The sequence below is a fragment of the Aedes albopictus genome, chromosome 2 (genome assembly GCF_035046485.1).
Source record: "Aedes albopictus strain Foshan chromosome 2, AalbF5, whole genome shotgun sequence".
Lineage (NCBI taxonomy): Eukaryota > Metazoa > Arthropoda > Insecta > Diptera > Culicidae > Aedes > Aedes albopictus.
In genome coordinates, this window is record NC_085137.1 from 455652798 (window position 1) to 455724886 (window position 72089).

The 72089-nt window shown below is 39.3% G+C and overlaps 3 protein-coding genes across 3 annotated transcripts; 2 read left to right on the forward strand and 1 right to left on the reverse strand.

Moving 5' to 3' along the window:
• The first annotated feature begins 6586 nt into the window (after window positions 1–6586).
• LOC109398060 (ras-related protein Rab-34-like) lies at window positions 6587–31719 on the forward strand. The gene is made up of 4 exons (XM_029853995.2): window positions 6587–7108; window positions 7174–7369; window positions 7430–7643; window positions 31577–31719. The coding sequence occupies exons 1-4, from the start codon at window positions 6738–6740 to the stop codon at window positions 31645–31647; spliced, it is 852 nt and encodes a 283-aa protein (XP_029709855.1). The 5' UTR covers window positions 6587–6737; the 3' UTR covers window positions 31648–31719.
• On the forward strand, window positions 31714–51921 carry LOC115255812 (dynein axonemal intermediate chain 4). Its single transcript, XM_029853994.2, has 3 exons — window positions 31714–31968; window positions 32079–32375; window positions 47689–51921. The coding sequence occupies exons 1-3, from the start codon at window positions 31714–31716 to the stop codon at window positions 49477–49479; spliced, it is 2343 nt and encodes a 780-aa protein (XP_029709854.1). The 3' UTR covers window positions 49480–51921.
• Window positions 51922–62750: 10829 nt separating this feature from the next.
• LOC109405357 (uncharacterized) lies at window positions 62751–68414 on the reverse strand. The gene is made up of 3 exons (XM_062848626.1): window positions 68400–68414; window positions 63395–63551; window positions 62751–63336 (listed from the first exon to the last, which is right to left on the reverse strand). The coding sequence occupies exons 1-3, from the start codon at window positions 68412–68414 to the stop codon at window positions 62861–62863; spliced, it is 648 nt and encodes a 215-aa protein (XP_062704610.1). The 3' UTR covers window positions 62751–62860.
• Window positions 68415–72089: the final 3675 nt, after the last annotated feature.

Sequence of the window (72089 nt, forward strand, 5' to 3'; positions counted from 1 at the left end):
CTCTTTTGATGCCGCCCAAAAGAGAAGTCGTGCGCGCAATGCGATGGCAGCTTGCAATGCCTTGCAGACGATACAAATGCCTTGTTCCATCGCCGAGGAGAAGATGTGAATGATTTGTTTCTGCCGAGTGGGCTGGAAATTCCGTTGGCAAGTATGGCAAATATATCAACCTAATGCGATGCTATTTTTAACAAGCTGTTGTAGTACGGATTAAGAAACTGGTGGCCAAGTAGCCCGAGTCTGATTCTCTTGCCTTTGAAAAGTGTCATAAATGTTCTCAGTAAAGATGAATGCTCTGCAATCCGATAATCTCAACTGTTAGTGTTAAATACTAAATTTCGTTGAATTTCTTTTTCCCCCAGAATATGGAACTTTTTTAAACCTTCCCAAAATTCCTTCTGATATTACTCCATTGCTATAGGATAATCTTCCATGTAATGCTTCAGAGTTTTCTTAAGATTTTTTAAGAAGATTCTCTTCATTTTTTTCTGGAAAAGCACAGATTTTTTCTGGAATCCGTATGAGAATTCTTTCATAAAATTCTTCACGAATTCTTTCATAAATGCTTTCAGTGATTTTTTAAGAAAATCGAAAATTCCTGCAGAAGTTTCCTTAAGGATTTCTTTAGAAAAATTACACAGACTCCTTTAGGAATTCTGAAAGAGATTCATTCTGAACTTTTTCCTAGAATTATTTTAAAAATTTCCCTGGAGGTTCCTTAAACAATCCCGATAAGATTCCTCCATAAATTAGTCCAATTATTCAAAGTCTAGAAAGATCTTCCATGGATTTCTTCCAAAATTAATTCAGAGATTTCTTCAGAAATTGCTCCATGAATTCGGTTTTAAAATCTACCAAGCCCTTTATTCAGAAACTATTTAGGCGTTTTTTTTTTTAGAAATTTATCCAGGAATTTTCTAAGAAATGTCCTTCGGATATTCCCTCTTGAATTTCTCCAGAAATTTCTACAAAAAAATCCTTTAGGGAGATTTTTATGGGATTCTTACTCCCCCACGAAATACTTTGGATGTTCAAATTTCTCCAGGTATTCCTTCAGAATTTTCTATAGGCATTCCTTAAGAAATTCTTTCGAACATGCTTTCACTAAATCCACCAGTGGTTTCTTTAGAAAATTTTCCAGAGATAGCTTTAGAAATAATTTCAGGAATTTTCTCGAGAATTCCACCACATATTTGTTCAAGAATTGCTCTAAAGATTCCATTGAAAACTCCCGCATGAATTCCTACAGTAGTTTAAAAGGAGATACCTTCAAGATTTCCTCCATGTATTTCCCCAGAAATATATCCGGCATTTCCTCAGAGAATAACTTTAATAATTTCACCACGGATTGTTAAAGAAATTTATTCAAAAATATTTCCCAGGGATTTTCACGAAAATTCCATTCAAAATATTTCAAAAGTTTTTTTCTAGGGACCTTCACACTTGCTTATCTATACGTTGTTCACACAGAAAGTTTTCAGAAATTCGTCCATTGACTATTGTTCCAGAAATTTTCTAATTTTCTGAAGGAACATCTTAGAAGAATTTCTGAAAGAATCTCCGAATCTTTATCGAAAAAAAAATCTCCTGAAATTGCATTTTTTAAGCAATTCCTTGAGAAACTTCTGGAGAAGTTTATAAAAGAATTTCTTGAAAATTTTCTAGACATTTTTTTTAGAAATTCTTGGAAAAAATCAGGTAATATTTAAGGATCCCCAGGTGGAATTTCGGAAGGAATTTCTGGAGTAACCCGTAAACCAGTGAAATCGAGATGAATCTTTTGAGAAAGTTCTAGATATACTCCAGTAGAAGTTCCAAGGAAAATTCATGATGAAAATCCAGAACGAATTTCTGAAGAAATTTTCAAAGAAGTGTATGGGCAGTGAGCTATGTTCAGAAATGTTTGGCAATAGGCTTCTAAAGTCCTATCTAGACTCTTGTTTTAAATCACACAATATGGTCCAAGAGTACATATTTATTCATTTTTTTGACGATTTTATTGATAATATTTTTTTTTTTTTTAATTTATTGTCCCGCTCCTAGCTTATGACACATACTTTTAATGATATTTCTTCACCATGTATGTCAGATACACTGAAATAAATTTTGTTGTGGAAACTACCGATTCCATAGTAAAATTACTAATCGTACCTATGATTCTCAACCGACAACAATTTCCAGTTAATTTCACTAAAACACTGTCAACTTAACTAGCAGTGCAGTTAACATTACTAAAAATAATCTTAATTTAACAAATGAGCATTATTGTACTTTTAACCATACTGTGTTGTAAAATGCGTGTCCAGGAAAAAATAACAATGTTTTGTTGTTGAGACGACTATGCGTTTAGTTAAATTTACTACAATGCATTGTAATTTCAAGCATATATATTTCAGTTACCTTAACAGATTTTGTTGTCGGTTGAGAATCATAGGTACGGTTAGTAATTTTACTATGGAATCGGTAGTTTCCACAACAAAATTTATTTCAGTGTAGGAACATTTTTAAATCCCCAGTGCAAAAATGTCGACTTCCATCACGTCAAGGTCGATCTCAAATGTCAAACTAGAACTTCTTACTATTTTACTTATTACTAATTTTCTCTTTATTCATTCGTTTTTCGAGTTCGAATAAAGTTGTAGTAGGCTGTGCTTAGGATGACATTGGCTGAACAAGCAATAAACATCACTTGTGTATCAGACTCCAAACTACAAACAGTGTTTTATACAATACTAGCTGTCCCGGCAAACTTTGTCTTGCCGTCTTGGGGTGGTTTGACAACCATTGATCTCAAAATACCACCGCACTCTAGATTGATTTCATTTTGATCGTGTTGATTTCCTTCCCAGCCCATGGAAAATTAGTACTTCATCATTTTTGTTACTTTTCTAGTTGATTGTGGTAACTTTTGTACATATAAACACAGCCACCACGAATACGAACCAAACCGTGCAAGAGTCATGCTGATCGGTTCATTCGTTCTTGAGTTTTGTTGCCTCAAAGGAACTTTAAACTCATTTATATATATATATATATATATATATATATATAAGATAAGATAAGACTACAAAAGTACAAGACAAAAAATATCATCTACTTTACCGACCTCGTTGCCGTCCTCTTTTTGTTTATGTTACGTCTGACAAATGATCTGAGAGAACTGTCCAACATTTTAGAGGTTCAGTAGGTTCAGTTTCATGGAGTGAATAATAAAGAATATATATAGGGATATATAGGGTGTTTGACCTCATTCTCAGCACTACAGGTAAACAAAATTGTGCATTACCTTAATTCACAGCGATAGGACCGATTTCGTTAACTTTTTCCATTTGGATCAGATACCTTATTGCGTGTACCGTAAACCGGGGTAAAATTGATCTTCGGATCGAAATTGATCAGACGTTTTTTCGCTAGATAAAGCATACTTTCAATAATTTCCTTAACAATGTTGTCATTATCGTATAGTATCAGATTCCAACAGCACGACACTTGCAAAGAAACTACTTAGAATATGCTTAATCTAACGGAAATACGACTGATCAATTTCGACCCGAAGATCAATTTGACCCCGGTTTACGGTACTTGTTGTTAACAGTGATTGTTGTAAAGATTTTCTCCCGGAAAGTTGATTTTGAACGAATTTACTGCACTTAGTCCAGCGCCAATTCCCGGCACAAGTGCCGAACGTCCAGCAAAACCAAATGGGAAATCACTTCGGCACCCATCTTTGTCTTGACAACGTGCTCTCGTCTGCGTGTAAAATTGTTTTGAGCACTTGTGCGGCTTCAAAGTGAACGTGTAGCTCATTGACTGTGGATCGCGTTGCCACAGACAAACAGACATCTAGAACAATGTTTGTGAAAATCCTTCGCCCACCTCACACTACCATCAGCTGGTGGAAATGTTTCAGGAAGCATTGTGTTGTGCAATATCGTCAACAGAAGGCGCTAGTGTGAAACTTCAAACGCAAAGAAAAATTATGCGCGCGCCTCTGGTTGGAAAAGCCACAACTATGAAGTCTTAAAATGAGCGACCACACTCGATGGAAATTTATTCAGTGTTGCATTATGTCTGTGGCGTTGGGGAAATGTTGCGGTAGATGATTACCTACGGAACTGCGTTTGGAAAATGTGGAATGTGAACAAAGATTAGTGACATTCCCCTTGGGTGGCCTTCCCCTAAAGCGTCGATGACAGCAAGCATATTGTCGAGGTGGGCAGTGTACTGCTACTAGTAATCCTACATATAGAGATATGTGAAGGCAGCCATTGTAAGCCAATCGTGCAGAGAGAACTGTCAAAGTGTGAGCCAAATGAACATGTTAATCGTTTGTGAGAAGGCGTCGTCGTTTGTGTGGTATTGTACTCGAAACTAAATAAATTATGAATATTTATTATTATTAATAAATTGACGGCATATGTAAATTTAACCTTCCAGGACGCGCGCCATCAAGCAACCGAAACTGCACCGCGCTCGCGCTGTATACGAAAAGCGAGGTTTTTTGGTAGTGTTGTACTTTTTACAACAGCGCGCGCGCTGAAGGGTTAATAAGAATATAATATTTCATTAATTCTGTCTTCGGAAAGCTCATGCTCATGAAGAAACTTTTGTCGCTGATCTTCTCAAAAAACTTACATCTGATTGCTTCACTTCTGCCGATATTATTAGCGCCAACTTGCAATGCATTTCAGAATACTTCGATTACGCTGCTATTTTTTCAAATTTTTGGAAAAAATATCAACAATAATTTGCAAACGCAAATAAAACAACATTAACCACAACAATGTCACACTCTTAGTGTAAAGTGTCATAAATAAAAAAAAAATACTACGTGGATTTCTATAGTGCGAATTCCCACAGTACGGTATCAATCAACCGTACTATAGGAATCTTTATTGTAAGTATTAGCAATAACTACCCGGAACTTCTATCTCAATATAAGTTTTGAAGTGATTATACAGCCACAAACAAACAGACGTAACACTTGCGAAATTTCCATCGACCACGCTTTTAACGATAATTTTAAATTCTTATAGTTGTGGCTTTCACAACCAGAGGCGCGCGCATCGTTTTTCTATGCGTTTGACGTTTGAAACTAGCGCTTTCTGTTGATAATATTGCACAACACAGTGATTCGTGCAACTTTTCCACCAGGTGATGGTAGTGTGAACTGGGCGATGGATTTCCATGAAAATCGTTCAAGGTGTTACGCCTGTTTGTCTGTGATACAGCCTTTCAGCGCACTATACATACATAAATTATATGTAAATATTTAAGATTGAATGAAAACTACGCGTTAAGTTGTAATATTTAGGTTCTAAATAGTTGTCAGACACCAGATGTTGTTCTAGGAACGTCGAGGTTATATTGTATCGTAAATCACCTATTGCAAATGCTAATACATACTAGGTGGATAGATCCTCAATTTGGAAAGGTGCAAATTAATCGTTAATGTTCTTTCTGTCTCACACCTGGCCTCAAGTTAAGTGTATCAGGTTTCGAACAAAGATCCTTCTAATGTCTACATTTCCGTTTTACGCCATTATTCTTCGGGCTTTCTATCCAGGCTGTTGCGTGCGTCACCCTCCACACTATGTTAGGTACCAATGTTATGATCCTTTCTCACGTGCTCATCTTTCTACCCACATGCTTAGCGAAGTCCGTTGTGCGTAGAGTGGGAAGCAACAACAGAAAAGGGAACCTCCGATAAGCGCGCCGCACTTCCCAGCAGTAAAAATTCAGCTGTTGTTACTTCGAGTATCCCTTCATCAAAGTCCCATATTGTGGAGGAATCTAGGAATGAACCGATGTTTTTTTGTTCGTTTCTTTTTCATGGTAAATAAAAATGCATTTCATCAAGCAGGCCTTGGCGGTAGCGCATAGCAGAACAGACAACATGCGAACATGCCTGCTTATGCTGTTGGCAGTCGAACAGGTAACCGTAAGCGTGAGCGTATTTCCTGTTCGCTGTCTGCGAATGCAGGTGATAAGCGGGTTACTAGATGTCTTTTCAATTCAAATGTGTTTCAATCCATAAATTGATGCTTTTGTAAATTGATTTAAAAAAAATTAAGATATGTTAACCCCAAACTCCCCTACGGTAGTAGCATGTTCCCGTTTCCCAATTCCTTTATCCCAAGTGAAGCGTGTCCTTTTGCTCCATAAATGAAACATAGAACTGCGTGCGTGTACCGTCGTACGTCGTCGTCGTCACTTGGGCCGTACACCCTCCTCTCCTCTTCTTGGCGTAACGTCCTCACTGGGACAAAGCCTGCTTCTCAGCTTAGTGTTCTATGAGCACTTCCACAGTTTTTAACTGAGAGCTTCCTCTGCCAATGACCATTTTGCATGTGTATATCGTGTGGCAGGCACGAAGATACTCTATGCCCAAGGAAGTCAAGGAAATTTCCTTTACGAAAAGATCCTGGACCGACCGGGAATCGAACCCGTCACCCTCAGCATGGTCATGCTGAATACCCGTGCGTTTACCGCCTCGGCTATATGGGCCGTACACCCCTAGGGAACGAAATTCTGAGCCTGTCCTTGGTACACAAACACCACCACCAGCGCAGCGCTTCGGTTGGGTGGTTGCCGTGGGTGATCCTTCCATTCGCGCCCGAAGGGATGCCTCGCCTGCTAGGATCAGTCGCGCTAGGTCCGTCGTGGCGACGCAAACTGCGAGTTTTTTGCTATCGTTATTTATCATCAAAAACAAAAACGTGATACCGTGGGAAACGATGCCGACTTTTCGGAAAGCAGGCAAAAAATCAACCAGTTACGAACTGCTGAACAACAATGTGGACTACGGAACTCGGCAGGTCGATCGGATGCCCGCGGCTTACTGCGATCGGGCCAGTCCGTATCGCGATCGGGTGGATTTCAGTGACCGAACTAAGCGGGTGTGTCGTAGCAATAATGCTGGAACAGTTACGCCCTTTTATCTGTGCGCGTGTAAAGTGATTTTCGTGGGCGATGTGGCAACGGGGAAAAGTTCGCTAGTCAATCGATTTTGTCACGAGATTTTCGATGCGGAGTATCGCGGCACGATCGGAGTGGACTTCGAGGTGGAGAAGTTTAAGGTTTTAGGGCATTCGTACAGTTTGCAAATGTGAGTTGGGGGGTTCGGAGTTGAATCGCATCATAGTAATCTGGTGTTTTCGTTGCGGTTAACAGATGGGACACAGCAGGCCACGAGCGTTTCAAGTGTATCAGCCAGGCCTACTATCGCAATGCAAACGTGGTGGTCGTGGTGTTCGATCTTACCAGAGCCGAGTCGTTGTTGAACGCTCGCAGGTGGTTGGACGAGGCGTTGAAGGTCAACCTTCCGGGAGTTTTGAAGTTCTTGGTTGGAACCAAAAAGGATTTGCTGGTAATTTGTTAAATTTCCAATCTTAAATACCGATCACAAACACATAGTAAAACTTTGTAGGTTAACGAGTCGTCCTGCCTTACCGATGTGGAAAAGGAAGCCATAGCCATGTCCAGTGATCTACATGCCGAGTTTTGGACCGTATCGGCCCAAACGGGGGAGAATGTCACAAAATTGTTCCAAAGAGTGACCGCGTTGGCCTTTGATTCGGCCGTCCAGCGACTCATGGAACCGAATAATCCTATGGTGCATCCCAGCGGAAACAGTCTTCTCAGTAAGTCATTCGTTTCATACTATATGCTTATTTAATTCATCCATCAGCTTCGGATTATTTGCACACATACACAGCCATTCATAGAAAGAATCCTGGAAACCTCTGTATTTTTTGTCATTATCAATGCTTGCAACACATCGGAGATGCTATACAAGAAATGAAGCGGCCAGGCCTACTGTTTGAAAAGTTTAGCATCACTTTTAAATTCATGCTGCTGTATCTCTAAATCCTGATTATCTGCATATAGATACCAGTCTTCAGCAAAGTTGTTCAGAAGGTCACTACCATTTTAAAGACAAACAGTTTAGTTCACAACTAGGTGACACTAGTGGTTACGTAACAATAAGCATTTTCAACCATATCGATCCTGATCCCAATAAGATATCACACTCAATCCTGAATTGCCTGTTCAGCACTTTTTTGACGAAAATAGAACAGCAGAACTATTTCGGTAGCTTCGGTAATCGATTTTACTGAGGCTCGGTACACCAACTGTCAAAACCTGGTGCAAAAGGTAAACAATGCAGTAAAGCTGTATACAGCTGTTCTATTTTCGTCAAAAATTTAACGAACACGGTATTCCAAATTAAGTGTGTAGAAAGTTCAAGTCTTCGGCAAAGTTTTTCAGAAGGGCTGTGGCATCGCTGTGGAGACGCTAGCGAGCATGAAAATATGAGCATTTTAATTAGCTCTATCTCACGATCTTGATAAAATGGAAGGATCGGTTCTTCGACAAAGTTGTAATAGAAGGCCATTTACATTCGGTCGGCAAACAGTTTAGTTCAAAGTTCTGCCACTAGGTGGAGCTAGTATGAGTGGTGTGCATGTAAAGTTTGAGCATGTTTAGCAAGTTCTACAGCAAGAATAAATTTAATACGAAGGGAATCAGACTTGAATCACTAGAAAATGAATTGAATTTGTACTGAATCACTTGATCATGAAGAGAATCCCACCTGAACCACTTGAATATGATGTGAACCAGACCTGAAATACTTGAATATGAAGTGAACTAGACTTGAATCACTTGGATATGAAGTAAATCAGACATGAATCAGTTGAATGTTAAATGAATCAAACTTGGATCACTCAAATATGATGTGAACCAGACCTGAATCACTTGAATGTGTAACCACGAAGACTTACGTGGCTGCTCCGCAGCCACAGTGGCTCCCAATTACTCCCGGTTTCTAGCTCAGTAACATGAGACCCCTCGAGCTGGGTCTCAGGGCCGGCATGCTACTCGGTAATCGGAGGGGCTTCGCGGACAAAGTATGAAAAACAGGAAATTTCACATTTCTAAACAATTTATTGGTTCCTAGGGTGTCGTGTGGGTGTGGGTGTACATTTTTGTGTGGCGTGTAAGCGAGACGTGGACATTGGAAGGTGTACTCACTACCGTTGCTGCAGATGCTTCTTCGCTTCGTCGCTTTGGCCCACACGGCTGCTCCTGCACTACCGTGTGGCCGGTATTTCGCCGCCGGGGCAGCTTGGGAACGGTGAATGGCAGTATTTGTCGGGTTTAGGCCGGTACTCTACCGGCAGGGACCAGCGGGCGTTGCTGGGTGGTGTCGGGCGATCAGGCGTCTTCCCTCGTAGACACGATCGGCCGGCCGTGGCATGGCCACCTTGGACGGCCGAGAGGGGAACTCCTCCTTGACACTTAAGGCCAATGGCCTGAGGAGATCGTCCTGAATAGACGATGGCGAATCCTTGGCTATTAGGCTCGGAAGCCATATTTTGACTTCCGAGCCGCCGTGTGTTGACCGTTCTATTCAACGGATACGAGGTCCTATAGAAAAGGAAATTGAAGTTTCCGTCAGGGTGGTCCTCAGGCGAATCCCAGACCTATTTACCTGAACGGAGGTAGTCCGGATATATAGCCCCAAGCCCTTCCCTTAAAGGGGGGGGGGGGGGGTATCACAAATTCTACGGAACTTCACTGCACTGAAAACTTGGTCTAACCACACGGACGCCTGTTTAATATCTGACCAACCTTCTTAAAAGGAAGATGGCCGCGCCCATGAGCACTCATCTCAAAGCCTATTTCTTCCCTATTAGCATTTATTCATCACCATTTTAGCGGAGAGTTTAGCGGATTCCATTCAGCAACGTCGTTTGTTTACAGCGGCTTTTTCTCTCGCTAGGGTGAGTCTACTGTTATTTATATATTAAAAACGTGAATTTTCCACAAAACAAACACTCATACAATTGAAAATCTAAACATTGGAACCAACCGGTTACAAATGTGTATTGAATCAGACCTGAATCTCTAAAATATGATGTGAATCAGACCTCAATCACTTGAATATGATGTGAACCTTGCCTGAATCACTCGATTATGAAGTGCATCCGACCTGAATCACTTGAATATGAAGTGAATCAGAACTGAATCACTTGAATATCCGTTTCGTGACCAACCAGCACAATTGTGCTGTTAAGCGGTAACTGTTTTGCATATTTTTTTCATCTATTTAGACTATGTTTTACATCACACTGTTTCAATAATTCAGCCATTACTTATACTTGAATGTGTGCAAACAAACTTTTGTTTACGTTGCCTGTGAAAATTACCACAACAAGGTAAACAAAAAGTGGGCAAAAACCATCAAACATGAAAAAGTTTTATCTGTCGCATATTTTTTATTTCCGATTTATCAAGGAAGTCAAAGTTAGAAATCGAAAGATAAAGAGTAGTTCTTTCAAATAAGGAAAAATAATTGTTGATTTTTTGGGAAATGTCAGAGTTTAGGAGAGCCAAAGTTGAGCAATTTGTATGGAAATTTCACTTTTTTAAGCTCCGTCCCGAAAGGGTTCTATAACATTTACCCGAAAACCATTTACCCGAAACACATTTACCCGAATGACAGTTACCCGAACGTCATTTACCCGAATGCGACAAGTACCCGAACGCGACATTTACCCGAATGCGACATTTACCCGAATGTGACATTCACCCGAATACGACATTTACCCGAATACGACATTTACCCGAATACGACATTTACCCGAATGCGACACTTACCCGAAAAATGCAAAAAAAAACCGTGGACTTGATCCCCATATGATTTGTCAATAATAAATATGTTATGGCCCGGTGTTATACAGTCGGCTTTCGTTAGACCTTATAATCATCAGGCCAAGTGGTTATCAAGCACTCTGGTACAGAACTAACTGGCGGTCAAAATGCAATTTTAATTTGAGGATTTTTTGATGTTTTGTTTTTTTTTTTAACGTCTCCACATCACAAGCCCGAACGCCAACCCGAAATCATTCAGGAGGTCGCTCAAAAAGTATTCACTGTGGACAATTTATTAGAAGTTGATAAAACTTAATCAGTTAGAAAAGGGTAATCCTTGGGCAATCTTTAGCAACGTTGTGATTCGTGAAAGGTTTACTTGGAGGGAAGATTTAGCATAAGTTAAAATTCCCTAATAAAAACGAATAAAAAAATAAGGGTTTACGGAAACTTAAGAAGCAAATGCAATGCATTTAATAAAACTGCGACGAAGGGAAAGGTTGCTGATTCAAACAGTTTGCCTGATATTCAGCGTGCATATCCGATGGCCGAAGACGATGTACTTGTCTATTCAAATACGGATCCTGAAGAGCTCAGTATGCTTACCTAACCTGAAAATATTGTGTTCTCTTAAAATATGCATAAACATTTGCTATTGGTGCTCATTCCGAATCATATTTTAATAAATAATTCTCCCTTCTTTTTATTATTGGCTGTTCTTTGGAACTATAAAATGCTGTTACAATATAGTTATTGAAGTTTTTATTTCAGAATTCTTTTTATTTCAAGCAATGACTGTTCTTTCGAAGTTATTCCTTTGAAAGCTATAAGTATTTTAATCTGAAATGTTTCCTTCTTTTATATGTTGAATGTTCTTTCAAATAGACGATCTTATAACCATACCCTCACGAAATTCGTTTTTATCATAATTCATTTGGTATTGAGTTCTTGCCCCAGACCTTGTCAAATGGCTAGCTTTCTAATAAGTGAGAATGCACGAAAAGACATCGAGCCATTCGGCTAAAAATCATTCATGCCGAAAGTCATGAGGATGAATGCTAAATTGTAACCAAGAAGTTTGAGATAAATTGAACTGTTCTTAGCACAACTGAACATTCGAGTGTAATTACTTTTTCATTACCAAGCTATTACATTTTAACAACACAGGCTGCTTTGAGCTACTTATATACATGTATATACTCGGTCACAATTTAGCAGCCATACTGCAAGTATTCTCTACTTCTTCTAATATTTGCCTTCTTTTTAAAATAGGCTGTTCTTTTGAATTTGTAGAGTCCAACTGTGTACTGTAGCTGAGTTGGTCGACCAAACTGGAAATAGAGGCTATTTTTCGAGTTGGAATGTTATATAATTTATTTGCAGACGAGCTTCTAACTCCATGAAAGATTTGTCCATCTTTGAATAATAAGCTGTTCTTTCAAGTTAAGATTTACACAATTGACTGGTGGCCAAATTAGCAACTTGATAAGATATTTTTCTTTTTTTAGAATAGACTGTTCTTTCGAGGCCTACTAATCGATCGATCTATCATTTTTTCGGCCTAATGACCACTCGGTGAGTATGCTTGGTTTACTATCCATTTCTCTACCTATAACGGTGTAATGACCCATTCGGGGTAATGGCTTTTGGGATAAAGGCCTATTCGGGGTTATGGATTTCGGGCCATGGCATTAGAGGTAATTTGGTAGAGTTTCTTTTACAGAAATAGTGTTAACCTTACTAAGTTGTTTGGTGGTCAAACTATTCCTATTCTTCTATTCAAAGGCTGTTCTTTCGAGTTGTACTGCTGCATATTTTATTGGCGTTCGAACTACTAACTGTATATGAGTTTTTTTCTTCTTTCGATCATAGGATGTTCTTTTAAATTACATTTTTACAGGATTGAGTAATGGATTCCAAGTCTACACCAAAGAATTTTCCCTTCTTTTAATAACAGGATGTTCTGTATCGTGAACAAATTGCCAACTTTTTTATCAAAGTTTTTTTTTTTTCTAATGATATGTTGATTTGCCGAGGGCTGTTCTCTAATCGATTCCATCTAATGACCATTCAGCCTACAAATAGAGTTTTTCTCTTCTTTAAATCATAAACTGTTCTTTGCTTATCGAAAGAACAGCTTATGAATCAAAGAAGGGTAAATCTCTAGAGGGAATGCCAACAACAAACACAAAAAATATTAAGCTGCAGTGATTAGTTTTATTCAGGTGTTTACTTTGTGAATTCCTATCGCGGATCATTTCAGAGAAAATTATTTGAAATGTGTTTTTGAGGAATTCGACATCAAAAATATTTGTCTGAACCGCAATACAAAATAATACATGTACTTTTTGCATTGAACAAAACAAATAAACTTTACTCACAAAATCATAATTTATACAGAGTAATAAACTATTCGGGTAAGTGTCACATTCGGGTAAATGTCGCATTCGGGTAAATGTCGCATTCGGGTAAATGTCGCGTTCGGTTATTTGGCATTCGGGTATATGTTACATTCGGGTAAATGGTTTTCGGGTAAATGTCTTTCGGGTAAATGGTTTTCGGGTAAATGGTTTTCGGGTAAATGTTATAGAATCCCCGAAAGGGATATGAAGTAAATCAGACCTGAATCGCTTGAATATGCAGTTAATCAGAACTGAATCACTTGAATATGATGTGAACCAGACTTGACCCAACTAACAATTGCAAGGCACAAACAAGCAAGCTTGCTGAATTGTTGCTTAATAATGGTAATGATAGCTGAACTAAAATTATGCTCTACACATTACTGTTTAAGTGATTTTTCAATTGAGAATGTAGTCAATGTTCGACTTTCCTCATTGGTATCAACAATGATAAATTAAAGCACTTTTCAAAAGTTTAACAAGAAATTTATTCGACAAGCATTGATTCCTTAACAAAAGAGTCTAACAAAACATTTGTCTGCATCTTATTAAGCTGATGTATCGATAAGCATATGGTCCTGAACAATGTGCCTTTCACTTGTCAAATAAACGCCTTCAGCCCGTCATAGTTTGACTCGGAACTTTGTTCGGATTATGGGATAAATCATGGCTAAAACTGTTTAGACAACCAAGTTATTTAAAAAAAACATTATTTTAAACGAATCACATAAAATAAAACAGAATAGAATTATATATGTAGTTTAACATTGAGTGTCAAGAGACGTAATGAATGTAAAAATGAGGCATTTATTTATTATTATTAGTCTGTAACAAGATATCTTGTACCTTGATTATTATATGTTTTATCTTCTGCAGCAGTTCGATAGTACGAGACGCTTGGATCGATGCATTTGACATTTCAGTGCTGTCTGTTTACTGAATATTGTTCCCACAGTCACCTAGACAACCAAACAGCATTCAGAAGTCGACACATTTCAAGTATCCCTAAACAGCCTTATTTACTATTTATTGAACACAACATCAAAATTCCATGACAAAAGCATAAATAAAAAAATTGCTTAACGGATCTTCGACTGAGCATGAGTAAATTACCTGAACAGATGCTGTGAATGCACCATGTTCAATACCGCACCACATATTGTCATACATTTTTAAAGATCGATATTTAATAATAAAAATAAAAACATATTCATATCGCAATTAGTACGCCTGGAAACAATATCTTCAATAAAGACCAGCACTTTTTGGCCGCACTCGATACAAGTTTTCTCACCGTGCGATAAAAATACTGACAGCGGAATCAGAATGGAAAACACGTGTTTTGGGCTGAACAGCTGTTGAGTATAAGGCGTTGTTCAGTTGATTAGCACGTGCTGTGCTAATTCACCACTGCTGAACACAAGTTCAGGAGTGATCGTTATTGAGTCATGGGAAGATAATGTTTTGCTTTGGGTGCTGAATCTCACCATCTCTAGGATGGCGCAGATAGGATGGCATGCGGCTGGCAATCGACAGGTCTCGAGTTCTAATCCGGATTTAGGTAATTTTATATGTAATTCTTATTTCATAATAGGTGTTCTCAACATGAGAGCAAAGAATTACTCTCGTGAGAGTTCAACATTTTTGCATTTTATTTATTTTCTATCATTTTTGCCAAAGCTGAATAACAACTTTCCTGTACATTTGTTAAACGCTTTGAACAACAAAAAAATAAGTTGGTGCACAACATGATGCTTTATAACTTCTCCAAATTTGTGTGAACAAAACCCGAACATAGGTTGTACGTGAAAATAATTCAAATGTTATTCAACATTATGCTGAATAAATTCGTCATAATGGTGACTGATAAATGAGTGATTGTTAGTTGGGGAATCACTTGAATATGAAGTGAATCAGACCAGAATCACTTGAATATGATGTGAACCTGACCTGAATCACTTGAATATGGAGTGAATCAGACCTGAATCGCTTGAATATGGAGTGAATCAGACCTGAATCACTTGAATGTGATAGGAATTAAACCTGAATCACTTGAAAATAATGTGAATCAGACCTGAACCATTTGAATATGAAGTGAATCAGACCTTAATCGTTTGAATATGCAGTAAATCAGAACTGAATCACTTGGATACGAAGTGAATTAGACCTGAATCACTTGAATATGATGTGAATTTGACCTAAATCACTTGAATATGAAGTGAATCAGACCTTTATCACTTGAATATGATGGGAACCAAACCTGAGCCACTTGTATATGAAGTGAAGCAGACTTGAATCACTTGAACATTAAGTGAATCAGACCTGAATCACTCGATTATAAAATGCATCAGACCTGAATCGCTTGAATATGAAGTAAATCAGACCTGTATATCTTGAATATGGAGTGAATCAGGTCTAAATCACTTAAAAATAACTCATTTATATATAGAAAGATTTATTTCCCAGAACGCATTATTTTTGGATTTTATTTCACAAATGCTACCACAACAACCAACTTATCTTCCTTCTTAAATTGTAAATTCATGAATGCAAGAATGCAAAGGAATCTCGAGAAGTGCTTACAGAATACGCTCTGTTAGCAACTTTTCTATATACAGGGGATGTCCAAAATGTTTGGGTTAGGCAATTTTTTTTCTCTAATCTAATCTAATCTAATCTAATCTAATCTAATACAAACGCAGCCAGTACGAGAAAGCATCCTGGAAAGTAATCGGGTTAGATCATGCCCGATTACTTTTCTTGTCAATATTGAGGCTTGCAGCATATCATAGATATGACACAAGCGTCAAAGCGGCCAGGCCTACTGCGTTGTATTTGCCGCAAAGATGATTCTTTGAAGTACCTCGAGTTTTGAATGATTGTTCTTTCGTCGAAGTAATTCTTGAATCTACAGAGGAGGAAGGATGCGTGGACATACCGTACCAAACGCTCCAGATTGTATATGGTCAATATGGTTGAAATATATGTAAATGTGTCATATTGGATGATATATAATGTAAATTGGAAAGGTCTCACCCATTTATTGAGTAGCTTTGTAGTACGACGTCGATCCTACAATTCGTTGATTCAGGAATCCGCTGCGACACTATAGAAACATTCAAACAGTAACTACAACTCACACAATTTGTCATCGCCAGACCATATGCCGGGTGCGTACACTTTCAAACTAAACTTATCTGAACACAAAATTTTCTCTTTTCAAAACACGCGAACATTTCATCTAATTCACATTATATAAATGACACCAATAGAAAACCAAATTTTGCAGCATCACCGCAGGTGGAAACTGATTTTCATCAACAGAAACTGTTTCAGCTCGAGATCCACGATATACAAGCGCCAGCCAAACGCAGAGAAAAACAACTTCTTCACAGCATAATATTATTATCTTATAATATATTATCTTCTGAGGCGCCAAAATATTTCTTCGATATTTTTTCAAAGGGAACTTGCACTTTCCACCATTTCACCAGAGGAATCCTTAACTCAAACTTATTCTTCAAACGTTCTTGCACACTAAAACTTCCCGGCTGCACACTGGTAATGACGACGCACTAACAAATCGACGGTAGCGCTATCAAACCGACACGAAAAAGGTGGCCTCCGGCTACTGACTGGCAGCATCGTCACTGCAAATCACACTCCAATCACTTTGCAAGCGCTTCTCAATGGAAAACTTTCCGGAAGGCATAGCGCCACTATTAACGATTCGGCCGGCTGATTAAAAACAACGCGGAGACGAAAAACGCGTGACAGAAAATTTTAAAGCAGCCGCCCGCGCGCACGGCTTACTGCGATCCTCCTCTTTCTAAATTTGTATTTTGTATCTGGGTTAGGCAACTTTTTTTCTCTCACAAAAAAGTTCAACATGCTATAACTTTTGATAGAATGCATCAAAAAATCTCAAATTTTGACTGTTTGTCAACCTATTATATGTGCATCTTTAGTACAAATTTGGGCTCGATTGAATAATCTTTCGCAAAGTTAGAACCGTTCGGGTAAAACACTATTTTTAGACAACTCATTTTTGAGCTGTCATATCTCGGAAACCAGTGAACCGAATAGAATGAAATTTTGAACGTACACTAACAATATACAAATGCTTCACAAACTATTAAAGCATAGTTACTTTTTGAACGTTGAAAAATGTTATCATGGATTGACACTTTGGATTTGTCCCGAAAAAATGTATTTTATAACGTTGCATTAAGTATCAATATATTGTTGATAACCGTAAAAAAATCATTGATTTCGGTTCACTGGTTTCCGAGATATGACAGCTCAAAAATGAGTTGTCTAAAAAATAGTGTTTTACCCGAACGGTTCTAACTTCGCGAAAAATTATTCAATCGAGCCTAAATTTGTACCAATGATGCATATATAACAGGTTGACAAACAGTTAAAATTTGAGATTTTTTGATGCACTCTATGAAAAGTTACAGCATGTTGAACTTTTTTATGGGAGAAAAAAAGTTGCCTATCCCAAACATTTTGGCCACCCCCTGTATTTTGCTGAAATACACATAAATAAACACAAAAACCAAAGGCATTCTGAAGAAAATTTCGCAAATTTACTGTAGAAAGAAAAAAAATGCAAAAAACTCGTTTCAGACGTTTCTCCGCGCATATTTCTAAGTTATTCTTCAGAAAATTCGTTATTCTCCCTTGTATGACCTTTACCTAATTCTCAGGTCACATTGACAGTCTGCATGAGCAAAACAAAGACAGCCTTGGCTCATTTCCTGTTTTCGCTCTCATCAGTTACCTGTCAATGTGACTAGAGATCAGTCAAAAACCGAATTCATAATAGCAGCAGAGCAATTATGGATATTTTCTCAACCGTCCCGTGCGCCCTTAAACTCTTCCACGGACGGTGGCACCTCTCCAGGAAATCCATCTGGGATTCCATCCGGGACTCCTCCAAAAAATCCTTCGTGGTTTCTCCACAAGTTTGTTCCTGGACTCCTCCAGGAGTTTTATGTAGGATTCCCAGGGGTTTCTTCTGAGATTTCTACAAAGATTCCGCCTGGAATTCCTCGAAAGGATTCCTCCAGGAATTATTTCCGAGATGCTTCCAAAGTTTTTTCTGGGATTTCTTAAAAAATGCCTTCTGAGATTACTTCAGGTATTCCTAGGTTCCTTCATCCCCGATATATTTCTTCCTAGATTCTCCTAAAATTGGTGCTCAGGACAGAAAACAACTAGTCTCCTAAAAGTATCATTTGGAATGTTTTCAAATTGTTTTCTGACCTCCAGAAGGTATTCCTGGTAATTTCGGATTTCTTTCGGAATTCCTCCACGAGTTCTCTTGTGCTTTTGCTTCAGGAATTCATTCCCAGGTTCCTTCAGAAACTCCTTCCAAAACTCTGTCAGGGATTCCTTCCTGTAATTCTATACGAGATTCCTGCCGGGGTTTCTTTCTGGGATTTCCACAGAAATTCTTTATGAGATCCTTCCAGGAACCCTACAAGAACTTCTTTCAGTATTCCTCCAAAAACTTCTTCGGGATTTTCCCTGGAACTCCTTCCGGGATTCCTTTCAGGAACTTCTTCTAAGATTGCTTGAAGAATTCCTTTAGGGATTCCTGCGGTAATTCCAGCGAGAACTTCTTCCGGGATTCCTCATAGAACCTCGAGGAACTATATCCAGGATTCTTTCGGGAACTCCTTCCGGTATTCCGTCGGGACCTCCATCGGGGATTCCTACGGGTTTTATTTTCTGGGCTTTTGTCAGGAATTGCTTCTGGCATTTCTCCAAGCACTCCTTCGTGAATTTCTTCGGAAACTTCTTCCGGGATTTCTTTTGAAATTTATACCGGAAAGTTCTTCTGGAATTCTTTCAGATGTTTGTAATGAAAATCCTTCAAGAGTTTATTAGGGAGTATTTTGTTTATTGAATTCCTCATGAAGTTCCTACATGATTCCCTTGACGAAATACTCCAGCAAGTTCCTTCTGGTTTTCCTTAGGAGCTATTAGGAGAATCTCGAATGAAACTTCTGGAGGATTTTCGGAACTCCATGAGAAATCCAGGAAGAAATCCCTTGAAGTCCAGAAAGAATCTCAGAAGGAATCCTGGAATGGGTTCCTGAGATGGACCCTGTTAAGAATTTCAGAAAAATCTCCTGGAAGGAAACTTCAGAAAGAAACCCAAAAAGAATCTCAGAACTAGCTCCCTGAGGAATCACAAAAAAATAGAGGGATCCCACAAACTCAAGAAGGATTTGCTTTAAGGAAATATTGAAGTTGGTTCTTTGAAACTCTCTTTAACAATTCATGGAGAATTCCTAAATCAATGTAGGTGTTAAACTTGAAGACATAAGGGTTTCTATGAATCCCTTCTAGGAGGGAGGTTTTCTGGGAAAGCAATGTTGCCGGACTAAACTGAAAAATTGAAAAAAAATTTAAAAAAAAAAACAACAAAATGAAATAAGAACAAACAAACTTCTGAAGGGATTCTAACTCTGGTGGAATTCCTTAGCAATATCCAGAGAAGTAATTTCTGCAAAAAAAATCTCTGGAGTAATTCCCGATGCATTAATAAAGTACCCAAGTAACAGAACTAGCTGAATTACAGTTTCTTAAGCTAAAGTTTGCTTAAGAATAGTTTGTTCCACTGTTGTACAGCAAAAATTTTTGCTGGGTAATTGGAGTGCGATTCACAAACTTTAAGAGTTTTTAACTTGAATCAGATTAGGAAATATTTCGTAGGAAAAATCTTAAGTTTATAAAGTTAAGGAGAACTTATTATAGGAATTGTTTAGAATTTGATAAATAACCACCATGTTTCATTATTTGTTTTAATGAATTTTAGAAACTAACCCTCTAAGAATCCCTTCTTTGAAAAAAAAAAACTATGGAGAGATTTACAAAACTCTTGCGGAATTCCTAAAACTTGTTTAACTTTCCTATTGCATCACGTTGGGAACAGCCAGCTGACATACTGCACGGTTTGGGTAAAAAAATGGCACTACCGTCTACCCCCGTTCAATACTAAAAATGGTTCATACGTCATTCTGCACATGGAACGAGGTGAAACGGAACGCAGAATCGAAACAAAACAGCAAATAAGGTTACCAGCAGTGTGTATGATGACTCTCATAGGGTTACTAGAAGATCAAATAAAAAATGAACTCCGTTGGTTTGCGTGAGGTATCGTTCAAACCAACAGGGGTAGACGGTAAAAGAAGTCTTGAAGTATTCCAAGAAAAAAAAATGTACAAATACGCTGGGAAGATTTTTAATAAAATTACTAGTGATAATCCAGAAGAAATCTCAGAAAAAAATCGCGTTGGATTCTCTGGAAGAATATTTCATAAGATTCCTAAAAGCATGTCTACAAGAAACTTTGAAGAATTACTGAAAAAACATTAAAAAGAATTCCAAAAGATATACTCGAAGAGATCTTTGGAGAATTTTTTGAACAGTTTGTATTCTCCCTGGTTGCAACTCTTCCGGGAGTTAGAGGAATTTCTGTGATCTCTGTAGAAAATTTCTGAAAATATCACTGGAAAAATGCCTTTGCAATCTTGGGAGAAATTGCTGAAAAATATCTGGAATTTAAAAAAAAATAAGAATTCATTTTTATGATATGAAGATTTTCTTAAGCAATCTATTAAGAAATCGAAAACTTTAGCACAATCTATGTTAGAAAGTCTGGTGAAATATGTTAAGGAGTTGTCTGAAAAATTACATAAATATTTTTTTAGGAAACTCCAGAGAAACTCTTGGAGGATTCCTTGGAAAATTTCTACTGGATTTCCTGGAAAAAAAATAAAAAAAATGTCTGTAGGCTTTTATAAAGAAATTTCAGTTAGACATCTGAACGAATCTCTGGACTTTTGCCGAACTTCATTGGCTAGATTTTCTAGTATCTTTTTTTTTTTGAAGAAACTATAGAGATTTCTGATAAAGTTTCAAAAAAATAAAGCAAAGATATTTTTGTGCAAAATATCTGACGGAAGTCCCGGAGGAATCCCTGTAAGCTACCTGTAGTCATGTTTGCAGCCATTCAAAACAATCCATGGAGGAACTCCGTCGCGAAATGCTTGTAGCAATTTCAGAATCAAATTTTGATGTGAATTTTATAAAATAAATTAAAAAGTTCTTTAAGTAATGCCGGAACAATTTCTGGAGAATTTTTTAGAGGTCTTTGCTGAGAAATACTTGAAACATATTTACTTGAACAGCAATCTGAAAAAAAATCACGAATCACCAAAGAAATAATTATAAATATTTCGAAGAGAAAACCCTCAAAAGAATTTTCAGAGTAAATTTGGCCAGGAATTCCTTTATAAATTCATCTAGGAATAGCTCCAGTGATTTTTCGATAAAAACTTTCAGGAATTCTTCCAGAAATGCCAGGAATCCCTCCAGGAATTCCTCCAAGAATTCCTTCACGAAAACCTTCAAGAATTCCTCCAACAATCCCTTCCATGAATTTCTTCAGGAATACCTCCAAGATTTCTTTCAAAAATTTCACCAAGAATCTTTCTAGAAATTTCTCCAGGAATACATCGACATTCCAAACTAAAAATATCACAGATGGCACTTTTTTCTGTGGTAGTAAAATCGATTTTGTTTTTCCGGAACATGAAGTAAACACTAAAAGTAGCCTTTTCAAACCATTGTTGGTTCCTAATCACTAACTTTTCTTAGAGCAATTTCTGAAAGAATTTCCTTGAGGAATTTCAGAAGGAGCTCCTGGAGGAATTTTTGAAGTTATTTTTTTTAATTTTTATTTTCTGGAGGAATTCCTGGAGGATTTCCTGCAGTATTTTTCTGCAAGAATTCCATGAATTGGAAGAAGTCCTAAAACAACTCCTGGAGGAATTCACGCAAGGAATTCCTAAAGTATTTTCCGGAACAATTCCTGGAGTTATTCCTGTAGGATTTCCTGGAATAATTTTTGGAAAAATTCCAGGAGCAGTTCCTGGAGGAATTTCTGAAGTATTTCCTGGATGAATTGCTGGAATATTTCTTGTAGGAATTCTTGGAGTATTTCCCAGAACAATTCCTAAAGGAATTCCTGTAATAATTCCAGGGGGAGTAATTCCTGAAGAAATTCCTGGAGTATATCCTGGAGGAATTCCTGGAGTAATTCCTTGAGGAATGACTGATGGAACCGCTGGTAGAATTTCTGAAGGAATCCCTTGATCAATTCCTAGACCAATTAGCAGTTATTCCTGCAGCAAGACCTGGAAGAATTTCTGGAGAAATCATCCGGGAAAGTTAATTGGAGGAATTCCTTGAAGAAATTCCTGGAGTAATCCCTGGAAGAATTTCTGGAGGCAACTCTGGAGGAATTTCTGGAACAAAACCTTGAGAAATTTCTGAAGAAATGACTGGATGAATTCCTGAAGGAGCTCTGTAGGAATTCATGACTAAATCTCTGAAAAAATCCCTTAAGAAATCCCTGGAAGAATTTCTGGAGGAATCGCTTTAGGAATCCCTGGAGGTATTCCTGGGTAAATTCTTGGAGGAATCTCTGGAACGCTTCCTGGAGAAATCCCAGGAAAAATTTCTGGAGAAACACTTCAAAACATTACCTGGAGGAGTTTTCAAGGAAACTCCTGAAGAAATTTTTCGGGGACACCAGAGGAATCTTCGGGGAACTCCCGTGAAATCCTCGGGAAACTTCCGGAGGAATTCCCGCGGAACTCCCGAAAGATTTCCAGAGGACCTCCTGCAGGATTTTCCGAAAGGCTCTTGAAGTAATTCCTGCGCAACTCCTGGTGGAATTCAAGCATAGCCCCTGAAGAAATTTCCGAGAAACTGCCGGGAAACTCGTGAAAGATTTCACGCGAAGTCCGGCAGGCATTTCTTAGAAACTCGTAGAGATATTTTCGGAGAACATCACGATGAATTTTCGAGGGACTCCTGGAGGAATTTCAGAGGAACGCCTGGAGGAATTCTTAGGTAATTTCCGACGCTTCAAATGAGATACAACAGAAACAGGGCCCATATAGCCGAGGCGGTAAACGCACGGGTATTCAGCATGACCATGCTGAGGGTGACGGGTTCGATTCCCGGTCGGTCCAGGATCTTTTCGTAAAGGAAATTTCCTTGACTTCCTTGGGCATAGAGTATCTTCGTGCCTGCCACACGGTATACACATGCAAAATGGTCATTGGCAGAGGAAGCTCTCAGTTAATAACTGTGCAAGTGCTCATAGAACACTAAGCTGAGAAGCAGGCTTTGTCCCAGTGAGGACGTTACGCCAAGAAGAGGAGAGAGGAGGACTTTAGTATTTTTCAAAAATGTTAAACTCGAATTAGATTAGGAAATATTTCATAGGAAAAATCTTTAGTTTATAAAGTTGAGGAAAACTTGCTATAGGAATTGTTCAAAATGTGAGGAGTGACCACTATGTTTCTTTATTTGTTTTAATGAATTTCAGAAACTAACCCTCTTAGAATCTCTTCTTTGAAAAAAAAAACTATGGAGAGATTTACAAAACTCTTGCGGAATTCCTAACACTTGTTTAACTTTCTTATTGCATCAAGTTGGGAACAGCTTGCTGACATACTGTACGGTTTGGGTAAAAAAAATGGCACTGATGCACAAGAAGGGTTAAGAATCAAAGCAGCAAATAAGGCTACCAGCAGCAGTGTGTATGTTGAGTCTCACAGGGTTATTAGAAGATCAAATAAAAAATGAACTTCGTTGGTTTGCATGAGGTGTCGTTCAAACCAATGGAGGTAGACGGTAAAAGAAGTCTAGAAGTATTCCAAGAAAAAATAAAAATAAAAATACGCTGGGAAAATTTTTCATAAAATTACTAGTGAAAATCCAGAAGAAATCTCAGAAAAAAATCGTGTTGAATTCTCTGGAAAAATATTTCATAAGTTTCTTAAAAGCATGCCTACAAGAAACTTTGAAGAATTACTGAAGAAACATCGAAAGGATTTTTTTTATTTTTGTTTTATTTATTATGATATATCCCTTCGAATCTTTGGAGAAATTTTTGAACAGTTTGTATTCTCCCTGGTTGCAAGTCTTTCGGGATTTAGAGGAATTTCTGAAATCTATGTGGAAAATTTCTGAAAATATCACTAAAAACCCAGATTAATCCACCTAGTGGTGATAGCGCCTTTCTCGTCGAATATGTACTCTAAGATATTTCCGTCGACATAAGCCGAAGTGTTCCTGAATCCTGAAAATACTCTAGAACGGAAAAAATATCATTTTCTTCTTTTGTCACAGTGCTCGTTCTTCAATGAGGGGGTGGAGTTGATAAATAATAAATGTATTTGATGAAAAAAATACTCAAACAATTAAGCAAAACCGCTTAACTCATCGGGTTTGGTAAGAAATTTTCTGGAGGACTCTTCACCTTAAAATTTAAAAATTTATTGGTTTATTCATTTGTGCCCTTCCTCAAAATGTTGAATTCCGATCCAAAATTTCGAAGGGGAACACCTCTTGACTTAAGAGAAAATCGAAATTTGTGTCAGCCTTGTTCAGAAAAGCAAGAACCTTATCAAAGCCATAATCGAATTTGGAAACTTATTGATGGCTCTTATTCCTATGTTATGTATTATGTTAAACCTATAAGCAGAGCTGAAATAGTAGTTTACGCAACAAGGTGCAGAATGAGGATTTTTAAAGCACGAGTTGTACATTACGATGAGTGCTGTAAAAATCGAGTTCTGCACCGAGTTTCGTTCAACGTTATTCGCAATTTCATAAATTACTACTTGAGGCAAGATTTGAGGATAATTTAAAACAAAACTTTTTCATCAAACTCCACACTGATGTTCATAGCTATGTTTAAGAAAGTGTGATCATAGCAGGTTATGCTGTGTAGTTGTCAGAAATTTTTAAACCTGCGTCCAGAAGCATCAAGAAGTTGATCAAAACTGAAAACAGTGCTGTAATGGTTCATTACGCAACGCAAATCAGTGCTGTACTGAACCATTACCACACTGTTAATTTGGTGTGGGAAAGTAAGCCTTTTCTGTCAGATTTTCGTAAGGGAAAACTGCTTATTACGATGAGAAATTGCAAAAAATATTAAACCTCTCAGTAGACTGCTTGCTTCACTAGCACTGGATGCCGAACATTATCAAGACATTTCAGCAATTTTTTTTCTGCACAGTTTAGCCTTTACTTTATTAATCATTGGTTATACTGCCGTTATACGCATAATTATCCCATGTTATATGGGATTCCCATATAACATGGGACAATTGGGCGGGGAACGGCAGCATAAGATTCATGGAAAGTTTGACAAGAAAAGTGCAAGCAAGTAAAATTTCCCATAATAAAACCCATTCAAATTTCAACCGTGTTACAGAGCGCGATGGCTCAACCAGTTGCATCAAAATTGTGGGCAGTAATTTAAGTGCTATAAAATTAAAATTTTCCCTTACAACGTTGATTCATCCTACTGTATAATTACGCCTCAGGAAAATGGTGTGATTTGCAAGATCGCTTGAATTTTTATCAAAATTTTGTTCTTTTACGCATATGTATCGCTTGCATCGATTTTGTTTTGTTGTATTTTTAGCGATGCATAATCCTGATTCTGCAACACTGCCGGTAATCTTTGGTGTGGTCAGAGCTTGGTCAAAGACTATTTTCCTGCTGCCCGTTTATCTGGTTATCGAACATTTTTGATGATTTGATATTTCGCATGCATGGGTTTGGTTCACTTTTTAAACTGGCCACTTCCGGCTAGACATCTGGAAACGGTTCCGGAACACAACCGGTTCAGATATGTTATTTAGAGGATTGATTGGTGATTATCGGTGATATACAGCTTGTTTAGCGTTTCGACCTACTATTCTTCGGTCATCATCAGAAGCATTCAGCAGGATTCACCCCTTCAGCTTCGTCAGTTCACTATATTAGCGATTCAGATGTGGTCTGAAACTATTTTCCTGCTTACCGTTAATCTGATTATCGATAAAGCCGCTTTTTGGTGTGTCGCATGTCTGGGTTCGGTTCACTTTTTTAATTGGCCACTTCCAGCGGGAAACCTGGAACCGGTTCCGGAACACAACCGGTTCAGATATAGTCCTGCTTACCGTTCATCTGGTTATCAAAAAAGTCGCTCTTTGATACGTCGCATGCATGGGTTTGGTACAGATTTATAGTTGGCCTCTTCCGGCGGGACACTTGGAACCAGTTCCGGAACACAACCGGTTCAGATATGGACTGAAACTATCTTACTGCTTACCGTCAATCTGGTTATCGAAAAAGCCGCAATTCGATGTGTCGCATGCCTGGGTTTTTTTAATTGGCCACTTCCGGCGGGAAACCTGGAACCGGTTCCGGAACACAACCGGTTCAGATATGGGCTGAAACTATTTTACTGCTTAACGTTCATTTGGTTATCGAAAAAGCCGTTCTTTGATGTGTCGCATGCATGGGTTTGGTTCACTTTTCTAGTTGGCCACTTCCGCCGGGACACCTGGAACCGGTTCCGGAACACAACCGGTTCAGATATGGTCTGAAACTATTCTCCTGCTAACCGTTCATCAGGTTATCGAAAAAGTCGCTGTTTGATGTGTCGCATGCCTGGGTTTGTTTTTTTTTAATTGGCAGCTTCCAGCGGGACACCTGGAACCGGTTCCGGAACACAACCAGTTCAGATATGGTCTGAAACTATTTTCCTGCTTACCGTTCATCTGGTTATCAATCCAGCCGCTATTTGATGTGTCGCATGCATGGGTTTGGTTCACTTTTCTAGTTGGCCACTTCCGGCGGGACACCTGGAACCGGTTCTGAAACACTACCGGTTCAAATATAGTCTGAAACTACTTTTCTGCTTACCGTTCATCAGGTCATCGCAAAAGCCGCAATTCGATGTGTCGCATGCCTGGGTTTGTTTTTTTCTTGGCAATTTCCAACGGGACACCTGGAACCGGTTCCGGAACACAACCGGTTCAGATATGGTCTGAAACTATTCTCCTGCTTACCGTTTATCAGGTTATCGAAAAAGCCGCTCTTTGATGTGTCGCATGCATGGGTTTGGTTCACTTTTTTAGTTTGCCACTTCCGGCCGGACACCTGGAACCGGTTCTGGAACACTATCGGTTCAAATATAGTCTGACACTACTTTCCTGCTCACCATTCAACTGGTTATCGAAAATGCCGCTATTTGACGTGTCGCATGCATGGGTTATGTTCAATTTTATATTTGGCCACTTCCGGCAGGACACCCGGAACCGGTTCCGAAACACAACCGGTTCAGATATAGTCTGAGACCATTTTCCTACTTCCCGTTCATCAGATAATCGAAAATGCAGTGGTTTGATGGGTCGCATGCATGGGTTTGTTGCATTTTCGTATCTGGCCCCTTCCTAGGGTACCGGTCCGGAACACCTAAATGGCCATAACTCCGGAACGGCTGGACCGATCTGAACCATTTTCAATAGGAAACAATGGGGCAATATACCGCGTCGAATGAACCATCGGTCGTTGAAATCGGTTCATATTTACTATCTAAAAATTAGGTGACCTTTTTGTACACATACACACACACACATACATACACACACACACACACACATACATACACACAGACATCATCTCAACTCGTCGAGCTGAGTCGATTGGTATATAACACTTGACCCCTCCGGGGGCTCTATCAAATTTTCGTTTTTGGAGTGAACATATAGCCTTTCGGTACACCTTGGTGTACGAGAAAGGCAAAAATTTGAAAAAATTTTTTTGAAATTTTTCCCGAAATTGCTGAAAAAAATCTGGAAATTTAAAAAAAAATAAGAATTCATTTTTATGTACTGAAGACTTTTTTGAGTAATCTAAGTATTGAGAAATCGTAAACTTTAGCACAATCTATGTTAGAATGTCTGATGAAATATCTTAAGGAGTTGAGGAGTTGAGGAGTTGAGGAGAGAGAAACTCTGGGGAGATTCCTTGGAAAGTTTCTGCTGAATTTCCTGAAAGAATTTCAAAAACAAATGTCTGTAGACTTTTATAAAAAAAAAATCAGCTGGACATCTGTCTGAATTGCTGGACTATTGCATGAACTTCATTGGCTAGATTTTCTTGTATTTTTTTATGAAAGAAACTATAGAGAAATTTCTGATAAAGTTTCGAAAAAATTAAGCAAATATATTTCTGAGCAAAACATCTGACGGAAGTCCCGGAGGAATCCCTGTTAGCTACCTGTAGTATTTTTTGCAGCCATTTAAAACAATCCATGGAGGAATCCCGTCATGAAATGCTTGTAGCAATTTCGGTATCAAATTTTGATGCGAATTTTATGAAAAAAATTGAAAAGTTCTTTAAGTAATGCCAGAACAATTTCTGGAGAAAACCTCTAGCTGAGGAATACTTGAAACATATTTCAAGAAACATTTGAAGAAATCTCTGGTATTTGAACAGCATTTTGGAAAAAAAATCACGAATAAAACTCCAAAAGAAATAATTATAAATATTTCGAAGAGAAACCCTCAAAAGAATCATCTGAGCAAATTTGGTTTATCAATTCCTCTAGGAATACCTCCAGCGATTTTTCGATAAAAATCTTCAGGAATTCTTCCAGGAAATTCTTCCAGAAATGACAGGAATCTCTCCAAGAACTCCTCCAAGAATCCCTTCAGGAAATCCTCCAAGAATTCTTTCAGGAAATCCTCCAAGAATTTCTCCAACGATCCCTTCCAGAATTCCCTTCCATGAATTTCTTCAGGAATACCTCCAAGATTTCTTTCAAAAATTCCAACAAGAATCTCTCTAGCAATTTATCTAGGAATTCCTTGAACATTTTTTTAGGAATTACTTCAAGAATTCCTAAAAGAATTCTTCCAGGAATTACTTGAAGAACTTCTTGAAGAAATTTCTAGAGAAAATCTTGAAGGTGTTCCTGGAGTACTTTCTGGAAGAATTCATGTAGTAATTTGTGAAGGATACTTTGAACAATTTCCTGGGGAAATTCTTAGAGCAATTCCTGAAAGAATTTACTTGAGCAATTCCAGAAGGAACTACTAGAGGAATTTTTGAAGTTGTTTTTTAATTTTTATATTCTGGAGGAATTCCTGGAGGATCTTCTGAAGTATTTTTCTGCAAGAATTCCATAAATTGGAGGAAGTCCTAAAACAATTCCTGGAGGAATTCACGCAAGGAATTCCTAAAGTATTTTCCGGAACAATTCCTGGAGTTATTTCTGGAGGATTTCCTGGAATAATTCTTGGAAAATTCCTGGAGGAATATCTGAAGTATTTTCTGGAGGAATTCCTGGAATATTTTTTGCAGGAATTCTTGGAGTATTTCCCAGAACAATTCCTAGAGGAACTCCTGTAATAATTCCAGGAAGAATTCAATGAGTGATTTCTAGAGGAATTTCTGAAGTAATTCCTGAGGGAATTCCTGGAGTATATCCTGGAGGAATTCCTGGAGGAATTCTTTGAGGAATGACTGATGGAACTGTTGGAAATATTTCTAGACGACACCGTGGAGAAATTTTTGAAGGAATCCCTTCGATAAATTTCTAGATTAATTAACAGTTATTCCTGGAGCAAGTCGTGAAGAAATTTCTGGAAAAATTATCTGGGAAAATTAATCGGAAAAATTCCTTGGAGGAATTCCTGAAGGAATCCCTGGAAGTATTCATGGTGTAAACTCTGGAGGCATCCCTGGAGGAATTTGTGGAACAAAACTTTGAGGAATTCCTGAAGAAATGCCTGGATTAGTTGTTGACGGAAATCCTGGTTGAATTCCTAAAGGAGCTCTGAAGGAATTCCTGAAGAAATCTCCGAAAGAATCCTTTAAGGAATCCCTGGAAGAATTTCTAGCGGATTCGCTGGATGAACCCCTGGAGGAATTCCTGGGAAAATTCTTGGAGGAACTCCTGGAAAGCTTCCTGGAGGAATCCCAGGAAAAATCACCTGGATGAGTTTTCAGAGAACTCCTGGAGAAATCCTTCGGGGACACCACAGGAATCCTCGGGGAACTACCGGAGGAATTCCCGCGGAATTCTCGAAGGATTTCCAGGGGAACTCCTTCAGGATTTTTCGAAAGGTTCTTGAAGTAATTCCTGCGAAACTCCTGGTAGAATTCAATCATAGCCTTATAAGAAATTTCCGAGAAACTTCCGGGACACTCGTGAAAGATTTCACGGGAAGTCCGGGAGGCATTTCTTAGAAAATTGTAGAGATATTCTCGGAGAACATCACGATGAATTTTCGAGGGACTCCTGGAGGAATTTCCGAGGAACACCTGGAGGAATTCTTGGCTAATTTGTGACACTTCAAATGAGATGCAACAGAAATTTGCGTGCAAGAATAACATCGATAAAGTAAAGAAATACAAGAGTAGAGCTTGTAGAGCTTGAAGGTCTTCATTCCAGAATAGTTTGGATGACCTAGATCACCAAGCGAATGTTGCATAGTTATCGGAATTGCATTCAAAGGCTCTAGAATTAGCGTAGGGTAGATTCCGCGAGCATTCGCTGCAATAAAAATATCCTAAGATTTACAGATATTGCGATCCGTACTTCAAAGTACATTGTGTCCATTTGTATGCCAGTGGACACCCAAATAGCAGCATATAGAGATACTCGTAACATTATGAGGTGCAACAGACACAATCGTGAAAGAATTATGCCGATACAGTGAAGAGGCACAGGAGTAGAGCCTGTAGACGTTGAAGGTCATAATTCCAGAATAGTTTGGAAAGCCTGGAACGTCCCACGAATGTACCAAAAGCGTTATTGTTGTGCACTGAGGCTCCATCTGCAGTATACACTACATTCCACTTTTTTACAATTAAAGCATGATACATGTATGTATGTAGATATTGTAACTCAAACTTCCAAGTGCTTTGTAAGCTATTTGTATTTCACGGAATGTCCAACTACCTCAATATCGAGTTGCTCGCAGTATTGCGATGTCTAATAGACATCAACGTGACTAAATTTCTTGAACAGAGTGAATACAAATGCTGGTAGATTCTGTAGATCTTAAGACAAATATATTCCAGAGAAGTTTGGATGACCTAGAGCACCCAATTCATGTACCATGAATTTTGAGTTCTGTGATCATACATCGTATATAGAATTTGGTGTACATTGTTGGATTTGTGACACAAACTTCGGAGTACTTTGGAGGCCTTAGAATAGCTCTGGGATCAAAATTTCAACAGACTATGATGGGTAGTACATTGCATGTCAAGGATCAGTGAAAACTATTGATTGTTAGCAAAACGATGAAATTTGACCAAAAATATGTAGAATTTACAAAAAACACGTATTTTTGGCTCCCAGCTAAATGGGGGGAGGGTGCAAAGAGGGGAGATAACATGCATTTCTTCGCACAACTTCAACCTCAAGATAAAATGTTTTAAATCAAAGAAGATATTTATTGTCCCGGGTGTTTACGGGTCAATAAACATCCAGATGTTTTTGTGATACCTTGTTCAGAAGCTTCGATGCGATACGCATTTTCAAGTAATATTTTGTGATACTATGACTATTTCCAAAAAATGTAACACAATTTGAAATTAATGACCTTTTCACTTAAATTTTTCAGATCTGTACTTCCTCAAAAAGGATGAAAAGGACAAAAAGCTGAAAAGATGTTCCTTCTGTAAAATAAACTGACTTGCTAATCAAAGTTCACATTGACTCGGTTTATTGTGATCCGAAAATTCCGAAATTCCTCTCGCAATGAAGTCCTCAAGAACCTCACTCAAAAAGAAAGAATCTTCCAAGATCGAACAGATCTCAACCCAACTTGCCTCCTTGGTGTCCATCCATTGGGACCCGGAAGCACTCCAAAGTGAAATCCTGCTTGAAGATGAGCGAACATCCGACAGAAAATCAGTTACGTTTCAACAGCAGCACCCCTCAAAGCCCTCCGCCGATCCAAGCCCTTTCACATTGGAACTACGGGAACTGCTCAGCTGTCGCGCGCAACAGGAAGTAAGTGAAATTGATTCCAACATGGTCGCATGGCGACAACAGTTGGCCACCCCTCTCTTCCAAACATTTTTTTAACGTTCACGCACTTGTGCACCATCACCACCATCCAGGTCGTTATCGATGAAATCGATTATACACCGCGGGGTCTTGCGCCGACGCGCTACGGCAAAGACAAATACAGTTGGGATCAGTTGCAGTCACGGTGGAGTCCTGATGGTGGCGGCGGAGGCGGCGGCGGCGGCGGTGACGATGGTGATCAGGATCAGAAGCAAACCGAAGACAAAGCGGAAGTTTGTTCGATTTTGAGTTTGGATTGGAGCGAGGCGGAGTTCGGGAAGCAAGTAAAGTCCGTATCGGAACCGGAAGGAACGAAGACGACGACGACGAAGATGGAGGAACCGGCTCAGGTAGGTGGCGTGTTTTAGTTAGTTCTAATATCAGATTATTATTATTACGTTGAGTAAATATTTATTTATTAAATATCATCATCTGGATGAAATATGGTTCAACATAGATAGAGAAAACAGCTTAGTTCGAAATTCACTGACTACACTCAGGCAAATAAACCTAAGATTATCATATGGTCTAACTTATGAAATGGCCTTTAAACAATTTATAACGGCTAGAACGATTTTCATAAGGTCGGTCTATGACGCAGAATCGACTCACAGTTTGGCTTTTATACACATTTAGCAACACGATATTCTCAAGCGTCGATAGCCGCGTGGGTTGGGCACGAGCTCAGCGATCTCGACGTTCATGGATCGATTCCAGTCTGCATCATTTTGTGATTTGTCTGCTTTTTTTCATAAGTTTATCTTGATGAATTTCGGTAGTTTACTTCGCTGAGTGTACGTGTTGCTAGTGTTTTAGGAGCTTTCAGTTTAGCCTCAAAGTAGTATACTGCCCCCACTCGCATAACTGTCCCATATGAATAGGAATCCCAGCAAAGATGGGACTGTTATGCGAGTGAAGGTAGTATATCTCGCATCCTGGATCACTTCAAAGGTATTGTCTTCGGCAAAGTTGCTCAGAAGACTGAAAACTTTCACAAAGAAAACAATTCAAGCCTAACTTTACCAAACACCGTATTTAACAAAAGCCACAAACGGAGAAAATCTAAAGGGAAGTTTGCTGTTCCCATAACAACTTATACATTGAGGTAAGTTGCTATGGGAACAGCAACTTATTTTAGAACACATTTTAGAAACGTTAAAAATCCGGGTATTTTTGCACAAATTATCCCAAAAGGTGAGTGATACAAGCAAGGGGCTAGACACGTATTAGCATAATGAGTGTATTGAAAATATATTAGTTTATTTGCGGTATATTAATGCTCTGTGATTAATGTATTAATGTATATTATTGTATATTGATGTATTACCTGGGCTTGGATTATATCTTCCAGGAAGCTTTGATTTCAGGCATGTGGTCGATGTGCTTTGCAGTAATGATTGGAATAGCTGAATGTATAATCAATGGCAAACAATTCTGTAAAAATCAGATCTTCAAATCATCTGATATAGTTATACTGATCATGATGCTGCATCTAGGGGCGGGACAGCTCTAATATTGATTAGCGGTATTAGAGGTATTAATAAATATTAATCCCATAGCCAGACCATTTTTTAATCAAGTAAGCCATGCTAATTGAACTTGATTGATGACATCAACAAGAAATGACAAAAATAGCCATTCTGCTTTCATTGCTTCTAGAATATGAAAAGGACTATCACTAATTAGAACAAAATAACTAGATATTGGTTCTACACCGTTCTTCATACTCCGGAAGAACAAACTACGGAACTTACTGTAGGACAATATTCAATTGGTTAGGCGCAACAGCCTTTGTTGGTAGTGATATCCAATCGCAAAACGACATTGTACAACAGAATGTCAATGACTTTGCTTGTAATAATGCGAATATAAATAGCAATTCCCTCTCAATCTAGGTTTTTCCTTTGATTCTTTGAGCTGATTCACGTGATCGGCTACGAGATATAGTTTTCGAAAGAAAGCAGGATTGGTTTAAATTTGTAAATGCAAAGATAAGCGACAAAGAGAAATTTGTATTAGTAGGGTGAGCTTTCATATCTAGTTTATTTCACTAAATGAACTTCGAAATTAACATACAACAGAAATTCAGAGACATTGTGTGTTCTTATCACATGTATAGAAGCTTGTTGATCACATAAAATAAAGTCTTCCGCGTCGATTTCTCAAAACACAGCGCTTTCAGTTTTCGACAGCCACATCCGTTATGGAAATTGAAGCTGAAATAATCAACAGCGATTAAATTTTCAATTGGACGAACAGAAAAAAACACGACCGACAAACCAAGAGACAAACCGTATTCCCACCTCTCGTCTTTGTGACAGTTACTTGTTGTATGAAAATTCATGACATACTACAAATAAAATGCTACGGTGGACGGTAAGGATTAGGAAACTAATATTATACGATTCAAAATAAAATCTACTTTCGCGACTACTTTTACCCGCAGTCAGAGATACGCGCGAGACAGTCGCCTAAGAAAACAGATCTGTTTTCAAATTTCCTATCTTAGCATTCTTTGATAATTCTTGAAAAAATAATTGCCACATGGCCGGGTGATATGACGACTGCTGCGACTGCACGTGGCATTTGCACTGCGATCAAATGTTGTCCATCATTGAAGGCCTTGGAAAGTAGTCGCCATAATTGTGTTTTTCTTGCAACGCACAATATTTATTAGGCGGTATTAGCGCCGGTATTAGGAGCTGTCCCGCCCCTAGTGCTGCATAGTATATCGAACATTTGTCGAAGTCATTTATGTGCCGGGAAAATATAATTCCAAGTTGGTGAGAATATTACAAACTGAGGGATAGGTAATAGGAGGTAATAGTCAGACCCCTGAATGGGCAATGTGGGTTAGTGTATGGGAATGCCATTGAAGGTTTGTAATATTCTCCGAGGCTTTCGAAATCCAACAGGGCGCGTCCCCGGGTTGCGGATAGGGGGAAAAGGGAGATTTTTCGCATTTGTACTGTAATCAGCCAATGTGATATTATCTCCTATGGTGTTGTAGTGCGAATGAATGATCTCATTCTATGGGAATTCGAACCTTGTAATGTATTGTTTATTAACTTCAATTTTCTAAGCTTGACAAGGTTTTGAAGACAAACATGAGGTGAGAGAATTGCCTAATAGGAAAGTCACATCAGGAAAGCTTTTACATATGCAAATGCTATCCATGGGGTCATGTCTAGCATTTAAAATGTATGGCAATGACTGGTTCTTACCTAGCAGGGGTACTACAAGACCACGCGGACAATTCGATTAAAGGCTTAATTGGGGATAATATATTTTCCAGAACTGAAGGAACATTTTTTTCGGGTGACTGGTGAGTCGGAGAGGGTGGAAGTTTCCGTTTGTTATAATTCACAAAATAAACAATCGGGCGTTTTTTCTTTCTATGACTTGCTTGGCATTTTGTGGATTATTGTTTTTTTGGTTTTGGAAGGTATGCGATTCACTATTGAGCCTTAAGGATTACTTGTATCCAAGGGGCCAGACACGTACAATTCTTGGCTTAGTATATATAGTATATATTAGTGCATCGTAGTAAACTCTGCGGCCGATTTTTTCGATAAACAATGTTTGTTTTTTGATTCATCTGTCACAGCCTTAGTTTCAGCCAGTACGATTACTTTGATGGTAATACATCAATATTTCATTTTCATTTTTCATTTTCATTTTGCAGCATTTGGTGGGGCAATGAGAGCGCAAGTCAGTCCAAAGCCGATGATAAGGAGGGGTAATGGCTGAATAGTCTTTGCTGACCACATAAACGCCATGGGATAGGAAAAGGGTATTTTGGTGTGGGATTAGGGTGTTGGTACAGACTTGACAATGTCAATGCTATTCAGATGCAAAATAATTTTAAGGTTGAAGGATTTGTAATTGATTCAGTCAATGACGATGACTGTCTGCTTCTTATTTGTCTTCTTTTACTTGAAAAGCTTATTTTGCCTTTTTTATGAAATAAACGTGAACTTACCTTCACCTGCATATATTCAGTAGATAGCAGAAAAAAATGCCAATAATTTTTCATGGGATTTTCCTTCGAAAATGCCTTCAAATCACAGAAATCTGCTAAAATCCACAAAAACATTTCTTGGCTGCTATCACCACTACCAACTTGACACTGGCTTATGGCACGCACACATTCTCATCGAATCCTCAAAAAACCGACACTCAAATCTTTTTCAAAGAAAAAATCACTATTCTATTCATTTCCGTAGTTTTTAAATGCATTCATGGCACTCAGCAGTAATTTTCACGCAAAACAACACCAACTTTTTGCCCCCCGAGCACCTCGTTACAGTAGAAACTGCTTTTAAAAAATCAATACCGGGAATCGAACTAGAACATTGTATCGTCATTCCAGTTACATCGCGCGATTGAGAAAATCATGAATAAACAACCGCGCACTAAGCGATAAGATCAAGATATATGCGTTCGATTCAAACTTTGTGAATCAGCACAATAATGTGCGTACTGCGAGCAGCACACTCACTACGCCAGCACAGCCACACTCCAAACGGTACATGCGCTACGACCGAGCCAGAAAAGCATCATCAATGTGAAGTTGCCAGTTCAATGTTCTGAAATTTTAAACCAATTTTATAAAGTTACTTCAAAAACTGTTAAAAAATAGCTTAAAAATTAAACGTGTCATCTGATTTAATTGTATATTATAGAACCATTACAGTTGAGCATTTTAATTCGTTTAAATGCTTCGAAAACATTCATACAAAAAGCAACAAATTTTTAATTGCTTCGTCATTTGCCCTGATTTGGCAACATTGCTCATCAGCTGATATTTTCATTCGCCTACATTTTGTTCGATTATTTTGTAAACAAACTTTGTGCAGCTTGAGCGTGACTTTCAGATTGAGATGAAATGTTTCTAGTTTAGGAAGTTATATGTCCCAAAAATGAAAAACGAAAAAGTCGGCAAGGGAGCTTGAAAGTCAAATAAGAGCATACTTTTTCGACTGATGATGTCGTATTCATTAACCACAGTTGGCATGTGGCGTGTGGCATGTGCAAACATACCTATGTTATGAGAAGGCGGCAACCTTGTTTGTCAGCTGATATGCTCATTCAATCTTGCGATTCGCGTTTCTCGTTTCTCCCTTGCGATACTTTGTAAACAGACATTGCACAGCCTGAGCGTGATTTTAAAGTGAGTTGAAATATTGTTGGAGAAAATCATTTATTGCCTGAAAATGAAAACCATGAAAGTAGGTACTGCGAACGAAACGTTGGAGCTAGACGGGCTGAGTTTGCAACAAGTTATTGTGAACGTTAGATTGAGGATTTTGCTGTCACAGAAACGGATTCGGGAGCAGGGATGGCATTCACCATTTGCAAAGAGTTACATTCACTTGCTACTATCTCAGTTCATAAGCATGCTATCAAAAAACAATGTATGGATGACTTTTACCTTGTAGTTTTATCTGAAAGTTTGCGGAATATCATAAAGGTCGCACACGCATGCTTAACTCGTGAGCGAGCTGTGAAAGCAACTCTCCACGCCGTGAATGTAATTTACATTCACGGCGTGGAGAGTTGCTTTCACAGCTCGCTCACGAGTTAAGCATGCGTGTGCGACCCTTATGATATTCGGCAAACTTTCAGATAAAACTACAAGGAAAAAGTCATCCATACATTGTTTTTTGATAGCATGCTTATGAACTGAGATAGTAGCAAGTGAATGTAACTCTTTGCAAATGGTGAATGCCATCCCTGTTCGGGAGACTTGTCAAGAGGTCTAAGCTCGGTGTAGTTTCTACTTCATGAATATTTTGCAATAGAGTGGGACGAGTCACTAGCGGCTCCAGAGCGCATGTTGCCCCCTCTTAATCAGCACTAGCGTATATAGTATGTGCACGGTGATCGGCAAATGGACAGAGGAGGGTAAAATGTGCTCTGGTATCGCTAGAGAGACAAGTAATGAATCTGCTATAAATATTACGTAAAGTAGTTCGTAGATGGAAAACATGGAAAAAGCGTGACGCTTCTGTAGAGCCACGGCATTTCGAACCATATTTAAAAAGCTGTCAAAATTTCTGAAGAAAACATGACAACTTTTTTTTAGTTTTCTCCTTGGAGTTTGAAAATCTAGTCAGATAGAACTAAATATAGACAATTTAGCTCTCCATTTGTTCTGCAATTCTTGGTTTTGGACCTCTGAATTAATATAAAAAGTTTTTAATTAGCTTAGACCGCATCCTGAGATCAGACTCACCTGTCTTTAGTTGAAAGAAAGGAAAAACTTCATCCTTTTCTATGTCCAACGATGACTGAGCGAAAAAATATACTATCGCCAAACCAATGATCAAACCTAATATTTTAATATTTTTTAAAATGTCTAAATTAAAAAAAAATACAAAAATGTACGTGCTTAACTTTTTTAATTATTTAAAAGAAGATTGGGTGTGTTGTAAAATTGATATTTTAATTTATCTTTAATTAATTTGAAATTATATGTACCGAATTACAATACTTATCACGCATGGAATGGTATCGTAAAACGGAACACGTGTTTTTGTGCCACACACACAACTAAGCAGATTCACAAACACAAAACAAATCAATGATTATTAAATAAAACTAAGAACAAAAAGATGAAGAAGACACCCAAAACAAGATTACGAATCCTTCAACCTTAACGAAATTCAGCACCTCATGTTAAAATCCCTTTTTTTGTTTACATATGTTACATATGGTGTTTGATAAAGTTTGGCTTTAATTTAGTTCGAGATTCATTCACTACGCGGCGTACATTTTTTTGAGAATCCTTTCCGCAATTATTCAGAAAATTCCTCCAGAAATTCCTTTGGAAAATACATAAGCAATTTCTTTTTGAATCCTCCTTTCAACGTTACTTTTTGGAATTTTCTCTGGCAATTCTTTTCGAATTATGTAATTCCTTTAAAAATCCATTCACCAGATACTTATAAAATTCCTAAGTCAAATCGCTGGTAAACTTCTTTGCCATGTTTTTGAAATTTCTCCGGCAAATTTCTTTGGTAATTCCTTTCGGTGTTCTGTCTGTTATTACTTTGAAAAGTTTATTAAATATACTCTAGCAAATTTTTAAAAACTCAAGAATCTGCAATGGAATGGCTGAGGAAAATCTCAAAGGAACGACCTAAAAAGAATTATAAAAAAAAACAAGATAAATGCCATTGTTTGGTAATAATTGTTTTGTGATTTTTTTTTTTTTTTAATATTCTATGGGAGCTTCCATGAAATTTTCCAAAAACAAAATTACAAAGCAATTTTCAAACAGGTTGGCATTGGAATAGCTGAACGCAGTGCTAAAAATTACTAAAGTATTTTCTAATCAAATTGCCACAAATAACGCCAAAGAGATCTCGAAGGGATTGCTGAAAGACATCCCAAACTGATTTCCGACGAATCAATCCAAACATCCACTTTCCAATTTGAAAGAATTTTCACAAGAAATTTCCGAGAGAAATCTTAGAGAACTAGGCTGAACAATTTTTAAAGGAAATTTCCGAATAAACACAGGGAATAACATTGAAAATTTCAAAAAAAATGTCAAAAAAAAAGACAAAAAAAGGTAAAACTCGCAAAAAAAAACTTGTTATGGGGTATTCCGACTTTTTTGGGTTTAAAAACTTGTATAAATAACAAAAATGTTGCCAAAAAAACAAAAAGTTTGCAGCGAGCATTATCGAAGGAATTGCCTAAGAAGTTTTGGAAGGAAATGATCGCAATTACCGAAAGAGTTTACAAATAAATTGTCGAAAAAAATCAGAACTCAACGAATCCCCAGAAGCATTGATGAAAATATTCCCAAAATAAATACCCAAAGGAAAACCAAAACGAACTTCTGCAGAATTTAAAAAAAAAACGCGTGTAAAATTTCCGAAATAATTATCAAAAAAAAAAAATCGAGATTCCCAAAGGAATTGTGTCAATTCTCAAAATGAAAGCTAAAGAAATTCATGAAGAAATGTCTGATTCATTTATTTAGTTAACATCAAATTCATGATAATACTGAATCAACAATTTGCCGCCATAATACTCGATTTACAGCTGCAGCTCTCCAACGTCGGTCACGCCCAACACTCGCCAGATCACGCTCCACCTGGTCCGCCCATCGTGCTCTCTGCGCTCCACGCCTTCTTGTACCAACCGGATGGTTAGCAAACACCAACTTTGCAGGGTTGTTGTCCGGCATTCTTGCAACATGCCCTGCCCACCGTATCCTTCCGGCTTTGGCTACCTTCTGGATGCTGGGTTCGCCATAAAGTGCAGCGAGCTCGTGGTTCATCCTTCTCCGCCACACACCGTTCTCCTGCACGCCGCCGAAGATCGTCCTTAGCACCCGTCGCTCGAAAACTCCGAGTGCTTGCATGTCCTCCTCGAGCATCGTCCACGTCTCGTGCCCGTAGAGAACCACCGGTCTTATTAGCATCTTGTACATGGTACATTTGGTGCGGGGGTGAATCTTTTTTGACCGCAGTTTCTTCTGGAGCCCATAGTAGGCACGACTTCCACTGATGGTGCGCCTTCGTATTTCACGGCTTACGTTATTGTCAGCCGTTAGCAAGGAACCGAGGTAGACGAATTCTTCTACCACCTCGAAGGTATACCCGTCTATCGTAACATTGCTGCCAAGGCTTGTCCAGTCTCGCTCAGTCCCACCTACCAGCATGTATTTTGTCTTAGCCGCATTCACCACCAGTCCGACCTTTGCTGCTTCACGTTTCAGGCGGATGTACAGTTCTGCCACCGTTCCAAATGTCCTAGCAATAATATCCATGTCATCCGCAAAACATACAAATTGGCTGGATTTCGTGAAGATCGTACCCCGGCTCGTCGCATAACACCTTCCAGGGCGATGTTGAATAGTAGGCAGGAAAGTCCATCACCTTGTCGTAGTCCCCGTCGAGATTCAAATGAACTGGATAGTTCACCCGAAATCCTTACGCTGTTCTGCACACCGTCCATCGTTGCTCTTATCAGTCTAGTCAGCTTCCCGGGAAAGCTGTCTGAAATGTCTGATTATAATCGTATACGTTCTCTAATAAAATGCAGAAGGATTTTACGAACGACGTGACATAAGTTTTCATTTTGAGAAATTTAAATTGATATGATTTTCGCCACACAAAATAATTGATTTTTTTATATTTATGACCTTTTACACTAAGAGTGCATTCGTGTCAAACATAATTGAATGATTTTACTCCTGTGCCTCGTGCGAGTAATCCATTACCAAAAGAAGTGCCAAAATAATCCGAAGGAACTCTTAGAAAGTTTTCAAATAAAATGATTTTGACCTTATAGACGACAAAACTTAAACATAGTACTAATTCCATGTATTAAGGTGCATATATAACAAAGCCACACTTCGAATTTTCGAGAGCACAAACCTGAAGAACCGAATGTCGGCTTGAGCTGAAAAGTTGATCGATGGGTTACTCGCTGGTGGTGACCAATCGATCAACTTTTCAGCGCAAACCGACATTCGGTTGTTCAGATTTGTGCTCTCGAAAATTCGAGGTGTGGCTTCGTTATATATTCACCATTCTACTTCATATTATGTAACAAAAATTTATCATTGTGTATGCTCACTTGCAATGCATATTCTGATTGTTTTTCAGCCTCTTCTGTGCGATACAAATCAAGATTACCATCTTCAAAATCACGAGGCAAATTGTTAGAACGAGACGGAAGATAGGAAAAATAACGCTGCGTCCCGTATCACTTTAAAACGAACCTAAATGTTATATGAGAACAGATTTTTTTAAATATTGTCCTCAAGAAAACACTGTAGGGTTTATTGTTCCAATCTCTGGAATATTCCTTAAAAAAACTGGTATAATTGGGTTTTTAAATTTCGAAAAATTTATTGATTTTTTGATTCTATTAGAAAGAGCACCTGTTTCTGAGCCACTATGATTTTTTTTCAGATTTTTAGAGCTTTATTTTGGTACCTAAAATCAATTTCAAAGAAATTTTTCGAAATCACCTTTTGACAGCTGGGCAACTGCTTGACAGCTCCGCTCAGTACAAAATGCGACGAGGGGTGATTCGACAAATCGCTCCCATACAAAATTCAAATTGATTTTTAAATAGGTTTCCGGGCTCCAAAAATCATGAAAATTTGGATTTCGGCTCAGTTTGGCATGCAGATTCAGAATATGGAGTTATCTCAACACCCCTAAAGAAGCCAATTGTAGCAGTCTCTATTAAAAGATTATTATCATATTTGTTTATGAAACAATTACAGGATACCCAGAATTCCCTAGCAATTTCTTAAGGTATTGTATTTTTTTTTAATTTCCCTGAAATTCCAGCACAGGATGATCAATTATTCAGAAATACTTCTGATATCACTTAAGAAGCTTCCCCAGGAAGTTTATCGGGAGTTTCTTCAGAAATTCTTTAAGGATTTCCCCCAAAAATATCTGTTTTTTTTTGTAATAGTTTCTCCGTCATTTCCTTCTCGAGTTTTCTTGTTTTTTTTTCAAATAGTTTCCCTATGCATTTCTACTGGAGCTCTATTGAAAATTCATCAGGTATTCCTTTCAGAAATTTCTTCGAGAATTTCTCCAAAAGTTTTATTTTTAATTTTTGTTGTAGTTTCAGGAATTTGTTCAGGAATACCTTGAATTTTTTCCAAAAACTTGTTTAGATATTTCTCCAGTTCCATCTGGAATTCCTTCAGAAGTTCCATCGGAAATTTCTCCTAAAGTTCCATTGGAAATTGTTCAAAAAATTGGAGTTTCAGGAGTATTATTGGAAATTCCTTTGGAAAATTTTTCAAAAATTTCTTTGAGAATTTCTCTAAGAATTCATTTGGAATTTTTTTAATAGTTTCCCCAACAACTGCTTCAGGAGTTCTTTGGGTTTTTTTTCAAAAATTTCTTTCGTAATTTCTACAGGAGCGCTATTGGATATTCCACCAGGTGTTCCAATGGGAACTCTCCTGGAATTCCATTAGGGATTTCTCCAGGAGATCCTTTGGGAATCTTTACACAGGAACTCCACCGGACATTCTTCCGGGAGTTTTTTTTTTGAGGATTTCTCCAAGAGTTTTCTTGTTATTTCCAAAAGTTATTTTAGGAATTTCTCCATCATCCAGGATTTCCATCGGGAATCTTCTATAGTTCCTTCGTAAATTCTTCAGGAGTTAAATCTTGCAACTCCAAAAGTTTTATCGGGAATTCCTCAAGGAGCTTCATTTTGGATTCATCCAGAACCTTCATCCGGAGTTCCTCAAGAAGTTTACCAATATTTTGAGAAATTCAAGACGTATCTTCTGGATTTTTTTTTTCCGGGGATTCCCCCTGAAGTCTATCAGGAATTTTCTTCAGAAGTTCTGTCGGAATTTCAAGGATGCCTCCAGGAGTCCCTCAAGAAGTTCTATGGGGAATTGCTCAAGAAACTACATTGGGCATTTTTTATAAGTTTCTTCGAGAATTTCTACAGATTTTTTTCAAGAATTTCTTCAGGAAGTTCTCTAGGGTTCCTTCATGGTGCTTTGAGATGACAGGAATGGTTCCGGAAAATAGAGCTTGTAACATAAATTCGGCACCAACATTTCAAAAGGGCGTAACTGCTTTTGCAACCAATGCCTTCTCACAGAGCTGTGGGTCGTATTTCATTCATCTCACGCAATTCACATCCATTAATCGAAAGAGGAGGATTTTATCTTTCTATTTGTGCTAGTGGATTGCTCGAGAGGAATGGGATACGCTCCACAGCTTTGTGAGAAGGCATTGGTTGTAAATTCAGTTACGCCCTTTTGAAATGTTGGTGCCGAATTGATAAATGGGGATCATCGGGCTTCCCAGTTGCTTTTCTAAAGATTATTTCACGAGTTTATCTATGAAAATCTGAATGTTTTTTTTAACGCTTCTGACATTATCCCAATAATTCATCCAGAGATTGCTTCAGATAATATGGGTAAAAAAAGTTGCAGAAATTCGTGGTAGAAATTCCTGTAAGAAATTTCGACGGATTTTTGAGAATTGCGAGTTTTCTTCGTGTAGTGATTCGGAGATTCAATCGAGAAATGCACTACATTTTTTTTCCATCGATGACAGTTATTCCGAGTTTTTTAATTGGATAATTTAAAAATTTATCATAAACTTTTTTTTAATTCTTCCACAAACTCGCATAAACGTTTCTCCAGGTTTTTTTTTTCGCAATAACTTAATTCAATCATTTTCAAATTTTCATTGAATATGGTTTGCAAAGACTTCAGGAGGTATTTGCTCCAATAAATCTCCATGATTTGGAAGTTCTTGTTGCAAAAATTCAGTAGTTTTATCTGAACAGATTCTCTTTGAAATTTCTTATGTCGAATTGTGATGAAACCTTAGATGCAACACATGATTTTATTGGAATGTTTAAAAAAATCTCGTAATATTCAAGACAGAATCTTTCAAAAAGAAATTTTGTAAATTTAGGAAAAAATGATAATTTCTCAAAAGAAATTTTGTTATTTTTTCATAATCCAGTGGGCGAATTCCGGCGCACAATCTCTTCGAAGAGAAGAAATTTTCTTCCATTGCCCACCAGCAAGAAAATTTTCTTCTCTTCGAAGAAATTGTGTGTCGGAATTCACCCACAGGAAGAATTCTTGGAAGATGTTCAGCAAAATTTGTTAAAGATTTCTTAGAGAGTTAATTTTTGGGAATGATTTCTTGGAAAAGTAGTTTTTGGAAATAATTCTGAACCCTTGCAAGACCTTTGAAGAATTATTTGGAAAAAAAATCCAAAGGTATCCCTGGTGAAATATATTTTTTTTCTACGAATGGCTGAAAGAAGCCTTTGGATTCATGGCGGAATCTTTGAAAGAGAGCCCGGTAGAATTCTCGGAGGAATTTCTAGAGAAATGTTTGGAATAATTTAAGAAGCATTCTTTTAAAAACTGGAAGAATTTTATGCATACTCTGTAGAAAAAATAAATAAATAACACACGTAGAGCAATTCCTGAAAAAGATCTTCGAAGAATTATTCGAGTAGTCTCACGTAGAATTTATTGAGGAGTTCTTGTAAGAATTGCTGAAAGAACCCCTTGGAAGATTTTCTGGAATTCTTGGAAAAATGGTTAAAGTATACCTTGGTGAATCCTTGGAGCATATTCATGCAATCCTTAAATGATTTTTTGGAGAAATCATGGTATTTTTTTTTTTTGAACAATTGTTGCAGTATTAATTAGTTAGTATACCGAAAAAAAAACCATGTGAGAATTTATGTGAAGTTTTGGGCTCCTGTTGGGGTCCTTAGAAGATTTTATGGAAGAGTTCTTGAAGAAATTATTGTGAGAGTTCCTAGAGGAATCCTTGAAAGTTTTTCTGGAGAAATACTTAAATGAATTCCTGGATGTTTTGTCGATTGAACAAATTCTTGGAAGGTATCTTATACGATTTTCAGGATAAATCCATTGAAGAATTACCGATGGGCTTCTCGAAAAAAAAATAACCTTCTGAAGTCCTTGGATGAATTCTTAAAACTAGTCTTGTGTCGTGTGGAGCCTCGTAGCCGTGCGGTTAGGGTCACCGAACTTCTAATCGCACCGTGCTATGGGTGAGGGTTCGATTCCCGCTCCAAGCGGGATAGTTTCTTCTCCGTATCCAGTATCCACTGGTACATGCTCCGTGTGTCTCTTGTCTAGTGTTTAGTTTCGTGCAGTCTGTACAGCTTCAGAACTACTTGGAGGTGTTCTAGAAGAAATCCTTGAACAATCTCTAGAGACAGGAAGAATTATTGTTGGACAAACCCTTTTAAAAAGTCCTGGAGAATTTATAAAAAAAATCTAGTAATAATTTAAAAAAATAAAAGAGTTCCAGAAATTATTTATGGAGGAGCCGTTGAAAAAAGGAGATAATATTCCAAAAAATAGTCCAGCAGAAATCTTTTTTTCAAGAATTTTCCTAGGAATTCTCCTAAGTATTCCTTCGGATTTTTTCTCAAAATTTGCCAAGGATTCGCCAAAAAATCAAGATCTTCTTCCGGTAATTCCTCAAAAGATTTCTCTAGAATTTTATGCAAGGCTGCTCTAGGATGATTCCAAGGATTTATCCAGGAATTCTTCCTTGCAATCCACCAGGTATTCCTCCAATATTTGCTGTAGAAACTCTCCAAATGCATTCTCTTCGAATTCTCTCAACGATTTTTTCCGGAGTTCCTGATTTCCCCGTAATTTCTTTTTGGGATTTTCCTCCAGACATACTTCTTAAAACTTCTACAGGAGTCATTCTCAGCATTCCTGCAGTGTTTCTCAGAAAGGTGGAATGCTTCTTATGAATTTTCTACGTATTTTTTCTATTTCTCCATGATGCTTTAAAAATTTCTCTGAAAATATTCATTTTTTTCTTGGAATTCCTTTTGAAATTCTTCGACGATTTGCACGGAAGAAATCCTAAACTCTTGAAGAAATTGTTCAAAAAAAAACTCTGTACGATTGTCAAAATGAATCATTGAATGCATTTTTGGAAAATTTCTGATACACTTTCTGTGGAATTCTAGGAATTTCTGACAAGCAATCTTTGGAGTATTTGTTGTCAAAAAATGCAAAAAAAATATATTTAGGAATCCCTACATGAATTTCCAGAGAATTCCTTGGAAACATATAAGGAAAAAATCTTGAAGGAGCAATTGGAACAATCCGTGGAAGGATATATGAAGATATTCCTGAATTATTTTCTGGAAGAAATTGATGGACGAGAACCATTTTAATCGGGTTGCTATCCCACATCCTGATGACGTGACCCGTCCACTATAGGCTTTCGATTTTCGTGGTGTGGACGATGGTTGGTTCTCTCAGCAGCTGATGCAGCTCGTGGTACATTCGCCTTCTCCAAGTCCCTTCTGTGATCTGCACTTCGCCATAGATGGTACGCAACACCTTCAGTTCGAAAACTACAAGAGCGCGTTGGTCCTCTACACGTAGAGTCCATGCTTCGTGCCCAGCCCATAGAGAACTACCGATCTAATCAGCGTTTTGTAGATAGTACACTTCGTGTGACGGCAAACTTTATTTGATCGTAGAAATCGGCGGAGTCCAAAGTAAGCTCGATTTCCTACCACAATGCGCCTCCGAATTTCTCTTCTGGGGTCGTTGTCGGCGGTCACCAGTGAGCCCAAGTACACGAATTCTTCAACCGCGTCAGTTTCATCACCGACGATAGAAATTCGGAGTGGCGGGCGCGTAATTCCTCCCTAGAGTCCTTTGCCATCATGTACTTTGTCTTCGACATATTAATGACTAATCCTATTCGCCTAGCTTCATCCTTTAGTCGGATTGGTTATGATGTCCATAATTTCGGAAATGCTCCATTCATCAATCAGAATGTGGAAGATTTCCATTTGCTATGATGAACATAGATTACATACTCGATACATCCACTTCTGCGTATACTCATCTCTATCGTCTCTATAATCTTTACCAATGGATCAATGAAGCAAAGTTTGTTGGGTTTCGCCGTATCAAACAACGGCGCCACCGTATATGGACTTTAACATTGTGACAGCAGCTGAGTTATGTCAAACACACAAGGCTACTGTGGCGCTATCTGTTGATTCCATAGCGGCCGTTTTAGGTTTTTGAGGGATCCATTGCCTCACGCTTATTTATTCACTATCCAACCAACCTAACTATCCTAAATCTCCGAATCTTTCCAGGCCCCCGACAAGGTGGAAGCCTTTGACCTGGACCAGGAACCGGACTTCAGCGGCGTGATTGATCGCCGTAGTCCGTCGCTGGAAAAGGACGCCAAGACGTACCACGTCAAGATCCTGCTCACGGAAACCGACAACATCATCCTCTACGAATCGGCCAGTCACACCGTGGCACGGGACTCGGACGAGGCAGCTGCCGTGCTGGAGCAGAACGCCTATTACGACAACAAGAAGAAAAACCGCCGTACGGCGATGGCGGCCGCCGAGGCGCAAACACCCGAAATGCTGCTGAAGTCACGTGGCGTCAATACGGAGCGGATCAGGAGGCAAGAGGTGGCCTCGTTTGTGTCGAACTACGATATGTACGATACCTATAATGATTTGGAAAGGCACACGAAGGAGATCGATCTGGCGGAGGCGTCGTCGAAGATTGAGATAACGACGTATTCGCGCGAAGGAATGGAAGACATTGACGATATGCTGAACAAGAGTGAGAACTTCCACCTGTCGTCGATGATCCTGGAGCGGTTGTTGGCTGGGAACGTCTACCGGGAGAAGCAGAAACGGTTCCGGAACATGTACATGCCGGATCCGTTGGACGTCGATGCTAAGTATTTGTATCGATTGGAAACGCTGTGGACGTACAAGACGGTAGAAACGTCTGGCAAAGCCGTAGGCAGTGCAAGTTGGTGTCCAGCGAATGGGGATATCGTAGCGATCGCGTATGGGATCTATCGGTTTACCAAGTTCGACGATCGTAGCTCGGGGTACGTGTGCGTCTGGAGTATCAAGAATCCGGTCAACCCGGAAAGGCGGTATCAGTTTTCGGTGCCGGTTACTGCAGTGGCCTTTTCCAAGAAGACGCCACAGTTGTTGGCCGTTGGATTGTACGATGGATCGGTGCAGATTTGGGACATTATGGATAACTCACAGAGGCCTGTCGGGGTATCCGAGCGGAAGTCGTCGCCCGGGTTCGAACCGATTTGGGATATTGAGTGGATCGAGTCGGACGACGATAAGGATGAGATTTTGACGGCATCGCAAGATGGCACGATCATGAAGTACACTTTGAACATTGGTCACTATCTGATCGGGTACACGCAGCTGAGGCTGGATCGGGTCGAATGCGAAACTGAGGGGATCGAGGTGGAAAAGAAGAAAGACGGCATCGATGCCGATCGTCACCCACAGGCCTTAAGCTTGAAGATACATCCAGTTCGCAAGGACATCTATTTTATCGGAACGGATGAAGGATGCGTTCACAGATGTTCGATCAACTACTCGTACCAGCATTCGGGAGTGTCTCGCATGCACAGCGGAGGTGTTTTCGGCATCGAGTACTCGCCCTGGAGTCCGAAGGTGTTTCTGACTTGCGGCGGCGATTGGTGCATTCGGATTTGGATCGAAGATATCAACGAACCGATACTAACCCTATCCACCGGCTTCGGTCCAATCCAGGCCGCCCACTGGTCACCGGTCAACTCGACGATTATCATCAGCGTGACGCAGGACTCCGTTCAGCTGTGGGATCTCAAAAGACGGATGCTGAAGCCGGCTTCGTTCACCACGTTCGGAGATTCCACAACCGCTCTGACGGTGGTCAAATTTACAAACTGCGGTCGAAGTGCGCTCGTCGGGGATAGTGAAGGGCGGACGTACATATGCGCCCTGGAGGATATGCCCTTTCCGCCGCACTTTCAGTACAAGGAGCTGCAGTCGGCCCTGTATAAAAACCTGATTTGCAAACCGGAGCTGCTGAAGCTGGTCAAGCGGTGCGGATATTTGGGCTACTGATGTGGACTTTTCTTGATTGATTGCAATTTAATGTGTTTGAAATGGAGTTAATTTGCCTTAATATTTTTTTCCGCTTTTGGTGGGTTTGTTGATTTTTTCAATGGAAAATATCAGTACATGTCACTTTTCTGACATTTTTGTGTCGAGTTATTAAAGAGATAATCATTGTATGTATCATCAATTCGTTTCAAAGCCAGACTTTTAAATTTAGCTATCAGATTCGTAATATAACACAGCGCAACATTTTTTTTGTCTCAAGAGCAAACTTCCCAAGTAACAATCAGCATGCCTTGAAGGTTTATTCATGTTTTATCCTGGTTTTAAACGAGCATATCAAAAAGCTAGTTGTTCTAAATTAGTTTTATGTGGTAGTTTTTTACTTTGAACCTTTGGCGTTCCATAAAACTATCATATAACTTCTGCTATAAACATCTTCAATTAAAGACTTGCAAGTAGACATGAATTGGTTTTATCACTTATTATATACCATTTCAATAAAACTTGCATTTGCGGTTGTTGTCGGGGAGTTTTTTTTTTGTAAACAAATACACTGTGAGGCAATGCATAAAACCAACAAAAGATTTCGTGGCCGTAACATAAACCAAAAACATGCTGTGATAAAATCGCTAGTTCTATCATGAGCTCAGTTATGACTACCTCAGGAGGGTTAGCCCTATTGGAGGAATCATCAGGAACACAGAGTTTTATCAGAAAAATATGTCGCCTAGCCGGGATAATTTATGTAAATACAGAAAAATCATTACTCAATTTTATGATTTCACGTACAGCTTAGGATCAAATTGAACCATACAACACGTTCCCGTCATTTTATTTTGTCAGAAAAATTGCATAATTGCATAAAACTCCGCTGTGTTGAAATAGTTATTTATGCAACAAGTTGCAAAATGATGATTTTTTCAGCACGAGTTGTACATTTATCCAACGAGGCTTGCCGAGTTGGATAAATACGACGAGTGTTGAAAAAAATCGAGTTTTGCAACGAGTTGCATACAACATTTTTTGTAATTACGAAAAAATTCCCGTTCCGGATAATCTATCTAGCTACACATACAGGGTGCGGCAGGCAAAAATGCGAAAAGTTCAAGGCACTATTACACGCTAAATATGGGATATATATGACTATTTTTTCATGACAGTGTATCAGTCAATGTCTATATTCTAGCGCTGAAAAATAAAAATGAACATATTTGATGTTTAACATGTGATAATGTTGGCCTAATAAGCGGATATCAATAAACTGCGCGCCCAATGGTCATTAAACAAAACGACTATAACAGTAACAAAATTAGCTCAAATTCGATGAACAACCAGACCACACTGATCCAGAGCCATGTAGTTTCACATAGCAGATGAAATAAGTACATATATTTGATGATATTGTAGAGAAAATCAAAAATTTTGTTTTATCAGATGCGAAATTTAGCGACCTGTGTGATTTTCTGCGGTTTGCAAATTCTGGTTGTCTTCATCTTCAGGCGCCGCCCTGTAAAAATTAGTGACCAAAATGGGAAATTTTTTAATTAACTTTTCAGAAAACTAGCCTATTATAGATCATGGAACGTTGAAACATAGATTGGTTAATGTCAAATGGACGAAAATGAGGTTTGAAGTTGGAAAACACTTTCGCATTTTTTCCTGCCGCATACTGTACATGAAATCAGGAGGAACCACGTGGAAGCATCCATGCGCACCGACGCAGGTTTTTGTTCGATCAGGTAGGCTGTGGTGTAGAAGGTGTCACAAATTTTCAAGTTCCCGTCTTCGTCGTCGTCTTCAATCAGCAACATCAGAAGGAGCAAAAGTAGCATCTGCTGCTGCTTCTGCACTTGATCAGCGGCCCGAATCGGAACGTGAATAGTCCTGATTTGGATTCGAGCTGCTAATTGGGTTGTTTAGTGAATTAAATATTCCCTTTTTCTTTAGCCTAATCGAAAGAGCTCATTTTTCTGAGTATAACGTGATTTTATTGCGTTCCGATTCCTTTGTTTTGATGGTTAAATAAACAAAACAGTTTTAATTTCCGTGGATAGAATGACAGTTCAATCGATAAAGTGACAGTTCGCCCCGAACAAAAAAAAATCCCCATACAAACTTAAAATGAATTTTAAAAATAGTTCCCGGGCACCTAAAATGATGAAATTTTGGATTTCGACTAATTTTTGGACGGAGATTCCGATTATGCAATAATCTAGATACCCCTAAAGAACCCAATTGGATGTAGGAGCAACAGCTGTATCTACGGAAAACGCGGTAGTGAGCAAAATGTATGTGCTGACAAAAGTGCCGAAAAGTGTTACTTTTCAGCACTTTTAAGAGTGCCGAAAAGTAGTACTTTTCGGCACTTTTGTTTTAGTGGAGAAAAGTAGGCCGTTTTATCGTTGCAACCGCGAGTGAAAAGTAGGGCAATAAGCAACGTAATTACAAAAAAAAAACCTTTTTTGCACCCAATTCCGCCGAGTAAATTAAATGCATTTAACTGCCAAATTATGCATAGTTTGTGTGGCGCACTTAGTTTTTGTCATTATCACAGTCACTGACACGTATTAAATAGGAAAACAAATCTGAATTCCATATCTGCATCTTTCACGCAAAAAAGTCCGTTCCGATATACGTGCACTCCCAGTCACGGCAACGGGAACAAACGGGAACTATGCATAGCAACGATAACAACAATAAGAAATGTACACCGTGAACTAGATTTCACGTTTTCTAGAACACCCATATAAGGCATTTTATGAGACGTTTCAAATCAGCTGTTTTTTGAATGTTTACCAGCTTTGAAGTCCAACCGGTGGGCCCATTTATTTACATTTTCGTTAGCATAACATGTGATACGGGCCCATCCAATAAACGGGGTTCATTTATCTGCAAAAATGCGTCAATCCGCCCACTATAATTAATATCCGTAGACCGTGGGAATGTTTTTTTCATCTGCTAGTGACATCATACAGCTCGGGGGATTGATACATGCCGCATTAGAAACCGAAACATCTCTGCCAGCAAAAATCTGATTGGCGCTCACCACATGTTATGCTACTTTTTGCGAAAACAAAAACATCAAATGTAAACAATAACATTGAGCGGCCCACCGGTAGAACGTCTCGTAAAATAGCTTATTGACAGCTGGAACTAGTTCCAGTTCACGGTGTATATTTGATTGTTCTCATATTTGCGTTTGTTTGTTCACGTTTATCAGAACGGTTTTCTGAGCGTGTTCCAATTGATGGCTGGATAAACAACCAAGCATAATTTATTCTGATGATCGAACATTGAGAGTGAAAAATAATCAAAGCAATTATTTGACAAGTCAGAAGATGGTTTTATTTAGAAGATTGATAAAACTATGATACAACCCGAAATCCTAAGCCGGTTTGCATACGAAGTCCTGTAGACCCTAATAAGACTGGGCCAACTAGCCAGAACGTGGGCTTATTGAGGCATACAAGAACTCGAGAGCATTTTCAAGTCGGCATCAATGGTTTTATGTAAGATTTATGAATCGCTAAAAAACTTTGATAAAATTAAAATTGTTACTTGGGTTATGTGTCTCCGAAGGATTTTGGGCCGCTGAATCCGAATCCGGGCTCAGATTAGCTCTAACACGTCACAATTTTGAGCTATACCTCAATTGATAGGGCAAAATATGCGATTTTAGGCTTTTTTTGACTGCAAGCCATTAAGCAAGGAAATATTTTTTTTAAGCAATCAAAAGGTTAATTGGTCAAATCTGGAGCTCGATTTGAATAGGTCGTATGTGCTTTCGTCGATAATAAATTCGATCAGTTGGATTCGCTTATTGAAGCGAAAGCTGTTGAAATTAAACAAAACTTATACATACTGCTGATTCCTTACTAAACAGGCTTTCCGTTCAATCACTAAAAGTCCTTGAAAAATAATTAATATTGCTACAGTAACTAAAACAAACTGATCGATTTTTATATCGACGAAAGCACATACGACCTATTCAAATCGAGCTCTAGAAATAACATCTAAATTAAGGACTCATGCAAAATATTTCGTTTTACCAAATCAAATTTGAGAGATTTAAGCATTTTATGTTAGTATGTAAACTTGCATGCAACTTTTGGAGGGTGACTTGTATGGGAAATATCGTACCTAACATAAATCGCTTAAAACTATCAAATTCGATTTGGTAAAACGAAATATTGTGCATGAGTCGTTAATTTAGATGTTAATTGACCAATTGACCTTTTGATTGCCTTAAAAAATATTTCCTTGCTTAATGGCTTGCAGTCAAAAAAGCCCAAAATCGCATATTTTGCCCTATAAATTGAGGTATAGCTCAAAATTGTGACGTGTTAGAGCTAATCTGAGCTCGGATTCGGATTCAGCGGCCCAAAATCCTTCGGAGACACATAAGTTTGCTCTTGAGACAGACCAAAAGGTAATTTTTGTTACGCTGTGTAAGTTGTTTGAAAATTCCGGTTTCCAATCGAATTGACAATAATAAACTTTATGCAATTCAGTGTCATAATTTCTATTTCATACTATTCATTTCAGTATCATAATGGCCAACTTTTCCATACCGGTTCATAATGCAACTGAAATGAGTTGCATAATGAAAAATAGTTGCATAATATTCATAATGCAACTCATTTGAGTTGCATTATGAACATTATGCAACTCAAATGAGTTGCATTATGAAAAAAGTCATTGCATAAAATTTTGTATGGAACTCGTTGCAAAACTCGACTTTTTCAGCACTCTTCGAATTTATCCAACTCGGCAAGCCTCGTTGGATAAATGTACGACTCGTGCTGAAAAAATCAACTTTTTGCAACTCGTTACATAAATAACTATTGTAGATATTGTTATAACGAGCTAAGCGAGAGAGACGTTCTTCATTATGAATAACAACTGTGACCGAGTACGTTCGTAGTCGAGACAGGACTAAGCTTTATAATTTATCAGATATATGATCACAATCATACTCGAACACTAAAGAGTGTTCGGCAGTTATACCGAACAGGGATTGCCACTACAATCCTTCCCCCTTTAATTGATAGTTCAATAACGTAGTTTTTGAGCTAGACATATAAGAATATTTAACATACATTTACAAATCGATCGAACATTATAAAATTCTAGATTAACACAATTCGAACACTGATAAATTTTCAGTTATGCTGCCCTGCAATCTTCTTTCTTCACATTCCTCTTAGGCGCTATTGGGTTTCTCATTAATGTTTAGACTATTGTGATAATTTGAGAATCCACTGAATCTTCATTTCTCAGCGAAATTTCACACTAATCAAACTTATTTTGTTAGCCTGTTGTGCATCCGACGCCCCTGTCATGAACTCAACCGACCTTGTGTATGCCAGCCGCTGCGAAGTCGTGTGCGAAATTCGACTGTGATTATAATGAATTTCGGCCGAGTCTAAATGGGTGCAAATGTCGCAATATCCAACATGAAATATGTGTGTTCTGCTGCAGCCTGTTTGTTGCACAGAATCCGTCATGGTAGCAGAAACTCCTACATCCCATCCTCGTCGCCACTGTTATAACGAGCTAAGCGAGAGAGACGTTCTTCATTATGAATAACAACTGTGACCGAGTACGTTCGTAGTCAAGACAAGACTAAGCTTTATTATTTATCAGATATATGATCACAATCATACTCGAACACTAAAGAGTGTTCGGCAGTTATACCGAACAGGGATTGCCACTACAGATATAAGTATAAAAAATCTATTTTATTTATCCTAGTTTTGCTAATGGTTGAAGGCATTTTTCCATCTTCCACTAGTACTTCTAAATAGTAGTCTGAGAATTCACTCATAAATTCTTTCAAAAAATGAAAAACCTTTCTATGAACCTTTCTATGAACACATTCAAGAATTCTTCTAATATAAGCTGTTTTCCAAGCTTTTTCCTACATATTTTTTTTTTTTCAAAACTTCCCTAGTAATTCCTTTGAAAACTTCCTTCAAGCATTTTTCCAGATTTTTTCTAATGGTTTCTCAGTTATTTTTCAATTATTTCTTCCAAAGATTAATGCAACAGATTTCATAAGACGTCCATTCCGACATTTATTCAGTGATTTCTTAAAGAACTCCTCTAAGCTATCTTCCAGGGTTCCTCCACGGATTCTTCCAATAATTCCTACAAGGATTCTTCCAGAAATTCCTCTAAGCATTCGATTGCTCTAGAAATGTATTCGAGGTGCTTTCCAAAATGTCTACCAAATATTCCTCCAGTACTTCACAAATTATTCCAGAAGTTGGTCCAAGGATAATTACAGGAATTTCACAAAAAAAAACTACCTCCAGGCTATCTTCTAGGGATTTCTTCAACGGTTCTCCCAAGATTTTCAGGAATACCTTCCAGGATTTCCCCCACAAACTCTGCCATTTTTAAGGATTTCACCAGATAATCCTATAATAATTTTCCAAACACTGCTTTTTCGAAATTTTGAAAATTCTTCCAATGATTTTTTGTTAACTTTTCCAAAGATTGTTTCTAAAAATACCTACAGACATTCATCCAGTGACCTCTCTAGAAATTCTTCTAAAAAATCTTTCAGATATTCAAGGATTTTCCACCAATTTCTTTTTGCATTCTATCGAGGAGTTCCTTAGGAAGCCTTCCAAGAATTCCAAAGATTTCTGTAGGAATTGTGCCGAATATTCATACAAAGATTTTCTAAATTGTCTTTTAGAAGTTCCACCAAAGATTCGTTCAGGAATTTCTCTAATAGTTCCTTCAGAAACTTTTCCAAAAATTCCTCCAGTAATTCTTCCAAATATATTTTCCTGGAAATCATTCAGAGATTCCTCCTTGAATTTATCAAAGGATTCGAGAATTCCTTATGGAAAGTCTGTCACGTATTTCTTTTAAAAGTTCATTTAGAAAATCTTCCATGGATTGCTTCAGAATTCCCTCTAGAACTTTCTTTCTCCATACTGCCCATAACTGCATAATTGTAACATTTGCATTTTTTGCCAATATTGAGTTAATTCCGGGGATCATCTCCCAATCATCAGTACTTTCATCCACCCAAATGAACTTTTTAAGTTTGTTCTGCAAAATGTGAAAGAAATACCAAGTCGTTTTGTCTCATTGGCTAAAATTTATGAATGTAACCGCATAATAGTCACACTGGAAATACATACTGGTGTCAAAGCGTAATAGCAATAATATTTTGGTCTGAATATTTTTTTAACTATTCGTCCAGCATACAAGAAGAGCTGTAGAAAATTTCATTGCAAAAGGATGAATTTTAAATTATTGACAATTTTTTTGAAATTTCGTATCGTCTTCATACTAGCGCATGTTGCAAACTATAAACTCCATTTTGAGCAATGCCTACTTTTGTCGAATGTGACTGTTATGCAGTTATGGGCAGCATAGATATTATTTAGAAACCCGTACGAGATTTTTTAATAATAATAGGGGCATAATTATCCGATAGCCAACTTTCCGAGTACGATGAAGGATTTCCTCCAGTGATTCCACCAGCGATTTGTACAGGAATTTCTTCAAAGATTTGTCCTGACATTTCTACAATGATTATCCATCTTCAGGAACTCTTCGACGGATTTCTCTAGGAGTCTCCCAGGAGTTCGTTCAAGAATTCCCAGGGGAACTCTTCTAGGAAGTCTTCCGGGATTTTCCCCAGCAATTCCTCCCGCCTCCCGGCACTTCTTCAAGAATTCCTCCAAGAGTTCCTCCGGGAATTCTTCCTGGAATTCCCTCGTAGATACCCTCCAGGAATTGGTCCGGGAATTCCTTAGAAAATTGCTCCAGTAATTCTTCTAGAAATTCCTAAACGGATTCTTTCAGGATTTCCTCCAGTGATTCATCCAGGGATTTGTATAGGATTTTTTCCTGGAATTTCTCCGGAAGTTCCTTGAAGGATTCCTTCAGGAATTTTTCCAGACATTACTCCAGGGATTTCTCCCGGAATTTTTTCATTAACTCCACTAAGAATTCTTTCAGGAAATCCTCCAGAAATTGCTCCTGGGAGTACTCCGGGAATTTCTCCAAGGACTTCTTTCGGGTTTTCTCCGAGAATTTCTCCAGGGATTGCTTCAGAATTTTCTCGAAAATTTCCTCCAGGAATTTATTTAAGAATTTCTTCAGGAATTCCTCTACTTTCGCCAAGAACTCCTCCGAGAATCATCCTAGGGATTCCTCCAAGAATTTCTCCAGAAATTCTTCCAAGGCTTTTTCCAAGAATCCCTCCAGGAATTCCTCCGAGAATTTCTTAAGGGATTACACCAGAAATTTGTCCAGGAATATCGCCAAAAAATTCCTCCAAAAGTTCTATTTTCCAGAAATTCTCCAAGGAATTCCTCTAGAAATTCTTCCCGGAATTCCCCCTGCTAAGATTTCTCCAGGAAATACTGCATGAAATCCTCCTGAATTTCCTCTAGTAGTTCTCTCAGAAATTCCTCCAGAAATTACTCCAGCAATTCCTCCAGAGATTCCTTCAGGAATTCTTCAAGCGATTCCTTCACGAATTCCTCTAGGATTTCTTCCAGAAATTTGTCCAGTACATCATTCGGAAATCCTTCCAGCAATTATTCTTGGGATTACTTTAGGGCTGCCTCTGAGAATTCCTTCAGACGAACTAGCAAGACAAAATTTACCGGGGACAACTTGTTTTTTTTTATGGATATCTTCCAAAAACAAACTTTGGATTCTTTCTGAAATTATTCCAAGAATTCGGCCTTCAAATCCAAAAAGGTTTCGTTCAGAAACTTCTCCAATGTTTTTTTTTTCAGAAAAAAAATGCATAGACTCTTTAAGAAATTTCTCCATGGCTTCCTTTAGATATTCCCTCATGTATTCAGGTATTTCTTCTGGTAGTCCACCAGAGATTTGTTCGAAAACTGCACTAGGGATTCCAATGAAAATCATCCAGGGATTTCTTCAAGGAACATGCAGCATTTTCTCCATATATTCTTTCATGTATCTCCATAGAAATTTATTCGGCATTTTCTCTAAGGATAGCTTCAAGAATTGCGCCACGTATTCTTTAAGAAACTTGGCACGGTAAAGGCTGGGTATACTGCGCAATTCAGATCCCATTGTGATCCACTAGCCTCTGCCCAACAACTCCTATCCCTACCTCCACGCGGTACCGGCCGGAAACTATGAGCAACCTTAGGGAAGATCGGGTAACCAACCCCGGTGGGAACTTTGGTCGTATGCTGACAGGGAAGGGGGGGTTTGCTTCGGTAAACCTGAGCGTCTGTTCTCCAGGAGGAGCGGCTCACAACAGCGTCTGACCCCCATGTTAGGGGCGGCTGATCTACGTCCGAGGGAAGGACTCTAAGCTCAACTGTGCACTATGGTCCTCCGGAAAGTAGGGGGTTGGTGTCAGGCCCTACGAGCCAGCCGTAAAAACCCATTGTAAAGTGCCCCACACAATGCATACGTTTGCGTGTGCGTGACAGTAGTTTGACACATTTCCCATGGGAAAACTGTCAAAAAAACGCAAACCTCGACGGAACGGACGCTATGTGTTCCAGGCTTAACGGAAAATCAGCAACAGAATAATACGAACCGAGACCAACGGCAACGACCCCAGCGAACAAAAAGGACTTGCGATTGGAAACTCGGTACGTGGAACTGCCGATCTCTCAACTTCATTGGGAGCACCCGCATACTTGCCGTTCTACTGAAGGACCGCGGGTTCGGCATCGTAGCGCTGCAGGAGGTGTGTTGGACAGGATCCATGGTGCGAACGTTTAGAGGTAATCATACCATCTACCAGAGTTGCGGCAACACACGTGAGCTGGGAACAGCTTTTATAGTGATGGGCGACATGCAGAGGCGCGTGATCGGTTGGTGGCCGATCGACGAAAAAATGTGCAGGTTGAGGATCAAGGGCCGATTCTTCAACTTCAGCATAATAAACATGCACAGCCCACACTCCGGAAGTACTGATGATGACAAGGACGCATTTTACGCGCAGCTCGAACGCGAGTACGATCGCTGCCCAAGCCACGACGTCAAGATCATCATAGGAGATTTGAACGCTCAGGTAGGCCAGGAGGAGGAATTCAGACCGACGATTGGTAAGTTCAGCGCCCACCAGCAGACGAACGAAAACGGCCTACGACTCATTGATTTCGCCGCCTCCAAAAATATGGCCATACGTAGCACCTTTTTCCAACACAGCCTCCCTTATCGTTACACCTGGAGATCACAACAGCAGACGGAATCTCAAATCGACCACGTTCTGATTGACGGACGGCACTTCTCCGACATTATCGACGTCAGGACCTATCGTGGCGCCAACATCGACTCCGACCACTATCTGGTGATGGTCAAACTGCGCCCAAAACTCTCCGTCATCAACAATGTACGGTACCGGCGACCGCCACGGTACAACCTAGAGTGACTGAAACAACCGGATGTCGCCTCAGCATACGCGCAGAATCTCGAGGCCGCGTTGCCAGACGAGGGCGAGCTCGATGAGGCCCCTCTAGAGGACTGCTGGAGTGCAGTGAAAGCAGCCATCAACGACGCAGCCGAGAGCTCCATCGGGTACGTGGAACGGAATCGACGGAACGAATGGTTCGACGAAGAGTGCAGAACGATTTTAGAGGAGAAGAATACAGCGAGGGCGATAATGCTGCAGCAGGGGACTCGACAGAACGTGGAACGTTACAAACAGAAGCGGAAACAGCAGACCCGCCTCTTTCGGTAGAAAAAGCGCCGCCTGGAAGAAGCGGAGTGTGAAGAAATGGAACTGCTGTGCCGTTCCCAAGAAACGCGGAAGTTCTATCAGAAGCTCAACGCATCCCGCAACGGCTTCATGCCGCGAGCCGAAATATGCAGGGATAAATACGGAGGCCTCTTGACGGACGGAGGTGAGGTGATCGAAAGGTGGAAGCAGCACTTCGATCAGCACCTGAACGGCGTGGAGAACGTAGGCACGGGAGCCCACGGCAACGGAAGAAACGACGACGCCAGTGCAGCGGAGGACGGAAATGAGCCAACTCCCACGCTGAGCGAAGTTAAGGATGCCATTCACCAGCTCAAAACCAACAAAGCAGCTGGTAAGGATGGTATCGCAGCTGAACTCATCAGGATGGGCCCAAAAAAGTTGGCCACCTGTCTGCATCGGCTGATAGTCAGGATCTGGGAAACCGAACAGCTACTGGAGGAGTGGAAGGAAGGAGTAGTCTGCCCCATTCACAAGAAAGGCGACCATTTGGAATGTGAGAACTTCAAGCCGATCACTATTTTGAATGCTGCCTACAAAGTGCTATCCCAGATCATCTTCCGTCGTCTGTCACCTAACAAATGAGTTCGTGAGAAGTTATCAGGCTGGCTTCATCGACGGCCGGTCGACAACGGACCAGATCTTTATCGTACGGCAAATCCTCCAGAAATGCCGTGAATACCAGGTCCCAACGCATCACCTGTTCATCGACTTCAAAGCGGCATACGACAGTATCGACCGCGCAGAGCTATGGAGAATCATGGACGAAAACGGCTTTCCTGGGAAGCAGACTAGACTGATTAAAGCAACGATGGACGGTGTGCAAAACTGCGTAAGGGTTTCTGGTGAACTATCCAGTTCATTCGAATCTCGCCGGGGACTGCGACAAGGTGATGGACTCTCATGTCCACTCTTCAACATCGCTCTGGAAGGTGTGATGTGACGAGCCGGGCTCAACAGCCGGGGAACGATTTTCACAAAATCCGGTCAATTTGTGTGCTTTGCGGACGACATGGACATTATTGCAAGAACATTTGGAACGGTGGCAGAACTGTACACCCGCCTGAAACGCGAAGCAGCAAAGGTCGGACTGGTGGTGAATGCCTCAAAAACAAAGTACATGCTGGTAGGCGGAACCGAACACGACCGGATCCGTCTGGGTAGTAATGTTACGATAGACGGGGATACTTTCGAGGTGGTGGAGGAATTCGTCTACCTCGGATCCTTACTGACGGCTGACAACAACGTGAGCCGTGAAATTCGGAGGCGCATCATCAGCGGAAGTCGGGCCTACTACGTGCTCCAGAAGAAACTGCGGTCGAAAAAGATTCACCCACGCACCAAATGCACCATGTACAAAACGCTAATAAGACCGGTGATCCTCTACGGGCACGAGACATGGACCATGCTCGAGGAGGACCTGCAAGCACTCGGAGTTTTCGAGCGACGCGTGCTAAGAACGATCTTCGGCGGTGTGCAGGAGAACGGTGTGTGGCGGAGAAGGATGAACCACGAGCTCGCTGCACTTTACGGCGAACCCAGCATCCAGAAGGTGGCCAAAGCCGGAAGGATACGTTGGGCAGGGCATGTTGTAAGAATGCCGGACAACAACCCTGCAAAGCTGGTGTTTGTAACGGATCCGGTTGGCACAAGAAGGCGTGGAGCGCAGAGAGCACGATGGGCGGACCAGGTGGAGCGTGACTTGGCGAGCATCGGGCGCGACCGAGGATGGAGAGCGGCAGCCACGAACCGTGTATTATGGAGAAATATTGTTGATTCAGTTTTATCTTGAATTTGATGTAATACTAAATAAATGAAAAAAATGAAATTCTTTAAGAAACTTATTCAGAAATATTTCCTATAGAGGCGAATGCCGCATTGCGGTAAAACCTCTTGAAAAAAAAAAAAAAAAAAAAAAAAAAAAAAAAAAATATTTCCTAGGAATTTCCGAGAATTTTCCTACAAAAATCCTCAATAAGTTCTTCTAGGAATTCCACCAAGGATTCCCAGAGAGGGTGCCTTCAAGAATCTCCCTGAGATGTGTTCAGAAGTTCCTGTAGCGATGTATCGAAAAGTATTTCCTAAAATTTCTACAGGGACTCTAGAGAAGATTTATTCAGAAACTCCTCCAGAGATTTTTTTCCGACATTTATGCAGGGATTTCTTTTGAAATTAATTCAAGGAGATAATTTTATCTTTGGTGGATTTCTTCAGAAATTTCAGCAGAGGATTTCTTTAAAAGTTCTGCCATGAAAATTTTCAGACATTTTTCTTATTTTATTTTAAACCCCTTCGAGGATTTCTTTGAAAAATCTTCCAAGTGTTTGTTCAAGAATTTGTTGAAAAATTGATTCCTACAGCAATTCCTACAAGGATTTTTTTTTAATTCCTGTGATTCCATTAGGAACATTTGCTGGAATTTCTTTGGAGATCCTCACAGAGTATTGTTGCAAGCGACTGTCGAGGGGTGGAACGAAAACCCTCGAACAGCCCCGGAAAGCTCAAAGGGGTTGTGCGCACAAAACTGTATAACATCCAACATCAAACGTTCATTGTATAAACATTTTATTCGGCTCTGCTGGCCATATCGCCCTCTTACTCCTACCCTAGCTCCTACTTGAGGTTTTCTTCCTTAATTCTAATCATTTTCTTATCTACTCACTTTGGGTGCACCCATCCTACTATCGCCACGCCTTCGCAGCTCCGCATCCGTAGTCCTGGCTCAGTCCGCGCCGGACGATCGACGTCCCGACCGTGCTCTCCTGCTCGGTTCCGTTGATTCCGCTCACGCTGGCGAGTTCGAACCCTGACGGCACTTGGGTGGGAATCGACTGCACTAGAACTGGCAAGTGCTGCACCGATTGGCCAGCCCGAGTCACAAAACTGGAATTTCCCGTTGTGACCAACTCCGAGGAAAGCTCGCAGTCCCCTCTTCGCTCGCTGCGCGTCTGGATGTCGTCTCGGCGGGAATCGTCGACCTTCCACCGGATATCGGGTCACACCGGCCCTGCTCGCAGCCTTGGAGCGGTTCGCCGGTCGTTTCGTGTTCCAGCAAATCTCTTGCCCCGGTTGACGTTCACCGAGCGCTGTCAGACTCCGCTGAAGGGAGAAAACAATAGGAAAAAGAAGAGGCCCTACGAGAGGCCACTGTATCAGCATCCGAATCTGCCGGGCATGTGTAATAGTACTTACTTCCTACGGAAAGCCTCTTCTGTTGATCTTCGGCTCGCGATCGGTACGCGGGTATCCTCACCCTACTCGTCCTTCTGAACGGGTGTGTACAACTCTCAATCGCACTGCTAGTGCCTACAAGGCTGCTTTCCGGCAAAAAGGAAATCCGTGTTAGCGTCTAGGATGCTGGCCCAAGCAGATCTGGCTTTACTCACCATTTGTAAGCGTCGTGCAGTGTTCCACCGTATTCTTCCACGTTCGCTATGGTCTTACTGGTCCGGCTGACCGTTATCCGGGCTACTCCGGATGGCTCTGTTCGTCAGCACGCGGTTGATCTGGCATCAAGCGTGAAATTGAGGTTAGTTACCGCTCGGCACTTTACCAGTGGATGCGCTTACCTCCAGTGACACCTCCGTCGCGTCGTAACACCCTTTCCGGCCTGTGTTCGCCCTCGCTGTTGGCAGAAATCACTGCGGTTGGCCAAATGAAATCGGCTCGCACCGGTTCTCGCCGGCAACAAACGCGGAACCTAGCCGCGAAAGGGAAATCCGGGTTAGGTTATGGGAGGTTGGTCTGATGAAATCCGGGATGACTCACTTTTCTGCGGCTCTCGTGTCGCGCTTCGCAGTGCAAAGCAGATCGTGGTGGTCCGGCTTGTCCCTCGAGATTTACCTAATTTGATTCGCCTTTCCCCGCGGTTTTCTGGATGGTTGCGTCTGTCAGCACGTGCTGTAGCACAATGGGAAAGTTGGAGTTATTCGCTAACCGGTGTTTTGCCAGGAAATTTTCCTTACCTCCAACGATGCCCTTTTTGCGGATATTTTTACGGCTGCGCCGCCTTCGATATTACTTCCGGAACTACCGTTGGTGGCCTCAATAGTGGACAATTCGTTTGTCCCCGCTGGATTTGTGTGGGACCTGGGACCGAGTGTGCAATGAGGTACAGATACAGGTGGCGCAGATAAACATTGCGAACCACTAGTTGTCTCTTTTGTTCTACCGCTGATCTTATGCAACTCAATTAGTGACGTCACTAATTGAGTTGCATTTGATCAGCGGTAGAACAAAAGAGACAACTAGTGGTTTGCAATGTTTATCTGCGCCACCTGTATCTGTACCTCATTGCCGAGTGTGCACCGTGGAGAAACGCGCGATGTGGAATGACTGAAAGGCCTCCCAACCAGTTTCCACCCGTCGCGTCGGGACAATAATTGACAGCTGTTGTTTTTGTTGGGTTGGCACTACTTGCAGGTATAGTGGTTTCGCAGCGTGGCGTCACGAACACTAATGCAAATCTACTGGTTGAAAATATGCCCATTTGATTTTGCCGGGAACAGCTGATTTTTGTTTACTATTTTCAACCAGTAACTCAGGTAGTGTTCGTGTAATGCAACGTGTACGTACACGCAACACCACCAAAGGCAGAAACCACTATAGTCTTTTTGTCGCTGCGTTTTGACTTGACCGTTGATGTTCGAATTAAATACACGGAACGAAAAATGCGGGCGTGCGTGGCGATTTCTGACTTTCGATTTGCGAGTTTTAATCATATTCGATTTCTAAGGGCTTTAAGCTTGGAACACATAGCGTCCGTTCCGTCGAAGTTTGCGTTTTTTTTACAGTTTTCCCATGGGAAATGTGTCAAACTACTGTCACGCACACGCAAACGTATGCATTGTGTGGGGCACTTTAGTTGTACTATCGTATTTCAACAAACTTAAACGTAACAGTATGTTTGGATATTTTCCACTGATTTTTAAGAAGTTCCTCCAAAAATTGTACAAAATTTACTAAAAGTTCTTTAAGCAATCCCTGAAGAAATTTCTAAACAAATCCCTGGAGGAGTACCCTAAGCAATCCCTAAAAAACTCCTAGAGATACCATTGGAAATTTCAAAAAGAAATTCTTGAAAATTTCTCGGTAGAATTCCTGGACAAAAATGTCGGAACAAATTTCTGAAGTTTTCTCTGGAGCAATTCCTGGATGAATGCCTGTGGTAATATCTAAGAGAATACCTGAAGAAAGTCGTTATTATTCCACCCTTAAAATTCATAAAAAATATTATAAGTAACTTCTGGAGGAACTCCGCAAGTAATAACAATAAAAAGTTACTATAAAAATGTCTATAGGGAATCCTGGAGAAATCCATGGATTGATCGTAGACGGGGTTGAATTCTTGACAACTTATACAATTTCTAAAGGGATTTATACTCAAAATTACCCAGAGATTTTTCAATGAAATCCTGTAGGACCAGCGGCGTCATGGTCGCAATTTTTTCCGCAGTCAAGTTCGCAGATTGTGAACAATCCTCGGTACTCACTTTACGTAATTTATGTTTAGTCCCTTACTGTCAGAGCTGTCAGATCAGTGTAACACGCTAAAAAAAATTTACACAAAAGGCAATTTACACGGAAAAAAATACACGGTTATGAATATTTATTGGGTACCGGACTGGTCACCGAAAATTTGATCGTTTTCTTTGGTACATCGAGGTCTTGAAATTAGTCTATGGTAGGACTTCACTTTGATATGCGTGTGCGACCCCTATTCTATTCGGCAAACTTTTAGACAAAACCAGAAGGCAAAAGTCGTACATACATCGTTTCTTGATTGCACGCTTCTGAGCTGAGAAAATAGCAAGTGAGTGTAACTCTTTGCAAGTGAGTGTTCCCATCCCTGCTTGTAACAATATCTGGAGAACACTCTTCAGTTATTCGTGGGATAATTTTGAGGAATGGATTCAGGAGTAATGTCTGCATGAATCGTTTTAAGAATATTTGAAAAAAAAAACATGAAAGAATCTCTGAAGGGAGATCTGAATAAGTCCAAAGCAATCTTCCGAGAAATACGTAGAGAAACTAAAAACTGGAGATTTTTTTTTTTGGAAAAACTTCCAGAAGGAAATCTATAGATGAATTACAGAAAGAACCTCTGGAAGAATCTCCGAGTATTTGTAGAAAAAATGTTTTGAGGAGTTATTGCATCTTGCTTTGCTTTTTAGATTACCGTGCAAATGTTCAATCGTCTAAAATATTTGTTCACACGTCAAACACCAAAGAAAGTAGCAAGTAAACAAACCGATTATTCCATGCACCACCCAAAAAGTGTAACCGACGCTTAAAATTTCTAGCAGCGAAACGAACCAATGTATGCAGAAACTGGTGGGAACATATTGTGGTGTGACAAAAAATTTCTGCAGGGGGTCTAATACGGTGCAAAAAAAGCAATACATATTTTGAAGAAATTTCTGTAGAAACTATTGGAGAAATTCCTGGAAGAAATTTATCTTGTGAAATTCCTAAACGAATTGAAGAAAAACTCGTGGAAGATATTCAGACATTCTTCAACTTTCATGAAGTGTTTAAAACAATTTTGAGAAAAATGTCTGAAAATTTTCTTGGCAAAACCACAGACAAACAGACGTATTACTTGGAACGAAATGCGATGCAAATCATCGTCACGCAAACATAATCGCTCAATGCTAATTACGCTGTGGTACGCAAACCCACTGAGAAGAAGGTGGAAGTGAGTAAACGTCAAAAAGGAGCAAAACCGATGCGAGCGCCATGAGCGAGCGATTTGCGAACTACGGAATATTTGAATAATCCGTTGAAAAGGGAAACGATGCGAAGTGAGTAGAGTGAGACATCTGTTTGTCTGTGGCAAAACTTTTGAAGAAATCCTCTGCTGAAAATCCGGAAGAATCCCCTGAAGTTAAAAATATCTCCTTAAAGAATTTCAAATGGAATCCCTACATTAATTTCGAAAAGAATCTCTGGAGGAGTTTCTGAAAAAAATCTTTCATCAAATCACTGTGGAAATACTTAGGAAATACCTAGGGGCAAGACACTGTGCAAACGAGAGTACCTCTGAGAAATAGGCTCCTATAGTCCTATCTGGATTCTTGTTTTAAACCACAATATATGGTACAAGCACAGACAAACAGACGTAACACTTCGGACATTTTTCGATTCAAATCATAGTCACGGAAACATATCCGCCCAATGCTAAAAGGACTAAGTTTGGCCGACCACCAACTAGGTGGCGGTAGTGAGCAAACGTCAAACTCGAACAAAAACTATGCGAGCGCCACGGTTGGGCAGTTGGCCAACTATCAAATTTTGAAAAAGACCGTTAAATCGGTGTACGATGAGAATCATCAGAGTGTTACGTCTGTTTGTCTGTGGTACAAGAGTACATATTTATTTACTCATTTTTTTACGTTTTTATTAACCGTAGTTCACTGAGCGAAAAATTCACTTAAATTCCACTGGAAATCTATAGTAGATTTTTTCCATCTAACAAAACATTTGGAACCCAAATGATTTGTTAGTGAAAATATTCTACTGGAAAAATCCAATAGAATTTAAGTGAAATTTTTCACTACAAAATCATATGTAATTTATGATCATTTTCAGTATACCTGGCACTAGTTTTTATAATTTTTGTTTCTGATTGAAGGCATTCAAAAATTTGGTTCAACTCCGTTCCTTCGGAGACCACCAAATAATTCCCTCAAAGAGGAAACATCAAGATTCACAGATCATATTGCCATCATCACATCCATGCATGGTTTGTTAGTGATGGGTGACAACTACACTCTTCTTTTTCGCATACATTCAACAGCAGTAAAATCCACTTGAAAACCATATACAATTTACAATACAATATAGTGCGAAATTTCCAATAAGTTTTCTTTGAAGTTTCACTAAGTTTTCAAGCGGATTTCATTTAATCCATGTAAACTCACTGAAAAAATCATTTTCGAACGGTTACTTGACTTTTTCCAGTGAAATTGAAATGAAATTTCCTCTCAGTGTTGAAAATATATAATTTTTATTTTTTTAGTCTTTTGTCTCGTCCCTAGCTTATAACACATACTTTGAGTGATTTTTTTTTCACCGTGTATGTCAGATAGGAACATTTTTGAATTCCCAGTGCGAAAACTGTCGAGCTCCGTCATACAAGGTTGACCTCAAGTGTCAAAGTAGAACCACAGACAAACAGACGTCTCACTCTACTTACTTCCCGTCGTTTCATTTTTTAACGGATTATTCAAATATTCCATAGTGCGCAAATCGCGCACTCATGGCGCTCGCATTGTTTTTACTCCTGTTTGACGTTTGCTCACTACCGCCATCTACTCAGAGGGTTTGCGTACCACAGCGTAATTAGCATTGGGCGTTTATGTTTGCGTGACGATGATTTTTATCGCATTTTGTTCCAAGTAATACGTCTGTTTGTCTGTGGTAGAACTATCCACTTATCCGCGAGCGGTAATGGCGGCGGCGGGCATAACCAACCGGTTTGGATTTTGACGTTTCTTGGGGGAAAGTCAGAATAGTTTCATTTTCTTCCTCACCCCTTCACCCACCGTTCGGTGGCGCCAACCGATTGCGATCCTCAAGAAATGTCAAAATTCGAATCGGTTAGTTGTGCCCGCCGCCGCCATTTACCGCTCGCGGATAAGTGGATTTACCATTTTACTTATTTCGAATTTTCTCATTATTCCTTTGTTTTTCAAGTTTGAGTAAAGTACAATTCCGATAAGAATACCATGCTTGATCGTATTATTCAATATAAGCGAGATTTCGTCTTTAATTTTAGGACCCTATTGAACTCATTAACGATGAGTCAAATTATCATAGAGGAAAAAAGTTGTTGTCGGGGTAACCGTGAGGAAACGCTGTGTTCAGTGAGGTGTGCAAATAATCACTGTGCAAAATAGTTATTTATGCAACAAGTTGCAAAATGATGATTTTTTCAGCACGAGTCGTACATTTATCCAACGCAGGATCCAACGAGGCTTGCCGAGTTGGATAAATACGACGAGTGCTGAAAAAATCGAGTTTTGCAACGAGTTGCATACAAAGTTTTTTGTAATTACGAAAAACACCCATTTAGTGCGATCTTTTCTAGCCACACAAACATGTATCAGTAGAAACCACGTGCGCGCGCTCATGCTTGTCGGCATAGTTTTTCGTTTGATCAGGTAGGCGCTGGTATAGTAGGCGTCACCAATGATCGAGCTCCCGTTGTCAAACTGTTGTGCGCGGGCAAAAGCAAAAGTAGATTCAGCAGCTGCCTCTACACTTGATTTGTAGTTCGAATCCGAATTGAAATCGTCCTGATTCGGATTCGAGCTGCTCAGTAGATGTAGAGGCAGAGGCTGAATCTACGGAAGGCATGGTGGTAACCCAACTAACAATCACTCTTTTTACAAGCACTTTTACGACGAATTAATTTAGCATGGTGCTGAATAACATTTGAATAATTTTCAGACACAACCTTTGTTCGGGTTTTGCTCACACAAATTTGGAGAAACAATAAAGCATAGTGCTGTGTACCAACTGAACTGTTTGTTGTTAAAAACGTTTTACAAACTGTTAGTAAAGCTGTTATTCAGCTATTACAAAAATGATTAAAAAAGATAAAATGCAAAACTTTTCAATTTCTATGAGAGTTTATGATTGACACTTATGCTGTGATCAACTATTGTGAAATAATAACTACAAATACATGTACCTAAATCAAGATTCGAACTCGAGACCCATCGATTGCCAGCCGCTTGCCTTCCTATCTGCGCTATCCTAGAGATGATGAATTGCAGCGCTCAAATCAAAACATAAACTACCCGTGGTTGTATAATGATTACACTTTGACTCCTATTCAGCAGTGGTGAATAATGTTCTGTTTATGGTTAACAACTGAAGAGCACGTTAATTCAGCTGCTGTTCAGTAAAAAAACACGTGTTTTTCATTCTGTACACTGAGTCGAAGAATGATGAAACGAAAGCGCTTATTTGACTTATGAAAAACACATTATACAGATACATGTTTTATTTTTTGCATGTACTTGACAAGAAGCAGAAAAAGGTCTTGTTAAACTACTTTGTAAAGAAGTAACTGCAAGTCGAATAAAAATATTATTAAACGCTTGAAAAGTGTTTAAATTTATAATTGTTAATACCGATACGAAAGGTTGTACATTGGCTACTTTTTCAATTGAAAAAACATTTGTACAGTAATGTGTACAGCATAATTTTAGTTCAACTATCATTACTATTATAAAGCAACAATTCAGCATGCATGCTTGTTTGCGGCTTGCGATTGTTAGTTGGGAAGTAAAAAGTGCGTACGAGCCAAAGTGCCGAAAAGTGCTACTTTTCAGCACTCTTAAGAGTGCCGAAAAGTAGTACTTTTCGGCACACCCCAAGTAACAATTCAAAATCATTAATAAGCATGTCAATTGATTAAATGTGGTACAAAGGCGCCGACAGTTGTACAAGAGTTTATGTTGAACAAAATGGCGAATAAATGTTTCATGCAGTGGAAACTGCACGTTAGTTAAACATATTTCTGCTTATTGAATAACCAATGGTATAAAAGTTTAAAAACAGTTGCTTAAGTATTGCCATCATCTGTCCAATAGTGCTCTAATAATGATAGAATACAAGCTGCTTCCAACGTATTAGATGCCGTTATTCCACATCAGATCTTCAGTGGAACAAGTAGCCTATTTGAAGCTTAACAACTTTTGCTTGATCATTTTATTCAACTACACTGATATAGCTTAACAACAAGATATTACCATGTTTCTTCAATACAAATGTTATACTTTTATTCAAGCAATGTTGATTAGCAGTGGTACCATAGACTAATTTCAAGACCTCGATGTACCAAAGAAAACGATCAAATTTTCGGTGACCAGTCCGGTACCCAATAAATATTCATAACCGTGTATTTTTTTCCGTGTAAATTGCCTTTTGTGTAAATTTTATTTAGCGTGTTACACTGATCTGACAGCTCTGATAGTGAGGGACTAAACATAAATTACGTAAAGTGAGTACCGAGGATTGTTCACAATCTGCGAACTTGACTGCGGAAAAAATTGCGACCATGACGCCGCTGGTGGTACTGTGTCACTTAATAATCGTTGTTCGCCATGCCCCTTTTTGTAAACACGATTGCTGATTAGGAGCCTAAAAAGAGCAACCGCGGCTACAAGCTTGAAGACCAAAAAAACTTCATGCAGCAGCTCTAAATATCACACTCTTCACACTTTTAAAACATTCTGACTCACCTTTTACACTACGCTCCAACGACAGCAGCATCGGCAACAAAAACACCAGAAAATGCAACTGCAGTGGATCCTGGGCGGCTCCTCTCTTTGGTATTGACGAGGTAGATTACCCACCAAGGTGGCACCGGTCAAACCGGGCTCAGCTTCCTAATGTTCATATTTCCAGCTGATTGGAGATATACACAATCGTTGCACATTTTCCTCTCGACACAAAACAGGACCGGTGAAAATAAAACAAATAAGTTCACTTGTTTGGGCGTTTAAATGAAAAAAAGTTCGAAGAGTCACCAATCTTACAACACAACACCGTGAATTACTGACACGTTGTAAACAAACAAACTAATTAGCATGCATGCCTTATGATTAAACGTTGCGGTTACAATTATTCAAACATTGATCAACTTCAATGTTTATAAAGGCAATTAGTTGAATAAAATATGTAAGCAATGTTTAAGCAGCATATGTACGGTAATGTATTCGACTTAGGAATTGAATATTTCTGGAGCTCGATTTGAATAGGTCGTATGTGCTTTCGTCGATATAAAATTCGATTAGTTTATTTTAGCAATAGTAGAAATATGGATTATATTGCGATAGCTTTTAATGATAAAACCGAAAGCCTGTTTTGTAAG

Coding starts and splice junctions, on each gene's coding strand:
- LOC115255812 (XM_029853994.2), top strand. CDS start 31,714: ATGAAGTCCTCAAGAACCTCACTCAAAAAGAAAGAATCTTCCAAGATC. Junction 31,969..32,078: donor GCTGTCGCGCGCAACAGGAA/GTAAGTGAAATT, acceptor ACCACCATCCAG/GTCGTTATCGATGAAATCGA. Junction 32,376..47,688: donor AGATGGAGGAACCGGCTCAG/GTAGGTGGCGTG, acceptor GAATCTTTCCAG/GCCCCCGACAAGGTGGAAGC.
- LOC109405357 (XM_062848626.1), bottom strand. Junction 63,337..63,394: donor GAAGAGGCTTTCCGTAGGAA/GTAAGTACTATT, acceptor GGCCTCTCGTAG/GGCCTCTTCTTTTTCCTATT.
- LOC109398060 (XM_029853995.2), top strand. CDS start 6,738: ATGCCGACTTTTCGGAAAGCAGGCAAAAAATCAACCAGTTACGAACTG. Junction 7,109..7,173: donor CATTCGTACAGTTTGCAAAT/GTGAGTTGGGGG, acceptor TGCGGTTAACAG/ATGGGACACAGCAGGCCACG. Junction 7,370..7,429: donor GAACCAAAAAGGATTTGCTG/GTAATTTGTTAA, acceptor AAAACTTTGTAG/GTTAACGAGTCGTCCTGCCT.